The sequence below is a fragment of the Chiloscyllium plagiosum genome, unplaced genomic scaffold (assembly GCF_037043375.1).
Source record: "Chiloscyllium plagiosum isolate Xiang-an unplaced genomic scaffold, Cpla_swu_hap1 HiC_scaffold_5, whole genome shotgun sequence".
Classification (NCBI taxonomy): domain Eukaryota; kingdom Metazoa; phylum Chordata; class Chondrichthyes; order Orectolobiformes; family Hemiscylliidae; genus Chiloscyllium; species Chiloscyllium plagiosum.
Window position 1 is genome coordinate 96,559,428 of NW_028270143.1, and position 56,108 is coordinate 96,615,535.

General features: G+C 42.8%; 1 long non-coding RNA gene across 1 annotated transcript; it reads left to right on the plus strand.

The window, feature by feature from the left end:
* The first annotated feature begins 4,330 nt into the window (after positions 1 to 4,330).
* Positions 4,331 to 40,883, plus strand: LOC148149992 (uncharacterized). The gene is made up of 3 exons (XR_015757127.1): positions 4,331 to 4,431; positions 39,756 to 39,803; positions 40,806 to 40,883. It is a non-coding gene; the product is annotated as an uncharacterized LOC148149992 (long non-coding RNA).
* The last annotated feature ends 15,225 nt before the right edge of the window (positions 40,884 to 56,108 follow it).

The window sequence follows — 56,108 nt, forward strand, 5'->3', positions numbered from 1 at the left end:
GTGAGAGATGTGGGGCTTCTTCATATATCACAAAGGGGAAGTACAAGTGTAAAAGTTGCAATCTCCAAGCATTCCTCACAAGCAACTGAATCTTTGACTGTATATAGTCTCAGATATTAGGAATCCTTGAAACTTAACCTCGAGGACAAAATGTTTCAAGTAGTGAAGATCTCACACTCACACACACTGGAATTAGTGATGATTCCACACATCTCGGCAGGGAAAAGTCTGTTCTTATGCACAGAACAACCTCGATTATCCAAATGAGATGGGCAGGGAGTATTTTGTTTGGATAACTGATTGTTCGGGTAACTGATCTGATCGCAAACAAAGGAAGCCATGCTGAACATAAAATGTAAAAAAACATGTTTACAGAGTTGTTATTTCAGCCAATCTATAAAATGTGTACAAACACTGGATATTGCTTAAAAATTCATGATATTTTACAAATAAAATCACTTTTTGTGTAAATAAAATTAATTGAGGTGGAGGCCAAGTCCTCAAATATTCCATAAGCACTCCGACATATTTCCTGAGGAGATTTGAGGATCTAATGCTGTGCTCTACCAGAGAGTTTGCTTAAATCTATACATTTGATGAGTCTGCTTTTTAAATGAACTAATCTTTGCATTCTGCAAATTACAGATTTTTAAAGGCTTTGTTCAGAAGTATCTTGGTACTTTAGCAGCAGGGAATAATACTAGAGCAACATTCCAGGATGCAAAAAGCAAATTGCACAAGTCTGGCTAAACTGAGAAGGACCAAACGCTCACCTTCACGTAAATATGGAAATCCCAGAATTAAAGAAAGTCCTGAACAGCTTCGAAAGTCACAAGAGCTTTTTGTCAGTTTCTGCTGAACTCAGTGTCATGAAAGAAAGACAGAAGCCCCGCCTCACTCATGCGTTTACTTTCTCTACCACTTCTTTCATGAATGGCCCAGTAACATGACAGGAATAAAGCACTTACTTTTGCAGAGGACTGTGTAAAAAATATCCAGTCACTGTTGCTTGTGTTTCATTGTTCTTGCCAATGTTTTCACATGTTCTTCAGTACAGGTAATCCGAATCATTGTAAACAAAAGACACGATTGGTACATCGGTAATATCTCTTTCATTTTTACGGGACCTGGAGATTTTGTTTCGATAATCCAAAATTCAGATAATTGATGTTCGGATAACCGAGGTTGTTCTATATAGGGTTTTCAAATGAGTACACTGACACCTCAGGCTGGGAGTAGCTCAATGGTCAGCTCACATATCCACTCTGCATCATATTGTAGCTGTAAGCTAAGCAAAGCTGCCTAAATTGCTCCCACCTACGGTTAAATGCTATCATGGACGATGTTTAAGCAGATCAAGGCAACTTAACAATCTGTGGACATTCTAAAGCATTGAAGGGTTATAGATGAAGAAAGAGTCAAAAGGAGCTTTCTCAAGATAAATCTCAACCTGATGTGTGCCTGCATTACACATCAAGCCATGTAAAGTAAGGAGAAAGCAGCAAAGCTCACCAAACAATGCGGTAAAAGATGATGATTGCTTTAAGGTAGATCTTGAAGGAGGATATTGAAGTTAAGAAGCAGGAGTGTTCAATGAAGGAGTTGCAATGCATGAGCTCAATGGAGCTGCTGTGCAAGGTAGGATGCCCTAACCTGACCTGAACTTGACTTTGCCTTAACTCATAGATACATGTAAATTCGGAGCAGAAGGGTATTCAGCCCATCAAATTCTGCTCCACTCTTCAATAAGATCATGGATAATCTATTTGTACTACAAATTCCACACTCAGATCAAGCCCTGATAACCTTTGATTCCCCTGTCTATCAGAAATCTATCTCCACCTTAAAAATATTCAACAGCTCCACCTCCGTCATCTTCTGAGGCAGTGAGTTTCAAAGTCACACAATCATCCAAGAGAAATAAAAAAACTCCCCTCATCACACTCCTAAAGGATAACCCCTAAACATAAAACAGTGCCTCTTAATTCTGGATTTACTCACAAGAGGAAACATCAGTTCTGTGATGTTAACTTGTCAAGACCATTTCGGATCTTCTAAATACCAATCAAGTCACACCTTATATTTCTAAACATGCCCAGGCTGTCCAATGTTTCCTCATAAAGCTATGCGCTTCCTCCAGGCATCAATCCAGTAAAACCTTCATTCATACTTTTCATGTTTCTGGATTTGTTTATTCCAATGCCCTGCAGCAGGCCTCCAATTCTACAGGATGCAAGCTTGGCCCATTCAAAAGTTTGCTATTTTATCATTGCCATCAGTCATACAGTTCCCTAGGTTTTGGTGTCCATTAATACCTATCTCCCGAGCATGCTAGGTTTTAATCATTTGCTCCATGCCTTTAGCTCTCTAGGCCCTAACTCTGGAATTTCCTACCCAAATCCATCCTCTCCTTATTTAAAATGCTCCTTAAAACCCACCTTGACCCTTTGGTCAACTGATCTAATATCTCATTAAATGGATCAGTAACAACCTTGTTCTCTAATGTTCCTCTGAAGCAACTTCTTAAAAATATAATTAATGGGATGTTGACCAGCACTGATTGTCCTGGAGGCAGAGGAACTGAGCTGGCTTCTTGAACCATTGCAGTTCTTGGGACACTGTTACTTTAAAGGCTTTACATAACTTGAATTATTCTTGCTGTTATTAGCACAGGCAGCAGAGTTGTCAATCAGTAGACAAGATGTGTATTGAAGAATCAATTAATAATTTTAAAGGGCCAAAATATCAAATGTCGCCACTGATGTCATATTGAAAGCCCTCGCAAGACAAGACAATGCTCACAAGACAAAGCTTTTCACTGTGCCTCGGTACATGTGACAATAAATAAATTCAATTCAATTCAATCCAGCAGAGACCAAGGCTTTTAACAGGTAAACAATGGAATGAAACTGTTTGGAGTTTACACATTCTCCCTGCATCTGTGTAGGTTTCCTCTGGGTGCTCTGGTTTCCTCTACAGTTCAAAGATGATTTGGGCATGCTAAATTACCCATAATGTCCAGGGATATGCAGTCTAGGTGGATTAGCCATGAGAAATGTAGGGTTACTGGATTAGGTTGTGGGTTAGTGGCATCTGGTGGGATGCTTTTTGGAGAGTTGATGTGGACTTAATGGGCTGAATGGTCTATTTCCATGCTGTTTGGATTCTAGGGATATGATTCTATGAAAGGAGAGGTGTTGAGGGAAATCCTTTCAGGGCAACGAAGTGGTGATTGGCTTCACTACCTCATTTTGCTGCTGTTAAACTGTAATCTTATCACATTCTGAGTGACATCGCACAGGAGTCCTGCTCTAACTGTTCCATGTAGAGCTGTTGACATGATACTGAATGTAAGCCAAAACAAAACCATATGACATTGGGCTGTCCAGTTGCATAATTGCCATTTCACCCATGGACTACATTCCTGCCCTTTCCATTGTTGCATCCCTGTGTCTGTCACTTTTCATTGCAAGCACCGACTCACAGAATCTTGTTTTACCTTTAAATGTTGCTGTAAACACATAAACATGAGACCGTCTGTTCTATAGCCTGTTTGGCTGTGTTTATTTTCCCCTCTGTTTCTTCCTCTCCTCTGAGATCTATCAGTTCATTCCTCATGTTGTTTTATCATCTTGGCTTCCCATTCTCTCCTACTTTGCATCTAATAGAGTTTCTGATGTGCACAGTGGGACTAATAAACTGCTTTTCCTCCAGATCACGGGTCTCTGAGGCATCATAACATTAGCATTATCAATAGGGGCCATTTCTTCCAAATAGTGAAGGGCATCAATAAAATAAATCACTAAAAATAATAGAAATTTTGTAAAAGGAAATGATTCAGGAATGATAGAAATGATATAATTCATGCATACCTGGTGTGCTCACAGCTAACCTGGTTTTAAATTCAAAGTTATATTTATAACTCCCCACATAACTTCACATAAGTGGTGAGTTATAAATATAACTTTGAATTTAAAACCAGGTTAACTGTGAGCACACCAGGTATGCATAATGCACTTATGTGGTGTGTTATTTATTTTTTTCAGTGCTACATATACTTGAACAGAACCAAGCAGTAAACATCCAAATTGGCCAAAAGCTGTTTTTGTGATTCAGTCATTACGAGACCACTGAGTACATCAAATAGCTTGCTTTCATGGGATGAGCAGCAATTGAGCAATGTTGTTGTTTTATTTGTGGGATGTGGGTGGTGCTGGCAGGATGTGAGCTAACATTTATTGCTGCGCATTGCCCTTGATCTATGTCCTGAACTGCTGCAGTTCAAGATTGAACTTGAATTGGTTCAAGTAAATGGAGTATCTTGTACAGTTTTGGTCTCATTACCTCAGAAAAGCTGCTATTTCCAACGCAGGGACACAATAAAGGCTCACCAGATTTGTTGCCGGGAAGGCAGGGCCATCCTATGAAGAGGTATTGTGCAAACTCAACCTGTGTTCTCTAAAGTTTCAAACAATGCGAGGTAATCTCATTGAGACTTACAAATTACTTGGCTGCAGTCCATTTGGTATAGGTAGATCCACAATATTGTTTGGGTCTCTCTAGATGGTAAAGGACACAAGCGTGGAAAGTGCTATCTAAAGAGCCTTGCCGGATTTCTGCACATTGATAATACACACATTTGTCAGTGGCTTAGAAACAGCACTGCCTCAGCAGGTGTGCATCATCTTGACCAGTAAAGATGACAAGGACTCTGGGAAAGCTTGTGTTATGCATGCATGTACAATATGAGAGGTTTGGGACCTACAAGATATCCAGGACAGTCACATTGGCATGAAGTACCAGAGGGTAGCACTCCTTGAACACCATGAAGCTGATTTGGAGCAGTGTCTCTCAATGCACACTGTACACGATGCAGAGAAGTTTCAGGAACAATCATAACAGACAGTGATCACTTCACACTGGAATAAGCAGACAACGAGGACGGTGGAGATGGCTGTGAGTGGGTGCCCCTTCGCTGAATGGCAAAGGAAATGAGATGGCAGGTTGAAGAGGCGGAGGACTCCTTGGAGCTGTATAACAGATATGAAATGCCTATTTAGTCACCAATACAACCGAGTTGATAGTGGGTTCACAGTATCATGTTGCCCGAGGCAACTCTTGGAAAAGAGACAGGCCGGGAGGCAGATTAGAAGGTAGTAGTAGTGGGTGGCTCAATATTCCGAGAGTTAGATAGTCGGATTTACAGCCGAGGTCATGAGTCTTGTGTGGTCTGTTGCCTCCCAGATGCAAGGGTCTGGGACATAATGGAATGGCTGTATAAACTTCTGGAAAGGGAGGGAGAACACGCAGTGGTTGTGGTTCATGTGGGAACCAACAAGATGGGGGGGGACCACTTCAGAGATCATACAGGATAATTTTAAGAAATTAGGAAGGAGGAGGGGATCCAAGATGGCAACAATCTGAGAAGATCGCAACAATTTGAGAAGATCGCACAGCAGAACTCCGCATCGCAGCACAAGCAGGACAAACCTTTAACCTGCCCAACCCAGGCCATCACGATATCTTGGGATTCAGGAAAGGTCATGGAGTCCCAAGAAACTTCTGAAAATTACCTTGCCTGTGTTTCCAGCTATCCAGAGATGCCTAAAAAGGGAGGAGGAGCATCCGAGGCCAGCCCTGCAGTTCAGCCTGCAGCAGCCTCAGAGCTGATTACTCTCCAGGACCTGGTGAACCAGCTCTCGAAATCTCGCGAGATGCTGGGGAAACAGATTGAAGAGAAGCTGGCTCCAGTCTCTCTCATGCTGCAGAAATATGAGCAGCAGCTGGGAGACCTGGAGAAGAGGACGGATGAGGTGGAGCACAGGGTCACAGTGGTGGAAGCTGTTGCCAGTTCATTCAAGGATAGGATCCAAGCCCTGGAGATGCAAGTCCGTAATTTGCATGACCAAGTAGATGATTTTGTGAACAGAGGCAGGAGAAGAAACATTTGGATCAGCAGTCTGCCTGAGGGTAAGGAAGGTGAGTGGCCTGCGGAATTTGTTGAGGACTGGCTGCCAAAATTCCTTGACTTGGAGGCTGGCATGAGAGGACTGAAGATAGAGAGGTCTCACCAGGTCGCAGCACGGAGATTGGGTCTGGGTCAACATCCTTGTCCTCTCCTGGTCCGGTTCCATCATTACCGGGATAAGGAGAGAGTCGTGGAGGCTTCCAGAGTCCAGGGGAAGGATTAGAAGGCCCTAATTTACGAGGGCTCTAAGATCATGTTCTCTCAGGATTTCTCAGGGGCGGTGAACCATAAACAAAAATCTTACGACGGTGTCAAGAGAAGGCGAGGGCGCTTGGGATTCAGTACTCCCTGAGGTATCTGGTGGTGCTTCGGGTTAGCTTAAATACATCTCTTTGACACATCAGAGAAGGCATGAGACTTTGTGGATAAACTAACCTAATTTGAACAATTTTAGTATGCATAAATAGTGTTGTTTGGGCATGTGTTTATCATTCTGTAAAAGAAATGGAGCAAGTCCTGTTGGAGCTTTATCTTTCTTTTTTTTCCTCTATTGATAATAATTTGGTTTAAACTATGTTTGGCGGCAGATGAGATTACATTTTCGATTTCTAAGTTGGGATATACCAAAGCATGGGTGGTGTATTTATTCCCCTTTTTTTGAAAATGGTATGTTTTTATTCATTGGTATTCTATGGGCTGTTATTCTTTTCTGCTTGTGTTTGCGGTGCAGCTCTCGCTGGGAGAAGTGAAGGTGGTTGGGATGGTTAGATGCCTACTTATGGGTAGTTTGGAATGGGTAGTTGCCCCCTCTGGACAGGGGGTGAATTCCCTTACTCAGCGCTGTTGGCACTTTATATGTTGGTTTGTTTTTTGTTTTTCGTTGTTTTTAATTCTCAATAGTTTTGTAGGTTCATTAAATGTAATGGTTTTTGTTTATGTAGTTTCTATATTTGGTGGATCATTTGACACTAAGGCTCAGCAGTTTGTGGTCTGGGGTCCTCCTCTCTGGAATTTAAATGTTATTGCAGAAGATTATGGTTAATGACTTGATTAAATGGTGTACCTGGAAAATCAAAGGAAGTCACTCACCAATTAAGAGGAAGAAGGTACCCTTGAGTCTGAGAAAGGAGAAGGTGGATATTACTTTGTTACAGGAGACACATTTGGATGACAAGGAGCATCTGAAGTTACATTATTTTGATCGAGTTTATTTTTCATTATTTAATACCAGAAGTAGGGGAGTGGCTATATTGGTGAGGAAGAATCTCCCATTTAAGTTGTTGGAGACACACACAGGAGGTTTGTAATTCATAAAGCCTTGATAAATGGGGAAGAATATGGTGCTTTAAATGTTTATTGCCCTCCAGCTCATGCCCTTAAATTTTTGGTCGATGAAGTTTCTAGACTGATAAGTCTCGAGTCCCAACACATCATTATAGGGGAGATTTTAACTGCCTCATGGACCCCACAGTAGACAGGTTGCCCAAAGGTCCCTCAATACCCTCTGTACAAACTAAACAGTTAATGGATCTGTGTGGGGAGTTAGGGCTGGTGGATGTCTGGAGGCGTCTCCACCCTACAGGTAGGGATTTTACGTTTTTCTCCAATCCGCACAGATGTCACCCCAGGATTGATTTTTTTCTGACCCCTGCAGTAACTCTGGATTGGTGGCATCCTGTACGATTGGTAATATTACCATCTCTGATCATGCTCCAGTGTACCTTATGATTAAGATTAAGGACGTTACAGGGGGTTCATGGCATTTGTGAATGGATCCCTTTATCCTCAAGGATAATAAGTTTGTTGAGTATTTCTCTAGGGAATTTTGGGTGTTCCTAGGCGTCAACATAGGCTCGGTTGATAGCTCATCCGTTCTCTGGGAAACTGCCAAGGCCTATGCTAGGTGGTTAGTTATTTCATATTCCACCAGTAGGAAGTGATAGAAGGATGAGCTGCAACAACTCCTTGAAGCACGGTTGAAGGCAGCCGAGAAGGTCTACTTTGACAGACCCTCGTTGGTCAAACTACAGAGGATATGGTTCTGCGGTCTGCATCAAATTCCATGCTCATGCAGATGGCAAAGAAGGAGCTGGCTTTTGCAAAGCAAAGGTTATATGAGCATGGTGACAAGTCAGGCAAATACTTAGTGTATCTTGCCCGAAAGAGGAGTGCCCCACAAGCCATTATGGCGATTAGGGAAGGGTCTGGGAAACTAAAATGTGATTCTAAAAAGATTAATGTGGCGTTTCAGAGATTTTACTCGAAGTTATACCAATCCGAGGATTGTGAGGAGAGGCAGGCCAAAATGGACTCCCTTTTTAGGGATCTGAAGCTCCCGGGTGTGACTCCCAAACAACAGTCCTTTCTCATTGCTCCGTTATCAGAGCAAGAAGTGCAGGAAGCTGTGAGGCAGCTTCAGAGTGGCTGCATTGGTCCTCACCCTTAACAATTTCTCCTTCAAATCCTCCCACTTCCTCGAGACCAAATGGGTAACCATGGGCACCCATATGGGCCCCAGCTATTCCTACCTCTTTGTCGGCTACGTAGAACAGTCCATCTTCCTCCGTTACATCGGCACCACTCCCCACCTCTTCCTCCGTTACATTGATGACTGCTTCAGTGCCACCTCGTGCTCCCGCGAGGAGATTGAGCAGTTCATTAACTTCACCAACACATTCCACCCTGACCTAAATTCACCTGGACCATCTCTGACACCTCCCTCCCCTTCCTGGACCTAAATGCCATCCCGTATTCCCAAATCCTCCATCTCCGCTGTATCTGCTCCCAGGAGGACCAGTTCCACCACAGAACACACCAGATGGTCTCCTTCTTTAGAGATCGCAATTTCCCTTCCCACATGATTAAAGATGCCCTCCAACACATCTCATCCACATCCTGCACCTCCGCCCTCAGACCCCACACCTCCAACCGTAACAAGGACAGAACCACCCTAGTCCTCACTTTCCACCTACCAACCTTCTCATTAACTGCAACATCCGCCAACATTTCCACCACCTCCAAACGGACCCCACCACCAGAGATATATTTCCCTCTCCACCCCTTTCCACTTTCCACAAAGACCGTTCCCTCCGTGACTACCTGTTGACTACCCCCCAACAACCCACCCTCCCGTCTTGGCACCCTCCCTTACCACCGCAGGAATTGCAAAACCTGCGCCCACACCTCCCCCCTCACCTCCATCCAAGGCCCCAAAGGAGCCTTCCACATCCATCAAAGTTTCACCGGCACATCCACCAATGTCATTTATTATATCCGTTGCTCCTGATGCGGTCTCCTCTATATTGGGGAGACCGGACGCTTCCTCGCAGAGCGCTTTAGGGAACATCTCTGGGACACTCGCACCAATCAACCACACCGCCCTGTGGCCCAACATTTCAATTCCCCCTCCCACTCTGCCGAGGACATGCAGGTCCTGGGCCTCCTCCACCGCCACTCCCTCACCACCCGATGCCTGGAGGGAGAACGCCTCATCTTCCGCCTCGGAAAACTTCAACCCGAGAGCATCAATGTGGACTTCACCTGTTTCCTCATTTCCCCTCCCCACCTTACTCCAGTTCCAACCTTCCAGCTCAGCACTGTCCTCCTGAACGGTCCTACCTGCCAATCTCCTTCCCCGTCTATCCTTTCCTCCACCCTCTCCTCTGACCTATCACCACCATCCCCACCCCCATTCACCTGTTGTGCTCTTTGCTGCCTTCTCCCCAGCCACCACCACCACCACCACACCCCTCCACCCCCCCATTTATCTCTCTTCCTGCCTCTATTCCTGATAAAGAGCTTTTGCCCGAAATGTTGATTTTCCTGCTCCTTGGATGCTGCCTGACCTGCTGTGCTTTTCCAGCATTACTCTGATCTAAACTCTGGTTGCCAGTATCTGCAGTCCTCACTTTTGCCCAGCTTCACAGTGGACAGCTGACCAGTCCTGACGGACTTCCAAGTGAATTCTATAAGGCATTTATAAATATACTGTCAGGCTCGATGCTTAATATGTTTAATGGTTCATACAGTCATGATTGTCTCCCACCATCTCAGAGAGGCCAATATTTCACTTATCATTAAAAAAGGGAAGCATCTGGAAGACTGTGTTTTGTACAGGCCCATCTTACTCTTAAATGTGGACTTTAAAATCCTCTCTAAGACTTTCGCTTTAAGGCTGGAGACTGTGTTACCTTCTATTATTAGAAAGGATCAGGCCGTCTTCATAAAGGGTCACAGATCCTCCAATGATGTTAGGAGGCTCCTTAATGTAATTCAAGCGTGGCCAACAGCAGTCAATACAGGGATTGGTGATTTCTCTAAATGCAGAGAAGGCATTTGACCGAGTTGAGTGGCCGTACCTTTTCTACACACTAGAGCAGTTTGGTTTAGGCAAAGTCTTCATAAGATGGGTAAAAGTTCTCTACAGTGGCCCTCCTGCAGCGGTCATCACCAACGGAGTACAATCAAGCAATTTTAATATTTTTAGGGGCATCCGGCAGGGCTGTCCCGTTTCACCATTACTTTTTATGTTGGCGATTGAACCATTGATGAAGGCCACTCGTGGGGATCCCAATATACTAGCTCCAGAAGTGGGGTCAAAATTACAGAAGATTTTGTTGTATGCAGATGATGTCCTAATTTTTTTGACAAATCCAGCAGTTTCGGTGCCTCGCCTGATATAATGCATTCGCGCATTTGGCGCTTTTTCGGGGTACAAGATTAATTTTGCGAAATTAGAAGCTATGCCTGTGGGTGGTCTTATGAAGGAGCTAGCTCTTGAAGGCAACTATAGATTCCCATTTAGTTGGTCACGGGGAGGTGGGGGTGCTATCTGTATTTGGGCATAGTCATTACTCCAGTTCTGGATTGGCTGTTCAAAGCCAATTTTATCCAATTATTTGGAAAAATTAAACAAGATCTTCAAAGATGGGAGGCACTTCCAGTCTTGTGGTTCGGTCAGATAGTGCTTATTAAGATGAATATTCTCCCTCATTTGCTATACCCTATATGCTCCCCCTGATTTTCAATAAGCAAACAATCAGGAGGCTGAACGGCTGGTTCAGCTCCTTTATTTGGCATTGTAAGCAGGCCCTCATTAAATCAGCCAAACTGCAACTGCCTCACAGATTGGGGGGAGTAGACCTTCCAGACATTAAAAGTTACCAATTAAGCTCACTTTTGTCCTACGTGAGTGATTGGGTCTGTGGAAATACTCTTTCAATATGGCTAGATATCAAAGCCTCCCAGGCAAGGTGCCCCCTTACCAGTTTGCGGTTTTTGGACAAAATGAGGACAGTTAGGAAATATTGCCATAACCCAATCATCATCAATACTGTTAAAGCATGGAGGGCAATTCAGCAGAGGGAAGGCGATTTTTTTGAGGATGACATAATGATGTCCTTCGATCATTAGTATGGAAGTACAAGTTATCTAACAGAGACCTCTTTTGTTTTTTTCAAGTTAGGGATTTTATTCAAAAAAAGACCACACTTTTGACTGATCCCTGCAACTCTGATATAGAGAGGAGGGATGCTAGGTGCTAAGAGTACACTTTCTGTTAGTACTTTATATCATCAATTGGGGGGTGCCCCCTTAGATGATTTTGATCGACTTTGCAGAATATGGGAAAGAGAGCTGGGTGTTGAAGTTTCCTCAGAGGCATGGGAGGATATTTAGGAGAATGCAAGGAAGATATCAATTTGCAATAGGACCCATGCTTTACAGTTGAAGATTCTCCACAGGATCCACTTGGCTCTGGACTGTTTGTCAAAATTTAAATCAGCATGTCCCAAGTGCAAGGTCTGCACGGGCACTCTTACCTATTGTCTTTGGTTTTGCAATAGGCTTCAAACATATTGGAGTACTGTGGTGGGTGCAATGGAGAGGATTTTAGGTGTAAGGGTGGAGAAGGACCCTATCTCTCTCCTTTTGGGCCTGCCCACTGTATTTCCTGCAGACGTGCATAAGAAAAAAACTTTTCAATATTCTCATATTCAATATTCTCCCCTATTGGGTTGGGGGAAGATTGTTATGGAGCATATTCCCCTGGATTTTCTCACAAATATGGTAATCCACAAAACTGAGAATTTTTACAAGACATGGCAGCCCTTTTTGGAATACCTGGGCACAGATTTATCTGCCACACTAACAAGGGCTTTTATATAGCTGAAACAATTGGGTTTTACGAGTCCAATATCCAGGGAGGAGGAACTGTGAACGTATGAGCGTTTTGTTTGACTGGGCTGAGTTATTACTATTTATTAGTTTGTTGTTGGTTATTTATTTATTTAGTTAAATAGCCAGTTTGGATTTTTTTAAAATCCTGTATTTTTCTATATATGTTTATACATTTGTACATGAGAGTGGGTTGGGGTTTTTTTAATATTTGGTTTTGTGTACTCTTTTGAATTGTATTGTTTTATACGAGTTGTAATATTTAAAAATCTATTTTTTCAATAAAAATATATTTCAAACAAAAAATAATAATAAGTAGATTGAAATGCAGGACCTCCAGGTATTCTCAGAAATGCCATAATTTTTACCATTTAGGCAATCAGGAAGATAAACGTGTGTCTTCCAGGATGGTGGACAAGGGAGGGATTTAGATATTTGGAACATTGGGATCACTTCTAGGAAAGGAAAAAGCTGTTCAGAAGAGATGGGCTTTACCTGAGCAGAAAATGGAATTAATCTTCTTACTGAGAGAGTAAATAGTGTAGTGGAGGTAGATTTAAACTTGTAAGACTGCAGATTGGCTTGACTAATGTGTTGAGTTTTGGAAGTACCAAAGAAGACAAAATCGAGAACAAGGGAATGGGGAAAAAGAAATGAGGGAAGGATTGAGTGTTGACAGTAAGAAACAAAATGATTGCCTTCCAATGGTTAAGAAGGAAATAAGGACAGGGTTAAATTATATGTATGTTAATGCATGGAATATCATTTAAAAAATTGGGGAATTAGAAGTAGAAATTAATCTAGCAGGAAATTACACAGTAGCTCTGACAGAAACATGGTTGAAGCCTGGTCAGGATTGGATACTTAACATCCCAGGTTATCAGGCTTTTCAGAGAAACTGGGTGGGTAAAATGGGAGGAGATGTTCCAGTCATGGTCAAAGATAGTTTCATTGCGCTTGGATGAGGTGCAGTTCCTGAATTAGAATCTATATGGTTGGAGGTGAGAAACAGGAAGGGTGGGGTGACCTTGTTGGGTATTTATTGTACACCTCCAACTAGTAGGGAGGAAGTAGAAGATCGCATTTGTAGACAGATTATGGAAATCTACAGGATGAATAGGATTGTGATAGTTAGTGCTTTCAATTATCCTGGGGCAGACTGGGAAAAAGGTTGAGGATGGGGCATGGAAAGAGAGAGATTCCTGCATTGTGCAGGAAAACTTCCTGGAACAGTATATTTCCCGTATTGCAATGCAGAGGGCTATGCTGGGTCTAGTCATTGGAAATTAGGCAGGCCAAGTGGAGAATGTCAGAATTGGGGGAGCATTTGGGAAATGCAGGAGAGAGGCTAAGGCTGGAAGAAGGAAGGCAAAGAGGAATCATGAGGAAAGGATGTTGCTGTGTTAAAACCACAGTACCACTACAATGTCTTCTCCTTTTGTTATTGCTTTGCTCCACCAAACAGATTTCACACTTTGTTCTTCTGACTTGAGGTCCTCCCTTAACACTGCACTAATCTCTTCTCATATTATCAGTGAAACTCCACCTCCTTTCCCTCCTTTCCTGTCCTTCCTAAGCGAGGAATATCCTTCGATATTCTGTTCCCAGTCCTGGTCACCACACAGCCATGTTTCTGTATTGGCAACTACATCATAATGAGATCCTTAGAACAAATATGAAATTAGGAAAACTTAAGATATTTCTCAGAAACAGAGAAAAAGGTAAACAGATTTAAACACAAATTAATTAAAAAACTTTCACTTTTCAAAAGCTGATTGGGGCAGATGTTCACAGGTAAAGGGATGGCTGATAAATGGGAAGCCTTCAGAAATAAGATAACGAGAGCCCAGAGACAGTATGTTCCTGTCAGGGTGAAAGGAAAGGCTGGTAGGTATCGGGAATGCTGGATGGCTAATGAAATTGAGGTTTTGGTTAAGAAAGAGAAGGAAGCATATGTCAGGTATAGACAGGATAGATTGAGAGAATCCTTAGAAGAGTATAAAGGATGTAGGAGTATACTTAAGAGGGAAATCAGGAGGGCAAAAAGGGGACATTAGATAGCTTTGGCAAATAGAGCTAATGAGCATCCAAAGGGTTTTCACAAATACATTAGTGACAAAAGAGTAATTAGGGAGAAAATAGGGCCCCTCCAGGTTCAGCAAGATGGCCTTTGTGTGCAGCTGCAGGAGATGGGGGAGATTCTAAACGGGTATTTTGCATCAGTATTTACTGTGGAAAAGGACATGGAACATATAGACTGTAGGCAAGTAGATGGTGACATCTTGAAAAATGTCCTCATTACAGAGGAGGAAGTGCTGGATGTCTTGAAAAGCATAAAGGGGAATAGATCCCCAGGACCTGTTCAGGTGTACCCCAGAACTCTATGGGAATCTAGGGAAGTGATTGCTGGGCCTCTTACTAAGATATTTGCATCATCGATAGTCACAGGTGAGGTGCCAGAAGACAGGAGGTTGGCTAACGTGGTGCCATTGTTTAAGAAAGGTGGTAAGGACAAGCCAAGGAACTATAGACTGGTGAGTCTAACGTCAGTGATGGGCAAGTTGTTGGAGGGAATCCTGATGAACAAAATGTACATGTATTTTGAAAGGCAAGGAATGATTAGGGATAGTCAACATGGCTTTGTGCATGGGATATCTTATCTCATAAATTTGATTGAGTTTTATGCAGAAGTAACAAAGAGGATTGATGAGGGCAGAGTGGTAGAAGTGATCTATATGGACTTCAGTAAGGCATTTGACAAGGTTCCCCATGGGAGACTGGTTAGCAAGGTTAGATCTCATGGAATACAGGGAGAATTAGCCATTTGGATACAGATCTGGCTCAAAGGTAGAAGACAGTGGGTGGTGGTGGAGGGTTGCTTATCAGACTGAAGGCCTGTGACCAGTGGAGTGCCACAAGGATCGGTGCTGGCTCCACTACTTTTTGTCATTTATATAAATGATTTGGATATGAACTTAAGAGATATAGTTAGTAAGTTTGCAGATGACACCAAAATTGGAGGTGTAGTGGATGGCAAAGAAGGTTACCTCAGATTACAATGGGATCTTGATCAGATGGGCCAATGGGTTGAGGAGTGGCAAATGGAATTTAAATTAGATAAATGCGAGGTGCTGCATTTTGGGAAAGCAAATCAGAGCAGGACTTATACACTTAATGGTATGATCCTAGGGAGTGTTGCTGAACAAAGAGACCTTGGAGCGCAGGTTCATAGCTCCTTGAAAGTGGAATCGCAGGTAGAGAGGATAGTGAAGAAGGCATTTAGTATGCTTTCCTTTATTGATCAGAGTATTGAATACAGGAGTTGGAGATCATGTTACAGCTGTACAGGACATTGGTTAGGCCACTTTTGGAATATTGTGTGCAATTCTGCTCTCCTTCCTATCGGAAGGATGTTGTGAAACTTGAAAAGGTTCAAAAAAGATTTACAAAGATGTTGCCAGGGTTGGAGGATCTGAGCTACAGGGAGAGGTTGAAAGGTTGAATAGGCTGGGGCTGTTTTCCCTGGAGCGTCAGAGGTTGAGAGGTGACCTTAGAGAGGTTTATAAAATCATGAGGGGCATGGATAGAATAAATAGACAAAGTCTTTTCCCTGGGGTGGAGGAGTCCAGAACTAGAGCGTATAAGTTTAGGGTGAGAGGGGAAAGATATAAAAGACATCTAAGGGGCAACTTTTTCACGCAGAGGGTGGTACGTGTATGGAATGTGCTGCCAGAGGAAGTGGTGGAGGCTGGTACAATTGCAACATTTAAGAGGCATTTGGATGGGTATATGAATAGGAAGGGTTTGAAGAGATTTGGGCTGGGTGCTGCCAGGTGGGACTAGATTAGGTTGAGATACCTGGTTGGCATGGATGGGTTGGTCTGAAGGGTCTATTTCCATGCTGTATATCTCTGTGACTCTAAGTTGAGAAATACTGGCCAAACCCATAAATCAGCTGCTTTCTCTGAACTCATGATGCTGGGCTGCATTTGGTTTCAGTGCAGATAGGCCTCTTGATCTGGGCCTTATTTCCTCTCCCTCTCTCCACTTGCTCTGGAGACTTTATTTATTGCAGTAAACCTTAATTAATGTAACTTTATCCCCCCGTTCCAAGTTTCCACCGACTCAAATACCCAATTTACTCACACTTTCTCTGTCATACTCCAGTCAAGGACTATATGGCTTTCCCTGACCCACACAATCACATGATTGTTATGGTCTGGAAGAAGGCCACTCAGCCCACCCTGTTTGCACCAGCTCTCTCAATAAGCATCATGACATAACGTCATTCTCCCCCTTCCCTATCACCCTGCAAATTATTTCTATTTAAACAATCATCAAATGCCCTCTTCATCGCCTCAATTGAGCTTGCCTCCACCACACTCTAAGGCAGTGAATCAAATCACTCACTGTATGAAAACATTTACTTCACATCATATTTACTTCAACAGAAAATTATTTTAAATTTGTACCTGCTCACTCTTGATTCTCTCACTGGCAGGAACACTTGCTGAACTACACTGGCCAGACCTCTGATAATTTTGAAGATTACAATTAAATCTCCCTTTAGTCTACTCCTCTCTAAAGAAAACAGTCCTAACTTATCTAACCTATCTTCGAAACTGAAATTTCTTATTCCTGGAACAATTCTCAAAAACCTCTTCTGCATTCTCCCCAATGGGTTCACATCCTTCCTGAACTGTGCCACCCAGACATATGCACAATACTCCAGCTGAGATCTAACTTTGTGTCTTATATAGCATTAGCTCCTGTACTTTAGGCCTGTATTAATAAAGTCTTTGAATGTTACATATTTACTAACTGCTTTCTCCATCTGTCTTGCCACCTTTAATGATTTGTGCACATATCAAAGCAGTTCTCTGCTCCAGCACATCCTTCAGAGTCGTCCCTTTTATTTTATACTGTCTGTCCATATTAATTCTATCAAAATATATCAGTTCATATTCCACTAATTGAACTTCATCAGCCACCTATTTGACAAATCTAAGATATCAATGTCCATTTGAAGTTTTATACTATCCTCCTCATAGTTTACAATGCTTCCATGTTCTTTTTATCATTGATAAACTTTGAAATCGCCCCTGCATTCCAAGATCTAGATTATTAACATATCTCAGGAAAAGCCCATTACCCAATACTGACCCCTGGGGAACTTCACTACAAACCTTCAGTCAGCCTGAAAAATATTCATTGACCATTACTCTGTTTGCTCTCACTCAGCCAGTTTTTTTAAAATCCATAATGCCTTTGACCCTTTTATACCATAAGTTATAATGTTTCTGAAAATCTTTTATGAGGCAGTGTGTCAGCTGTCTTTCGAAAGTTCATGTCCACCACATTAACCTTTCTGTTAGCTCCTCAAATAAGTTCCTCAAATATTTAAATGTGATCTTCCTTTTTTAAAAAAAAACTCCATGCTGGCCTTTTCTAATTAACCCATCTTTCTCTTTGCAGCAATGAAGTCTTCCCAATTACTGTTTCTGAACATTTTCCCACTGCTAATGTTAAACTGACTGGTCAGGAATTGCTGGCCTTATCCTTATAATATTTTTTTGAACAGCGGCATAATGTTTGCAATTCTATAGTTTTCTGGCGCCTCTTATGTTCAGGGAAGATTGGAAGGCAAATGCAATTGCCATTATCTTTTCCTGCAATATCCTTGGGTGCATCTCAACTGATCCCACAGATTATCAACTTTAAGCACCTCCTTATCAATTCTGAACCATTCTAGTGACTTGGGTTTCCCTTTCTACCACCATGGCCTGGGTAACATCTGCTTCCTTGGTAAAGACAGGTGCAAACTGTTCATTTACTATTTCAGACATGTCTGCTGTCTGCATATGTAAATCCCCTCCCTGGCACCTAATCAACCCTACTCATCCCTTTACTGCCCTCACACTATTTATGTCTCTTTATAAAATTATGGGATTCCCCCTTGTGTTATTTGCCTCCCTCTGTGCAATATGCCATTGGATCAGTAACCATACATCATCCTGTCATTCTACAACAATAAGCAAACAAAAAGGTTAATCCGCTACAATTTTTCATTGTCTAATCCAGTTTTAGCTGGTCACATGGGAAGAATGTTGGTAGTGGTGGAAGTTAATAAATATTGAATATTTGTTCATCTCATATTTCCATTTTATTGCATAATCCTTGTGGATTATAAAGACGTGGGTGGACTAAAATGTGCACACTATTTTTTTTAAAGAAGATACTCTTCCATTATTTGACCACGCAAAAATTAGTTGTCCTGAGGTGGCCTGTTGACAATGGCCTGGCTATAAATAATGTAAGGATGACAACAAGACTGTCAATGTTTCGAATCATGCCTTCTCTGAAATGGGCAGCGATTTGCTGTCAGTGATTTGACAGATTTGTAAAAAGTGCATTATTGATGGCCCACCAGTTAGCAATGATAAAAATCACCCCCAAACTGATGAAAACCTTAGTTGGCCAGTGTTAAAACACTTTAAAAGAGGATAGATTATTGAACGAGGCATGACTGGGCTTTTAGTGGCATGTAAAATCAATTATTTTTTGAGAAGACAATGATGAGTTATAGGCTCTCCAAGATCTCAGGGATTCAAAAAAGTGTGCGAGTCCTGAATATATTCCTTATGTTTGAGGAGAACGGGTTGCTGTGTATGAACATATGTCACTTCAACTTGGGGAGGCTGTGTGTACTGGCGATGTCACTGGACTAGTAATCAACATCTCTGGGACATGTCTTCAAATTCCACTAGGGCAAAAATTTGTATTTATTAGACAGAAAGTCTAGAATGAAGAGGTAGCTTTGTGGTAACCATGTAACTGCTGTTGATTTTGGTAAACACCTGTCTGGGTTTGCTACTATCTTCTAGGGACGAAAATCTATCATGTTTACCTGATCTGGTATACACGTGACTTTGAATCCACGCAATATAACCATCTGAAATGGCCTAGCAGGCCACTCAGTTCAAGAGCAACTAAGGATGAACCATAAATACCAATCTTGCCAATGACAACCACATCCCACAGAAGAGTAAAAGAGGTGAATCATGTACAAGCTTGACTGATTATCATAAATTGCTTATTAGCGTTTTGCATTCAAGACTATTTAGCAAGAGCTGCCGAATCAGAGAATCACATCAAATTGCAAACATGTTGATTTGGGCTTTCCATATGTAGGCTGGTTTCGAACCATCTGGGCGCTGCCTCTTACAGAAAACTGCAGAGGCCTGATTTTTGATTTAGTCAGCATATCATTGGGGTGTATAGCCTATGTACCTGGAATTGCAACAGCATGTTCATACACAAAGGTGCTCAACTGCGCAGTAGGGAAAACATTTTTATGAACTCAAGGCATATCCTTTTAGTGGAAAGTATTTCTTGCTTGATGATGAAGCATATCATATCAAAGTTATCCTGATCAGCTCATTGTTCACTGTGTCTCACTCAAACTCACAAATGGGCCACTGGCTACCACTCCTTTCAGCATAAAAAGTGATCATTCTACTTTTTACAACCCTAGAAAGACAAATTACCTTAAATTTGAACAGTAGGTTGACCAAGCATTTCACGCTGCTCTTATGCACAGGCTATGTGTTTCCCTGGAGCAAAGATAAAGAAAAGGTGTGGAAAGTTATTGATCTGGCTCACTGTTTCTTTAATATTACCCCAGGGTACATCCCTGGAGGGAGGGCTCAAGAGTTTGGCCTTTGTCTCCAGTATGCACAGTCCAAACCTTCTTCCATCTCCTGGAAAGGCTTGCAGGTAGGGTCTTGGGGTCATATCTAAGCATTGCTGGTAGGTCTCCGTTCTTATTTCCATGCAGCTTCCAAGATTGTCAATTTGTTTTGGATCTTCTCCTTGTACAGCAACATGGCCAGTCCAATTTCTTAGTGGACCAGGCCCTGCCTACAACCGATCTCGGCTAATGTGTCCATGGACTATTTCAATGAGCTTATGCAGGGCATTTCAGAAATCCTGGAAATTGGACAGGCACTGCAAATCTTAGGTACAGCATTGTCTTAACAAGAAAACCAGCCTTATAGTCTTAATTCAGATCAATAATTTAGCTAATATCTATATGATCACCATATGATTTTTAGCAACTAGGAGGAAAGTACTGATCCCAAATGTTATCTTGACAGTATTATCATTACCTAAGGAGGAAATATCATGAGTGCTGGTTTGCAGCCCAGTTTTATTTTGATTGGAGGTTGATGTTCCATGTTCTTTCAGACCCTACACTGGTTTTATGACATTTAGCCATAATTTCCTTCAGCTGAACATTTGTAAGACTGAACCAAATCTCTTCTGCCCCAAATCAATCTCTGACCCTTGCTGCTGATTCGATTCATGATTGTTTCGGGCTCATTTAGATTTTTCACCCTTTTAGTTTCCTATTTGATTGGATGTTCTAGCTTCTCATCCATGTCTATTTACAACAGCTACAACACTGAACATCTAACCCACAATGGGAAAAATTTCCCAAGTATGTTCAGTCCATACAAATACAAATGCAACAGTGGCTCAGTGGTTGGCACTGCTGTGTCACAGTGCCAGGGACCTGAGTTTGATTCCAGCCTCGGGTGGAATTTGCACATTCTCCCCGTGTTTGCTTAGGTTTCCTCAAAGTGCTCTGGTTTCCTCCCACAGTCCAAAGACATGCAGGTTAGGTGAATTGACCATGCTAAATTACCCATAGTGTTCAGGGATGGATTGGTTAGGTACGTTAGTCAGGGGTAATGTAAAGTAATAGTAACTGTTCGGAGGTTGGTGTGGACTTGTTGGGCTTAATGGCCTGTTTCCACACTGTTGGGACTCTATGATTACTGACTGCCTTTTCAGACAATTAGAACATAGAACATAGAACATAGAAGAATACAGCGCAGTACAGGCCCTTTGGCCCTCGATGTTGTGCCGATCCAAGCCCACCTAACCTATACTAACCCACTATCCTCCATATACCTATCCAATGCCCGCTTAAATGCCCATAAAGAGGGAGAGTCCACCACTGCTACTGGCAGGGCATTCCATGAACTTACGACTCGCTGAGTGAAGAACCTACCCCTAACTTCAGTCCTATATCTACCCCCCCTTAATTTAAAGCTATGCCCCCTTGTAATACCCGACTCCATACGCGGGAAAAGGTTCACACTGTCAACCCTATCTAACCCCCTAATCATCTTGTACACCTCAATCAAGTCACCCCTAAACCTTCTTTTCTCTAATGAAAACAGCCCCAAGTGTCTCAGTCTTTCCTCATACGATCTTCCTTCCATACCAGGCAACATCCTGGTAAACCTCCTCTGCACCCGTTCCAGTGCCTCCACATCCTTCCTATAGTATGGCGACCAAAACTGCACACAATATTCCAGATGCGGCCGCACCAGAGTCTTATACAACTGCATCATGACCTCAGGACTCCGGAACTCAATTCCTCTACCAATAAAAGCCAGTACGCCATATGCCTTCCTCACCGCACTATTTACCTGGGTGGCAACTTTCAGAGATCTGTGTACATGGACACCAAGATCCCTCTGCTCATCCACACTACCAAGTGTCCGACCATTAGCCCAGTACCCCATCTTTTTGTTATTCTTCCCAAAGTGAATCACCTCACACTTAGCTACATTGAATTCCATTTGCCACCTTTCTGCCCAGCTCTGCAGCTTCTCTATATCCTGCTGTAACCTGCCACATCCTTCCTCACTGTCAACAACTCCTCCGACTTTCGTATCATCCGCAAACTTGCTCACCCAACCTTCTAACCCCTCTTCCAGGTCATTTATAAAAATGACAAACAGCATGGTCCCAAAACAGATCCTTGCGGAACACCGCTAGTGACGGCACTCCATGAAGAAACTTTGCCATCAACTACTACCCTCTGTCTTCTTCCATCCAGCCAATTCCTAATCCAAACCTCCAACTCACCCTCAATGCCATATCTCCGTATTTTCTGCAGTAGCCTACCATGGGGAACCTTATCAAACGCCTTACTAAAATCCATATATACCACATCTACCGCTTTCCCCTCATCAACCTCCTTCGTCACCTTTTCAAAGAATTCAATAAGGTTTGTGAGGCACGACCTGCCCTTCACAAAACCATGCTGACTATCCTTGATCACATTATTCCTATCCAGATGTGCATAAATCCTATCCCTTACAATTCTCTCTAAGACTTTGCCCACAACAGAAGTGAGACTCACCGGCTGATAGTTACTAGGGTTATCCCTACTCCCCTTTTTGAACAAGGGAACCACATTTGCTATCCTCCAGTCTTCTGGCACTACTCCAGTAGACAAAGAGGACATAAAAATCAAGGCCAATGGCTCTGCAATCTCCTCCCTTGCTTCCCAGAGAATCCTAGGATAAATGCCATCAGGCCCAGGGGACTTATCGATTTTCACCTTTTCCAGGATTTCCAACACCTCTTCTCTACATACCTCAAAGCCATCCATTCTACTTATTTGTGACTCAGTATTCACATCGACGACAATGCCCTGTTCCTGAGTAAATACTGAAGAAAAGTATTCATTCAGTGTCTCCCCAATCTCTTCCGCCTCCACACGCAACTTCCCACTACTATCCTTGACTGGACCTATTCCTACCCTAGTCATTCTTTTATTCCTAACATACCTATAGAAAGCCTTAGGGTTTTCCCTAATCCTACCGACTAAGGACCTTTCATGTCCCCTCCTTGCTGCTCTTAGCTCTAAATTCCTGAACATCAGCAAATATGATGGAAAGAGTCATTGGCAGTGCTGCCAAGTGGCATTTACTCAGCAATGACTTACTCACTGATGCCCACTTTGGGTTCTGCCAGGCCATCTTCAGCTCCTGAATTCATTCGAGCCTTGGTCCAAACAGACACAAAGGAGCTAAACTCTGGAAGTGAGGTGAGTGACTTCCTCTAATATCAAGACAGCACTTGACTGAGTCTGGCATCAAAGATCCCAAGCAAACCTGGAGTCAATGGGATTCAGGGTGGAATCATACCTTGTATAAAGAGAGGTGATGGCAGCTGTTGGAGGCCAATCTTCTCAAGCTCCAGGATATCTCTGTAGGAGTTCCTTAGGGGAGTGTCACTAGGCCGAACCATCTTCAGCTGTTTCAGTAATGACCTTGGCTCAATCATAATGTCAGGAGTGGGAATGTTCGCTGATGATTGCACAATGTTCAGCAGCATTCATGTCATCTCAGATCCTGAAACCATCTATGCAAGTATGCAAAAGGACCTGGATAACAACCAACTTGGGCTGATAGGTAGTAAGTAGCATTCATGCCATATCAAAGCAAGGAACCAAGGACTGTATTTGCCCCAAAGCCTGACTGATATTACCGAAGAAACTTGAGACATGCCCGAGCAGACTCCCTGGACACTGTGCCTACAGTTCCCTTCCTAATGACATGTGATTCCCAGGCTGCTTCAGGACTGACTGTAGGCCACTTTCCAGAATGTAGTCACACACATCCCCTGACTGTGGCCTAACCGAGCAGATGAATGACTGTGGCCAAGTCCCTGCACTGTGCCAATGATTAAAGATATCAGGAACCTTGACTGACTTCACTGAACTGAGGACGTTCTCCCACCTGCTTTCCAATGTTGCCACTTGGTTGAATGGACGTGCAAGGTGCTTGCTAATTAGGCAGCTGGCACATGCTGTAAGGGTTAATTTGATGTGTCAGTGTGGCATACGGAAAGCCACTTCCAATTCCCAGACAGGTCCTTACTGACAAGCAGCCTGTCTGTGTGTACAAAAGAGCACCTCAATATGGCAGCACTGGAAGCCTTTGGCTGTGGCTGAAGCTCTAAAGGCATTCACAGCGTGACAAGGCATGGAATCTGCGAGCACGCAGGTAGACACTAAGTGAGCTAATGCTAAGAGAGCAAGTGAACACCTTTGAGATGCAGCCTGGTCCCGTCCATGAGCTGTGTGCCTGCCCCTGCTCCCAAAGGATCCTTGCAGCAGTTGGTTGCTGGTGTGCTCAGTGTCAGGGTGATTGTGAGTGTTCGCAAATATCAGATGCCCATGTCCATGGAGGAGGAGTATGGCCAACTGGTGCACATGGATTGTGCCCTGCACTGCTGTTTGGTGCTGAACAACATGGAGACTTTTAGCAGCCAGCTACAATCTGAAGTCACCAGCCACCTGCTCCTACTTGCACGTCGAGATTTCTCAATGTCTAGGCTTTTCAGTGTTTGGTAAGAGAGGAAGCTGAATGTTAATGAGGTAAATCATACTCTTGGCAGGGAGTTTAACAGCTGATAATCCCCTTTAATTGGTGACCTGTCGCAGCTCAGTGGGAAACTCGCCATGCTGCTCAGAAACATGAAAGTTACAGCAAAAGAACTGGGATTGAAATGGTTCAACGCATCACCACCACTTTCTCAAGGGCAACTAGGGACAAGCAAAGATACTGGCTAACCAATGATGCCCACATCATAGGAATGAACACAAAATAAAATATTTCCTTGTGATGTCAAGGTAGGCCTCTCCAAACTTCTAACTCAATTCTGCTACAAATCTCACCATAGCCCATGTTTATGCCCCATGTTTAAATTCATTTAAGCCCCTGTCAGATCCCACCCATTATCTTTGTTCCTTTACTGTCAAAATCTGGGAACTCCCTTCCTATCAGCCCTCTAAGGACTGCAGTGACCCAAGAAGGCTCTTGGTGAATAAGGGTGTCATGGTCTGAAAGGGTTAAGCTGAAACGTGCATCAAACATAAGATAGTGTCACAGAAACTCAGGTGGTAGAACAACTTGGAATCCCAAAGCCTTCACAGTGAAATCCTGGGAGAAAGTGAGGACTGCAGTTGCTGGAGATTAGAGTCGAGAGTGTGGTGCTGGAAAAGCACAGCAGGTCAGGCAGCATCCGAGGAGCAGGGCCTGATGAAGGGCTTATGATTGAAACGTTGATTCTCCTGCTCCTAGGATGCTGCCTGACCTGCTGTGCTTTCCCAGCACCACACTCTTGACAGTGAAATCCTGACCAGGAAAGAGGATGGTGGCACCAGATCTCCCTAATGGCTCTAAAACCACGATAAGCTGTCATGAGAGTACACCTTGTAATAACCACCAGCTTCTCAAGAGCAATCAGAAGTGGGCAATAAGTACTGACCTAATGATAAAACTGTCTCCACTTACATCTCAGTTACATTGCATGTCTCTGCCTCTGCAAGGTGTCGCTGAAATTCTCAGAGAGGCCATTGTCACCTTCAATCCTCACCTGCCCAAACATGAAACCTCAAACTTTTAAGAAGCTTTGGCATTATTTAAACTTTACTGCGCCACTCAACATCACTGCACTTTCAGAAATATAATGTCTCCTTGAATCCAAACATTTTTAATTAAAAGTCCTCATCCTTGTGTTTAAAAATTGTTGTCACCCATCCTTCAGACCTATTCAGTAAATAGTAATCTGGCTTTCTCTCACCATCCCACACACTGGGTACCTTTGATTACCTCGATCCCACATTCTGGAATTTCCTTCCTAGCTTCTTCAGCACATAGAATCTTGGATGTTTACAGCATGGAAAAAGGCCATTCTGCTACCATTAACAAAGATCTCACCGCACTAATCTTGTTTTTGGCTCTTGGCCTACAGCCCTGGAGGCTCTGACAATGCAACTGAATATCTAAACACTGTGCAAATATTATGGGAATTTGTGATTCGGCCATTCTTTCAAGCAGTGAGTTCAAGACCATTGTCACCCTCTCTCTTCATCCTTTCTCCTCAACTCCTCTTTTAGCCTTCAACCTTAAGTCATTGTCTCCTAGTTATTGACCTCTCTAATAATGGAGAAAGTGTCTTCCTATCTGCCCTCTATGCCCTTCAAGATGTTATATATCCTTTCCTCCTTAACCTTTTCTGTTCTAAGGAAAGAGTCTGAGCCTGTCCATCCCTTCCTCATAGCTCAGATCCCTCCAGCCCAGGCAGCAGCTTGGTAAATGTGTTTTGTGCTGTCCCTAGTGCAATCATGTCCTTCTGATAAATTTGGTGAGCAGAACTGAACACTCATTGGACTAACCAGTGTTTTATTCACTTCCACTCTGACCATCCTGTCCTTCTATTCAATGACTCAGCTAATAAAGCTAAGTAACTCATAAGCCTTCTTAACCACCTCATCTACCTGCCCTGCTACCTTCAGGAACCTGTGAATGTACACAACAAGGTCCTTCTGATCTTCAGTACTTTTCAGGATCCTACTGTTCACAGTATAATCCTTTGCCTAGTTAACCACCCCTTCCCCCAACATTATACATTTCAAGGTTGAATTTCATTTGCTGTTGTCCTGACCAAATGACCCATCCATCAATGTCCTCCAGCAGTTTACAGCCATCTCTCTCACCATTTAGCACCCAAACAATTTTTGGGTAATTTGCAAATGTTTTGATCATATTTCCTATTTTTAAGTCCAAATCATTAATGGACATCACAAACAGCAAGAACCCCAGCACCAAGCTCTGCAGAACCCAACTGAAATCAGAGTTCTAGTCTCAGAAACCTCCCTTTCCCATCACCCTTTGCCATGAGATCCTCAGCTAAGTTTGGATCCAATGTGCCAGTTTACTTTGAATTACATGGGTTCTTACTTCCTTGACCAGTTTGCAATGAGGGACCTTATCAAAACCCTTGCCCAAGTCCATGCAGACTGCATTAAATGCATTACCCTAATCAACACCCCTGGTTACTGTTACCGCCTTAAAATCTTTAATCAAAAATCAAATTTCCTTTACAAATCCATGCTGACTGTCCCTGCTTAATCCTCGTCTCTCCAAGTGCAGATATATTCTGCCCTTCTGAATTTTTTCTTCTAACTTCCCTTCCACTGAGATTAGATGGAATCACGTGGGATTTTCTTGTTCTAATCCTTCCTCCCTCTTTTGAAAGAAATCATCTCCTTCTCTTCCAGGATTGTCTTTAAAACTGACTTATTGGCCGAAATATTTGGTCATGCATTCTAATATGTCCTGTTGCTTAGCATTCAGTATTTCCTAAAACCTCTGCAAAGTATTTAACATTATCTCTCTGTGTTCAAGGCATTGTATAAATGCAAACTGCTGTTGTTGGAATGGGACATCCGAACATCAAGGCTGGAGGGAAATAAAACTAAAGCATTTGAAAAAAAAAAGCATCAAGCATTTCATCACATTTTCAATACTATCTTTCAGTTGTTTCATATCTTCACAATAATAATGAATTACTCACATAAGCTCCTGTCTTTTTTCTAACCCATGTATGTATCCTGTAAATGGAGATCCAAGCTGAGACCAATGTCTTTACTTTGCTGCCAGTCTGAACTCTTTGAAGACTAGCAGCACTACAGTAGCAGCTCTGGCCTCAGCACCCAAATGTGAAAGAGTTCAAAAGGATTTGAGATATATGAAAATTTCATGACACTATTTGAGATAGCTGACTAAGTAAATTTAACATCAACATCTGTTTAAGCTCAGGCATGTGCACATCCCACCAATCAATGTTCCAGAAGCAGCCTGCATCCCAATAGATCCCATCCTTTTTTTCAACTGAAGTCAGTTGACAACACAGGCTGTGAACCAGAAAAGAGCCATTTTGCATTAGTCACACGTACTTGCCAGTACATATAATTCTGCAGCAGGCTGGCAGCACTCCAGGATGTGAGTCTGTAATCTGAAGTGAAACATATGTCACAGCTTTACCCACTAATCTAAGAATCATAGGATAAGTATTTCTCCTGAAGGAGTGTTTTATAATTTGACTCAGGAAATGATCAAGTTTCTGACACATACAGTGACTGCTGCAAAGTTAACCCACTATTTAATGAATACATTCTGTACTCAAGCAATAATCATTCTGCTGAGCTCTAAAGGGTGGATATATTTGCAGTGTAGTTGAAGGCTGGGCTTGCTGAAACAAGTCAGGTCTGCGTTAAGTCAATAACAAGAACAGGAAAAGATAAGATGAGTCACATCATGTCAACAGTCTGATCCTGGCTTCCTTTTGCACGGTAACAACTGATCTCAGTCAGACCAAATTTCACTGCCTTATCTAAAACATATAAGCAATTATGAAGAAATAGTGGTGAGACAGACTTGAGGAGCTAAATTGCTTAATTGTGCTCCTATTTCTTATGTTATCAGCAATTGAAAGTTATTCCTTTTCATTTGATCATGGGATGTGGGTGCTGCTGTCTAGGCAAAGCATTTATTGCCCATGTGTAACTGAGTCAACTGAGTTAAGAGGAGAACACGATGGTAATGATCTGGAGTCACATGTAGGCCATTCCAGATAAGCATGGACGATTTCCTTCATTGAAGGGCACTGGTGAACCAAATGTGTTTTTCCAACAATCAACAATGGCTTCATAGTCATTATTGGGCAAGCTTTACATTCCAGAATTTTACTGAATTTGAATTTTCACCATCAGCTATGCAGGGATTTGCACTCACGTCCCCAGAACTGTAACCCGGATCACCGGATTACCGGACAAGTGACATTTCCACAGCACCACTGCCTCCTCCCATAACCTCCCACTGTTAATCTTACCCCTATTTAGGGTGGCATGGTGGCTCAGTGGTTAGCACTGCTGCCTCACAGCGCCAGGGTCTTGGGTTTGACTCCTGCCACAGGTGACTGTCTATGTGGAATTTGCACATTCTCCCTGTGTCTGTGTGGGTTTCCTCCCACAATCCAAAGACGTGCAGGTCAGGTGAATTGGCCATGCTAAATTGCCTATTATGTGAGGTGCATTAGTCAGGGGTGGGTGGGTGTGAACTTGTTGGGCTGAAGGGCCTGTTTCCATATTGTATGGAATCTAATCCTAATACATTAGCCTGGGGTTCTGGATTACAGGCTCAGTGACATTACCAGCATGCCACCGCCTCCCAATGGTAAAATTGCAATCATTGACTTGGCAAATACTGCACAAATCACTCAATGATTCGGTTCATCCTGAGTTTGGGAATTCCAAAATTTTGAACCATGCTGAATAAGAATGATAATATGTTCTCAAATTAGGATAGCACATGTTCCCTCTAAATCAGACAGTATAGGTTCACAGTCTTATTCCAGAGGCTTACTCATAGACAGCCAGGCTAACACTCCACTACAATATACTCAGGAGTACTACACTGCTTGAAACATTGACTTTTGTGGTTTGAGATGGTAAACGACCATCTGCTCTCACAGGCTAATGTAAAAGATCCAAATGCAGTATTTGAATAAGACCAAGGGAGTCCTCAAACAACTTGTCTGATATTTATCCCTCAACTAACAACTAAAACATATTCAATTACTTCACTACTCATTTTGTGAGCTTGATGCACCCAAAATGGCTGCTACCATTTTTCAATGTTATAAGAGACCACACCTCATTTGCTATAAAGTGCTTCAGGTGTCTGATATTATAAAAGGTATTATAACGTTACATGCCAGCACCAACAGTAAATTGTCAGTGACCGTTTCTGCTGGAACCATTCTGCCACCAATCCTTCTTGTTGGTATCAGTCTACGGTACTGATACTATTTGGGGAAGAATGCCCACACAAACTCTTTAGAATAAATTAGCTGAATCTTTATTAACAATAAATATGTTTGTTCCATATTACTTAGCAGTTATAAAGCTATTTGATGGGACAGCAATTTTGCACTTACCAGGACATTTTGCAAGAATGGAAATTTGAGAAGAAAGCCAACATTTATGCTGCAATAGAGGAGAATACTTATTGGATGGAAAGTGGACTCTGATCGATAGAGGTGCTGCCATTGAAAATGCATCAATGATGTTGAATGACAGCTTTGTAAATTTTAAACCAGCAGTTTGAATCTGATTGGTCAGGTCATGGCTCTGAGAAGTGATTGAGTGAGTGGGTGTTACCCATGTTGTCAACTGAAACAGATGCAATGTGTACACAATGCAAACCTGATGCTAGATTAAGGAGCACGAAGGCCATCTTGTGGAATAATGGCAGCCCTGATCAGATCATTTCTCACTGTATATTGATGCAGCTCATGGAAGGCCCTAAGGTGGTCCTGAACATTGCTCAGTCTATTTCAGATTACACTGGAAGGATAAGATATCTTAAATGTTTAAGTAACAGGTTTGAATAGCAGTTTCACGCTGCAAAAATTGCAGGAGCAACATGGGTATTGTTCACCATAACAGGATGCTGCCATCAAGCCAAGAAGACACAAATGAGTAATGGAGTACATAAGTTTCAGTGCCAGTGTGATGCCAGGCATGTAGGCTGTACATTCCAAATCCTGGGAGACCGTATCAAACAGCATGTCCCTTCAGTTTACCAGGATGCTACCTGGACTGGAGGGCTTGTCTTATAAAGAGAGGTTGACTAAGCTCGGACTTTTCTCTCTGGTGGAAGGAGAAAGAGAGGTGACCTGATTGAGGTATACATGGTAATGAGAGGCATGGTTAGAATCAATAGCCAGAGACTTTTCCCCAGGGCAGGATTGACTGGCACAAGGGGTCATAGTTTTACGATATTAGGAGGAAGGTATAGAGGAGACATCAGAGGAAGGTTCTTTATGCAGAGAATTGTGAATGTATGGAATGCGATGCCAGTGGTGGTGGTGGAAGCAGAGTCATTAGGACATTTAAGTGACTGCTGGACATGCACATGGATAGCAGTGAATTGAGAGGTGCGTAGCTTAGATTATTTTATTTTAGATTAGGAATAATTCTCAGCACAACATTGTGGGCCGAATGGCCTGTTCTGTGCTGTACTTTTCTATATTCAATGTTGTACGTTCTATGTTATTTGGAACAAGCAAGGCACTGACTACTCTTGCAAAACTTGTAGCACAGAATCCAACATTAGATATGATTCTGTAATTGTAAAACATTTGTGGGATAATCCTGAAATTGTGAGGAATTATGCTGATCACCAATTCAGGATTGACAGTCAGGCTGCAATGTAGAATGGTTACCTGTTCTGAAATTTGCAATCAGGAAGAATATGCTGTGTTCTGAGCTCGGAGCACTTGAGTTCTGATGAAGGGTCACTGGACTTGAAATATTAACTCTGCTTTCCCTCTACAGAGTGTCTCCAGGAATTTCTACAGGTTGTTCTGCTATGACGTACATTTCATCAGCATGGATTGGCTATAATTGTGGACATTGTTTGGATAACGTGAACTTTCCTCTGAACAAGTAGAGTGATTTTATATTAGTGATCTTCTACACCCCGAGTTTCTAAAGTGGTTTTCCATAGCGTGATTTTCCATAATGCGAGGCTGCAGAGAAACATGAAAGTTGTGTTATAGCAGAATGACCTGTATTTTTGTTTAACACACTGTGCATGTTTCAACTCAGTAACATAGGTGACGGTCATTTACTGGTTCATTTCTCATGGCAATGCCCTGACCAATCCAACTGGTGAGATTACCTGCTTGGTTTAAAAATTTAACAACGTCTGGCTGTAAACTGTCAATCAGCAATAAGTTATACATTTTCCATTACACCCCCATCAATCAGAGTCCACTTTCCAGCCATATAGCACTCTTTTTCTCATGTAATATCAATGTTGACTTTTCCCTTATATTTGTATTCTTGCAAAATGTCCTGATGAGTGCAAGAGTAAAAGCTTTGACAAAATATGCATTTTATCTGGAATATTCAATAGCTGGTTACATTGCATCTGAGCGACATGATTGCCTCTTGTGAGACTATCTGGCCAAATTTAAAATTAAGTACACATTATTCCTTTAGCTACAGGCTGTAAAAACACAGAACAATCACCTAAGTTGAACACTTGCTGCAATCCTAGGGAACACGCACAGCTCTGATTAGCTTCTCTCAGGAACAGTCCTTTATATCCTGGCACCAATATGCCATGTCTTCTTGTTGGATGCAGGAGGATCATGCATGGCATATCTGGGCTCATGTTTAATTGTTTTCTAAGTCCTACCTATTATTGGGGAGGTGAAAAGACGGATGGGAGTTAACATCCTAAACAGCAGTACACACAAGAAAATGTACAGATATGAAGAAGAGTCATACCAGACTTCTGGGTAATCCAAGATGGAGGACGGGAAAACTTTCTGGCTGTAACAGCTGCTCCTTTTTTTAAGTATTTTCAGTATTGGAGGTGATTTCCTCGAATTCCAGGAGCAGGTGAAAGTGAGGACTGCAGATGCTGGAGATCAGAGTCAAGATTAGAGTGGTGCTGGAAAAGCACAGCAGGTCAGACAGCATCCGAGGAGCAGGAAAATCGATATTTCGGGCAGGAGCCCTTCATCAGTAATGAGATTGGGAGCTTCCGGGTTGGAGAGATAAATGGGAGGGGGGTTGGGGCTGGGGAGAAGGTAGCCTACAGTGCAATAGGTGGATGGAGGTGGGGATAAGGGTGATAGGTTGGAGAGGTGGGTGGTGCAGGTAGATGGGAAGGAAGATTGGCAGGTAGGACAGGTCATGGGGACAGTGCTGAGTTGGAAGGTTGGAACTGGGGTAAGGTGGGGGGAGGGGAAATGAGGAAACTGGTGAAGTCCACATTGATGCCCTGGGGTTGAAGTGTTCCAAGGTGGAAGATGAGGCGTTCTTCCTCCAGGTGTCGGGTGGTGAGGGAGTGGTGATGGAGGAGGCCCAGGACCTGCATGTCCTCAGCAGAGTGGGAGGGGGAGTTGAAATGTTCATCCACAGGGCAGTGGGGTTGATTGGTGCAGGTGTCCTGGAGATGTTCCCTAAAACACTCTGCAAGAAGGAATCAATTACTGTTTTATATGCTGTTACATTGTTTTGGGACTTTGGAGAAAAAATAAGTCAAAACAACAGCACTTTTAAAAGGGAGAGGAACAGACAAAGGAAGCAATGGTGAGTCAGTGCAGGTGGGGGGAGGATAGAGAGAGAGAGAGAGAAATAAACCCACATTGCTAACTGACAGAGCAGTGAACCTGCACAGTTATTGCCTTTGCTATTTGAATTCATGTATCGCTGGACATTGGAGTGCATCTGGGAAAACTAACAAACAGTGAAATTCACAACTGATCTTGGAGGAACCTGTTTGGGAAAGGTCACAGCACAGAAACAGATAAGTGGATATTTTAAGCGTGGCCTTACTGCAAGTTTGTGGTCGTGAGTATATATGTTTTATTGAGATATGTCTCTTGATTAAACTTAAAATATAAGCCATAAGTATTAATTTAACCCAGAGCAGTGTTTTGTAGGAATAAGACAGTGCTATTTTCTGAGTCTGTAAATTGAAAGAAGCAAAAATGGCCTTTACTAGAGTGATAATCTCTTCTTATCAGATGTGGGACTTCAGGGAGAGTTTACAGGTTACTGAGGATTGTATCTGCAATAAATGCCATTGGTTGCGTATCCTATCAGATCAAATGGATCACTTGGAGAGACAGTTAGAGGCAATGAGGAATTTACAAAAGCAAGGGGGTGTGATGGATGGCATTTATAGGAATGGGGAAAAGTCACAGATACAGTCACATAGATGGGTTAACTCCAGGAATGGTAAGACAGGTGGGCAGTTAGTTCAGGAGTCTTCTGTGGCTATTCCCATTTCAAACAAGTATGCTTTTTTAAAAAATGTAGGGGGTAATGGATTATCAGGGAAATGTAGCACGAATAGCCAAGTTTCTCGTTTTGAGTCTGGTTCTAATGCAATGAGGGGTACGTCGGGCACAAGAAATAGATTGTGTTAGGGACTCTCTATTCTGAGGTACAGACAGACGTTTCTGTGGCCAGCCTGAAAAATCAGAATGGTGTGTTGCTTCCCTGGTGCCAGGATCAAGGATGTCTCAGAGAGGATGCAGAATGTTCTCAAGGTGGAGAGGAACCAGCTGGAGGTCATTGTTCACATTGGAACCAACAACATAGGAAGGGAAAAGGTTGAGATTCTGAAGGGAGATTACAGACAGTTAGGCAGGAATTTAAAAGGAGGTCCTCAAGAGTAGTAATATCTGGATTACTCCCAGTGCTACGAGCTAGTGAGGGTAGGAATAGAAGGATAAAGCAGATAAATGCATGGCTGAGGAGCTGGTGTATGGGAGAGGAATTCATATTTTTGAATCATTGGAAATTCTTTTGGGGTAGAAGTGACCTGTACAAGGAGGACAGAATGCACCTAAATTGGAAGAGGACTAATATACTGGCAGGGAGATTTGCTAGAGCTGCTCGGGAGGATTTAAACTAGTAAGTTGGGGTTGGGGTGGGACCCAGGGAGATACTGAGAAAAGAGATCAATCTGAGGCTGATGCAGTTGAGAACAAAGGTGAATCAAACAGTCAGGGCAGGCAGGGACAAAGCAGAGAATAAGATAGGACTGATAAATTATACTGCATTTATTTCAATGCAAGAGGCCTAACAGGGAAGTCAGATGAACTCAGTTCATGGTTAAGAGCATGCGACTGGGATATCATAGCAATTACAGAAACATGGCTCAGGGATGGGCAGGACTGGCAGCTCAATGTTCCAGGATACAAATGCTACAGGAAGGGCAGAAAGGGAGGCAAGAGAGAAGGGGAGTGAAGTTTTTGATAAGGGATAGCATTACAGCTGTACTGCGGGAGAATATTCCAGGGAAGCTATTTGGGTGGAACTGAGAAATAAGAAAGGGATGATCACCTTATAGGGATTTTATTATAGACCCCCTAATAGTCAGAGGGAAATTGAGAAACAAATTTATAAGGAGATCTCAGTTATCTGTAAGAATAATAGGGTGGTTATGGTAGGGGATTTTAACTTTCGAAACATAGACTGGGACTGCCATAGTGTTAAGGGTTTAGATGGAGAGGAATTTGTTGTGTGTACAAGAAAATTTTCCATTCAGTATGCAGATGTACCTACTAGAGAAGGTGCAAAACTTGACCAACTCTTGGGAAATAAGGCAGGACATGTGACTGAGGTTCTGGATGTAGGTTTGCTCGCTGAGCTGAAAGGTTAATTTCCAGACATTTCATCACCCTACTAGGCAACATCTTCAGTGGGTCTCAGGCGAAGCACTGCTGATAATTCCTGCTTTCTATTTGTATGTTTGGGTTTCTTTGGGTTGGCAATGTCATTTCCTGTGGTGATGTCATTTCCTGTAGTGAAATCACTTCCGGTTCTTTTTCTAAGGGGGTGGTAGATGGGGTCTAACTCAATATGTTTGTTGATAGAGTTCCGGTTGGAATGCCATGCTTCTAGGAATTCTCGTGTGTGTCTTTGTTTGGCTTGTCCCAGGATGGATCTGTTGTCCCAGTCGAAATGGTATCCTTCCTCATCTGTTCCTCATCTGTGACCAGTGGAGTGCCCAAGGATCAGTGCTGGGTCCACTATTTTTCATCATTTATACAAATGATTTGGATGTGAGCATAAGAGGCATAATTAGTAAGTTTGCTGATGACAGCAAATTTGGAGGTGTAGTGGACAGCAAAGAAGGTTACCTCAGATTACCTCAGAATCTTGATCAGATGGGCCAATGGGCTGAGAAGTGGCAGGTGGCTCAAATCTTAATAGGACTTATACACTTAATGGTAAGGTCTCAGGGAGTGTTGCTGAACAAGGAGATCTTGGAGTAGAGATTTGTAGCTCCGTGAAAGTCGCAGGTAGACAGGATAGTGAAGGTGGTGTTTGGTATGCTTTCCTTTATTGGTTCTTTATTGGTCAGAGTATTGAGTACAGGAGTTGGGAGGTCATGTTGCGGCTGTACAGGACATTGGTTAGGCCACTGTTGGAAAATTGCATGCAATTCTGATCTCCTTCCTATCGGAAGGATGTTATGAAACTTGAAACAGTTCAGAAAGGATTTACAAGGATGCTGCCAGGTTTTGAGGATTTGAGCTATAGGAAGACGTTGAATAGGCTAAGGTTGTTTTCCCTGGAGCATTGGAGGCTGAGGGGTGACCTTGTAGAGGTTTATAAAATCATGAGGGGCATAGATAGGATAAATAGACAAAGTGTTTTCCTGGAGTGGGGAAGTCCAGAACTAGTGGGTATAGGTTTAGCGTGAGAGGGGAAAGATATAAAAGAGGCCTAAGGGGCAACCTTTTCACGTAGATGGTGGTACATGTGTGGGATGAGCTGCCAGAGGAAGTGGTGGAGGCTAGTACAATTGTAACATTTACGAGGCATCTGGATGGGTATAGGAATAGGAAGGGTTTGGAGGGATATGGGCCAGGTTCTGGCAGGTGGGACTAGATTGAGTTGGGATATCTGGTCGGCTTGGACGGGTTGGATCGAAGGGTCTGTTACCATGCTGTACATCTCTATGACTCTATGATCAAAAACATTGTTTCTCTCTCCACAACTGCTGCAATACCACCTGAGTTTCTTTGTGTTTAAGAAAATTATAAACTATATCACAGAACCTTAGAGAAGTAGCAAGAAATTAACTGCTAATATAAATCTGAAATAGCATCAAAAATGGTAGAAATACGCAACCTGAACTTTTCGCTCTGAATTGGTAATCAATACTGGCATTTTGGGCAAACAGCAAATTGGAAGTTTTTCTTTCACAGATGCTGATTGTCATGTTGTATATTTACAATCTTTCTCTGCTTCTTCAATATCATAAACCATAAGAATTCTAATCAAGAGACCAGCCAATTGTGCATTTCCCCTGAATTTCTATCCATCTTTCTTCTTTTTGGAAAATTGTTACCCTTTAATACCATTGCCAGTGACTAGCTACTTATTTCCTCTGGTTTAATAAGAAAATTTAAAAATATAGGAACAGCACTAGAAGTGAAGGAACTGAAATGACAATATTTTGCTGTACGTTTTGGCCTGGTGCTGTCTTCATTCTGCCCCACAATTAAACCTAGGAAATTTGGAATAGCTTGGTCCCTCTCTAACCCCCATCTCTCTTAACTAAGATTGGATAACTCATAATCACCAGAGCTTGGAAGCTAGTAACTCCATGATACTGCAGCTCTTCGGACAGTGCATTTATCCGTTTATCTTTGTGTTGTCAGCTTTCCTCATATCATCACGTTTTAGGTTTAGGTAGGTTGGGTTAAACAATAAGTGCTTCGAGCTGTGGAAATAAACAAACATACTGAAATTAAATCACATGAAAGATCCCACTCAACAGGAGTATAAATACTTTGAAAGAAAACGGTATCCTTACTGCTATAATTTAGAATTTCAGCGCTGCATAAACATATTATCATAATAATAGAGGAGCACTTATTTAATTAGATTTGCATGCAAGATTGCTTTTCCAATTTCAGTTAAAATCAGCAAGTACAAAATAGCTGGATTAATGCTGCATAAAACCAGAGAGATTACCACATGCCGAGTTCCCAATGGACAGATGGGTGAATCCATTGTGCGTTGTATCAACACAGCCATAGACAAAGAAGATGCAATCTCATATGAATTGACTATCTGGCTCATCCAGAGATCATACAACTAACACAGCTTTTAATAGTTCCATATGTGAAGCTATTGAAAAGTAAATGTGTGCAAGGATTTTCAGTGACACATTGGCAATTCTGAAGTGTGTCCTGCTGTAACCCAACATTTTGTAATGTTTAGCCTGGAGACATCTACCAGGTACATGAGCTAAGTGGGCAATGTTGGGTTGGTTAGCTTAGTGAGCTAGGTAGCTGACTAACAATACAGTGTTATACCAACAGTGTGGGTTCAATTCCCACTACCAGCTGAGGTTAATATGAAGAACACTCCTTTCCTCTTGTATGAGGTATGGTGACCCTCAGGGTAAACCACCCAGTCATCTCTCTTTAAATGAGAAAGCTGCCCTATGATATGGTAAGACTATGGCTATTTTTCCTTAGTTTGCTAGATTCTATAAAATGCTAGCTTCTCCTCCATTTGTTTCAAATTTCTGCAGGGACTGTGGATAGTACAGTATTTGATTCCTGTTCCCTCTCAGGATTAGTATACTTACAGCTTCTGAGAAGAATATCGTGCAGTGCTAAAAATGATGGTAATGGTCTGTGGCACTTAATACACCAGTTCCAGACTAGCCATCAAACAATTGCTGTATTCTCTGCTGCTCCATTACCTGATCACAGACTTCATGCTATGGCACCATAATGGATTTGCTTTCCCATGCTTTTAGTCTGCCATTTCTTGCTGGATGCCATAAAGCCTTTGCAGCAGGCACTAAGAGTATTGCAGTATGTGCGATATGGGTAGCATGGTGGTTCAATGGTCAGCACTGCTGCCTCATAACACCAGGAACCTGGCTTCAATCCCAGCAGTGGGAGACTGACTGACTGTGTGAAGTTTGCTGTTTCTGCGTGGGTTTCCTCCAAGTGCTCTGCTTTCTTCCCACGATCCAAAGATATGCAGGTTATGTGGATTGGCCATGCTAAATTGTCCATAGTGTCAAGGATGTGTTAGCCATATTAAATGCAAAGTGATGGGATATGGTAGGGGTTTGGGGGGTGGTTGCTGCAGACTCAAAGGGACTCTTTTTGCACTGTTGGGACTCTATAATACTTTCCTCAATGTGATTGTTTATCTTTAAGTGGCCATATTCTTTATTGAACAGCTTTTCAAAATTCATGAATACTGCATATACTATATTCCCTTCACTTGTTCAAATAATTATTTATTCAGCAGAAAGTCTGGCAAATTTGTCAAACCCACAGCTTGCCTTTAATAAATTTGTTGCTGGCTTTCCTTGACATATTGCTGATATGTTCTGAAGAAGATTCCAGGAGTTCGTCAAAACTTTACATGTGATAACTTGTCTAAGGGTTTAAATTCATGCCTTCAGGACCCAATGACTTATCCATTTAGAATTTGCATGAATATTTCAAAACCAACTCTTTTCCTACAGCTATTTGTAATTATTCTTTAATGTACTCCTCAAAGACATCAATATCACATTTCCACAGTCACTTTAAAAACTAATATTTATTCTGTGAGTTGAATTAGTTTGGCCAAGTCTGAGTTGGGTTGGATATTTTGGAGGGATTCCCACCATGAGGCCTAACAGGTTTTCGCACTGTATTATACCAAACTTGCCTCAGTAACTACTGACTGTTTCCCTTGTGTCCAGTTCAGGCCCCATCCTACCACATATCACTCCTGGAACAATTCACCACTCAGTGAATATTGCAGAATCCAGCAGCATAGCTTGCACTAACACAACCTTTAAAAACCTATTGTGCACCTGGACATGTACTGTGAGTCCACTGCTGCCCTGAATGGTGCTTAAAGTTTGACTTACACATGGCAGTCAAGGAGAAATCAGTGTCTGCTTTGTGTGTGTGTGTGTGTATGGCGGGGGTGGGGTGGGGGCGCACAGAGACCTGGATGGCACAGGCAGGAAACCCTCTTCCTTCAGGACCAGTAAAGGAATTAAGGGTTATGGTGAGCGGGCATGTAGGTGGAGATGAGGCCTTGAAAAGATCAGCCATGATCTTATTGAACGGTGGAGCAGGCTCATTGGGCCTGATGGCCTACTCCTGCTCTTAGTTCTTATGTTCTTAGCATTGGATGTCTAAAGAAATCTAAATGTTCATTGTTTCTCTGCTTGGAATATTGCCACAATATCAGGAAAGCCTGGCCAGAAATCAGAATATATCAATGTTGTTTGGTATGGAGTTTGATGTCTGAGATATAATTCTACATTCTTCATGCTTTGAGTTAGCAATCTTATTGCCTTTGATTTGGTTTCTGTTGTCTCTGCAGAAGAATTTCGCTTTTGACAAGTATCTCCATGTTGGATCAGTGGCAGAGGTAAGTTAATAGGCCACACAGCACCTGTGGGATGGTGAATTGTGTAGTGGCAAAACCACTGCTGTGTTATGTAAGGTTAATCGAGTATATTTCATGTGGCAATGATTTCACTTTCATCAGATTCAAAACCATACTGACTTTCTGCCATACTTTCCATGTGCTGCCATTGCAACAATGATTACAGTTTTATTACAATTGCAGGAAATCCACAAATTTATGTAGTTATGATCCCAGCTGATGGCAATGTGGCCTCAGGGAGGTGATGGCCTAGTGATATTATCACTAGACTATTCATTTAGAAACTCAGCCGATGTTCTGCGATGGGGAGTTCAAATCCTGCTGTGGCAGATGGTGGAATTTGAATTTGATAATAATCTGGAATTACTGATGACCATGAGATGATTGTCAGGAAAAGTCCATCTGGTTCACTAATGTCCCTTTAGGGGAGGATGCTTCCATACTAACCTGGTCTGGCCTACATGTGACTCCAGACACACAGCAATGTGGTTCACTCTTAACTGCCCTTTGAAATGGCCTAACAAGCCACTCAGTTCAAAGGCAGCTAGGGATGGGTAATAAATGCTGGCCAGCCAATGACACCCATGTCTCATGTGTGAATAATAAAAAAAAAGTCCAATCCTAGGCAGAAACCTGGCTGGAGAGATCATTTGTCTAATTTTGTAGTTAGTGACCACGGTGGTCCGTCACTGGAAAATAGTCCTAGGAAGCTGCGGTTGTTCTTTAACAACTGAACATAGTTGAATACACAAAAGGTGGGAAAAAAAACTCTCTATAGAAGACTGTTAGAAAGATCTTAACACAAAGAGCAAAACAAACATACAACTTGTTTCCCAGCACTATCTTTTTGCAGTTATTCAATTCTAAAGTTTATGTTCAAAGTTTCCTTTCCTTGTATTGCAGTAACAATGTTATAATTATTTTCTCATTCTGCTAGCATGAAACTTTTACAGTTCTGTAAGCCTAGAGCTATTTTTGTTTCAGATAACTGGAACACTGCTCAACATTCTCTGCACTGCTGGCGTAGGTGATTCACAGCTGAAAATGTGTTGCTGGAAAAGCGCAGCAGGTCAGGCAGCATCCAAGGAACAGGAGAATCGACGTTTCGGGCATAAGCCCTTCTTCAGGAATGAGGAAAGTGTGTCCAGCAGGCTAAGATAAAAGGTAGGGAGGAGGGACTTGGGGGAGGGGCGTCGGAATTGCAATAGGTGGAGGGAGGTCAAGGTGAGGGTGATAGGCCGGAGTGGGGTGGGGGCAGAGAGGTCAAGAAGAAGATTGCAGGTTAGGAAGGCGGTGCTGAGTTCGAGGGATTTGACTGAGACAAGGTGGGGGGAGGGGAAATGAGGAAACTGGAGAAATCTGAGTTCATCCCTTGTGGTTGGAGGGTTCCCAGGCAGAAGATGAGGCGCTCTTCCTCCAACCGTCGTGTTGCCATGGTCTGGCGATGGAGGAGTCCAAGGACCTGCATGTCCTTGGTAGAGTGGGAGGGGGAGTTGAAGTGTTGGGCTACGGGATGGTTGGGTTGGTTGGTCTGGGTGTCCCAGAGGTGTTCTCTGAAACGTTCCGCAAGTAGGCGGCCTGTCTCCCCAATACACATTTTCAGCTCTGATCTCCAGCATCTGCAGTCCTCACTTTCTCCTCATAGGTGATTCACAGGCTGGAGATAACTCTGGTGAGGTATTGGTTCCCTAGAACGAAAAGCTTTTTTCCTTTCTGAACTGAACTCCCAGTCCATCTAAATTAAAAGCTTAATTTTTCTAGATGGAGACTTTGCACCTTTCATTATGAAGTCAAAACTAAAACTAATGGCTTTTTACTTTGTGACATAAACTCAGCAATTTCTCATTCCGTTTATTTACAGCACAAGGGTCTACTTGGCAGTTAACTAGTGTCACATGCCTTCAATGAAATGATGTATTTCAGTCAGTGTCCACATGACTTTCTGACCTATTTAAAAAGCACCTTCACAGAGCTGAGCCACATCCATCTGCCTCCATTTTGAAACCAAAATCCCAAATATTATAGATGTTATGAACTTTTATCACAAAGTGAAGCATTAATAGATAATTAACATTGTGATATCACAATGCACAAACTTATATAAAATAACATAGAAGTTACAACATGGAATCAGTCTATTCATTTCAACTAATCCATGCCAGTGTTTATCACCTATGCAAGCAAACAGTTTGAATCATATTGATGCATCCTGTAATGATCGCCCTTCATCTCCCTTTCCTTTGTTGACACATACAATCTAATCTTGGGATTCATAATGTGGAGGTGCTGGTGTTGGACTGGGGTGGACAAAGTTAAAAATCACACAACACCAGTTTATTGTCCAACAGGTTTATTTGGAAGCACTAGCTTTCGAACCGCTGCTCCTACATTAGGTATCTGATGAAGGAACAGTGCTCTGAAAGCTGGTACTTTCAAATAAACCTGTTGGACTATACCTGGTGTTGTGTGATTTTTAACTTAATCTTGGGAAGCTATCACTCATTCTGGGAATGAGTTTCACAATGCACAAGTCTCTGCATTAGGAACTTTATTCTGCCCTTAGTATATTTGACCTTATAACTAGTGCCTTGACCTTATTTGTTTTAATACCTTGTCCCAGTTGACAATGAAACTGTTTTTGAACCATCAGTCTCATCCCAACCTTGCATAATTTTAAATGAGTATAAGCTCTGTTATCTATATTCCAAAGTGCAAAAATTCAGTTTTCAAGACTTTTTTCATTGTTGTGTTTAATTAGTGTCTTCTTTGGTAGCTATTAATGAATTTTAAAAGCAAGGTCTGAACAATTCACTGCAAGTGGAAAGGCTTTGTTTAAAAAGGACTGGCTGTTTTACAGAAAAATAAGATAAACTGAAGCCTAGTGAGTCAATTTGTGATTCCGAACATTTGGAATCAACAATAAAAAATTAGGATACTTTTTAACTATTAACCAATAAGCAAGTCATTTACCTCATGAAATGGGATGATGCAAACTCTGTGGGTAAAATTATGGATTCTATCATGAAGTAACAAACCACAGACTATGACTTGCTGTGGATGTTAATGGAAAGAACTACCAAAATGATTCAACTATCAAAAATGCTTTAACAAGCCAATGCTGTATTCAATTATCTACACCCTTGAACATGTCATTGTTTGCTTTCTTATAGTTCAACTCATTGGGTAGACTTTGGAGGAATTTTCAAAAATTGGAAGGACAAAGGCTTTTTGTGTGAATAACCACTGTTGCACCTAAGTTCAATTCGAATTCTTACACATATATCAGGGTTCCTTCATTGTCAATGGCCCACAATTCTGGACCTGCCTATCGAGCAACACTGTGGGCATACCTTCACTACATGGGCCACAGAGTCAACACCTTCACAACTAGCAATGAATAGTAGATCCCCATCATGCCACCAATGCCCTCATCCATTTCTTCAATCAATCAAACTTATCTTCCCTGTGAAGCAATTTTGGGAGCTCTGATTTTCTCAAGATTTCTGTAAACTTAGTACTTTCTGGAAAATCAGCATCATGTATACTATATTTTAACCAATGTTCATGTGCCTTTGTTAGACAAGTATCAACATTGTCAGTATGAAAGAGTCTGCTGAGACAAAATGACCTTTAACACTTTTAACAAAGCACTGTAAGTACATTAAAAACTATAGAGAATGCAACCCTGAAATTAGTTCTTATGAAGAAAATAATCTCAGAGGTTCCATCTATTGTTCAACTCTAGCTCTGCAGTATATTGTACAGTGATGACATATAAGCACACAAGATGTTCTTTCTTCTATTCACTAGTTTCAGTAATTAAAGGCAAAGCCAATGGCCCAAGTGAGAGAAACTGAAAGTTCAAATAAAGACAGAGTTAGCATGGAAACAGACACTTCAATCCAACTCGTCCACGCCGACTGGCCATCCCAATCTGACCTCGTGCCATTTGTCAGTATTTGGCCTGTATTCCTTTGAAATCCTTCCTATTCACAAAACCATCTAGATACCTTTTAAATGTTGTAATTGACTATTCACCCAATCCATGCTCCTCACGATTTTATAAACCTTTATAAGGTCACCCCTCAGCCTCCAATACTCCGGGGAAAACAGCCCCAGCCTATTCAGTCTCTCCCTATAACTCAAACCCTCCAGTCCCAGCAACATCCCCATAAACCTTTTTCTGCACCCTCTCAAGTGTGACAATATCCTAGATGGGAGGGATTGTACATTTGGAGGAGGCTACAGTGAGAGGGAGGGGTAAAGTCATGGAAAGATTTAAATATGAGAATTTTAAATTATTTAAATCAATGACCTGTGCCTCTTAAAATGGGAGTGTGATCCCTAGCACCATTTTTTTAACCAACAATGCTAGATCACATTCGTCAATGCATTCATAAATAATATACTAACTAATTCATCAATTTTCTTCAACAATATAAACAAAAACAATCATGATACCCTGGAGTGAGTTACAGATTGGAATCAAGTTGAAGGGATTGGCTAGTTCATATACAAAGTAATTGGTGTCTAGGATGAGTTACAGTAATTAATGCCATTCAGGTTTCAGTAAAATAGGATACGAGAATAGATTTTCCAATGATTGTGCAGTAGAAACAGAAAGCTGGAGGAAAATATAACATTGTTGGGAGATTTCCTTTATGTTTGACTCAGTGACACAGGGAAATATGTAAAGGAAACACGCCTATGAACCATATTATTAGTAAGAAACAGTGTGAAAAATATGGAAAATTCCAGTTCTAGTCCTCGTAAGGGAGGAATAGGATCTGTATGAAAACAAATAACTAAAAGAGATTTGAGAGTATTTGTGCTTTGCAAGGACATTAAAATCCTGTTTCTCTCGCAAGTTCTGAAAGCTTATGACTGATAATATTTTTACTATTGATCACTGAACTGAAGGAGACAGTAATATCCAATTAAGCAGATAGGTCTTCTACTGGGAAGGTTGTGAATGTTTGGAGGAAGCAAATTAAATGGTTTATGAAAAGCTTTATGAAATTCTTTATGAAAAATTAGGTTGAGACAAAGTTGAATAGATATAGAACTCCTTTCAAAGGAGAACATAACACTATAAATGCTTCTTAATATGATACTTTGAACAAAGAATGAATTGCTTAAGGGCCTAGAGAGTAAAAGAAAATGGAATCCACCTACAGGATTGAAAGTTTTAAATTTGATGCATATCCAACAGATCAACAGGATGTGAAACATATTGATTAGCTGAGATTTCACTGAAAGTTTTCTAATTTACCCAAATTTGACATTAACCAAGACAAATCAAGATAGCATTAAGGACAGGAGCAGACCATTCGGCCCCTGAAGGCTGTTCTACTTTTCAATCAAGGCTGTTCTGCACTTCAACTCTGTCTCCTTATCTTCTCTCCATGGTTACTGAACAAAACTCCATTGATTTCAGGCTCAAAAGTTCCATTTGTTTCAGCATCCATAACCTTTCCACAGGGTCCATTCTATTTTTAAGATCTTTTTGTGTGTTAAAAAATGCTCCTGAATGGCTGAAATGTAATTTCAGGATTTTGGCAAAGCCTCCATGACACAATGTGACACATCATTTTATTGTGAATGATGTGAGGGTCAGAGAGCTCCATTACTGATACATTGCTCTGTTTCATACATTCCCTACAGATTATCTGATCACTCATATGTGTAGGGACCAGCACGTGGAGGAACCTTGAGATGTTGTTCAACATGAGACGTTAACAATTGAAGAAGACATGATGGAAATGCTGTCACCAAGCTCCAGCATCCAGAGGGAGGACCAGCAGCTGAGGATTCTCCAAGCAGCAGGAGGAGATTGATCAGATTCCGGATATCCCAGTCCCACTGTTATTATCTATACTGCAGGTACAAACTGAGGATCTCCCAGCCCTTCTGTGCTGCTATTCACCACAGCAGGGCTGGTGCTTGGGAGGAATGGATGGCCATCAAGGTCACAGTTGCCAGAGAATCATTCCTAGGAGCTGCTGGAGCCCTGTTCGCTACTGCCCATTACTTGGTTCGCAAATGCATTTGCAGAGTAACAATGCCATTTCCTCCAGACCATAGCAGTTTATATCCTTGAGGACGGAATGAGGAGAGTCAAGTAGATCATAGAGATGAACAGCACAGAAACAGACCCTTCAGTCCAACTCGCCCATGCCGACCAGATATCCCAACCCAATCTAGTCTCACCTGCCAGCACCCGGCCCATATCCCTCCAAACCCTTCCTATTCATATACCCATCCAAATGCCTCTTTAAATGTTGTAATTGTACCAGCCTCCACCACTTCCTGTGGCAGCTCATTCCATACACGTACCACTCTCTGTGTGAAACAGTTGTCCCTTAAGTCTCTTTTATATCTTTCCACTCTCACTCGAAGCCTAAGCCCTCTAGTTCTGGACTCCCCCACCCCAGGGAAAAGACTTTGTCTACTTATCCTATCCATGCCCCTCATGATTTTATAAACCTCTATAAGGTCACCCCTCAGCCTCCGACACTCCAGGGAAAACAGCCCCAGCCTGTTCAGCCTCTCCCTATAGCTCAAATCGTCCAACCCTGGCAACATTCCTGTAAATCTTTGCTGAACCCTTTCAAGTTTCCAATAGGAAGGAGACCAGAATTGCATGCACTATTCCAACAGTGGCCTAACCAATGTCCTGTACAGCCGCAACATGACCTTCCAACTCCTGTACTCAATACTCTGACTGATAAAGCAAAGCATACCAAATGCCTTCTTCACTATCCTATCTACCTGTGACTCTACTTTCAAGGAGCTATGAACCTGCACTCCAAGGTCTCTTTGTTCAGCAACACTCCCTGGGACCTTACCATTAAGTGGATAAGTCCTGCTAAGATTTGCTTTCCCAAATTGCAGCACCTCGCATTTATCTGAATGAAACTCCATCTGCCACCTCTCAGCCCACTGGCCCATCTGGTCCAGATCCTGTTGTAATCTGAGGTAACCCTCTTCACTGTCCACTACACCTCCAATTTTGGTGTCATCTGCAAACTTACTAACTGTAGCTCTTATGCTCGCATCCAAATCATTTATGTAAATGACAAAAAGTAGAGGGCCCAGCACCGATCCTTGTGGCATTCCACTGGTCACACGCCTCCAGTCTGAAAAACAACCCTCCACCACCACCCTCTGTCTTCTACCTTTGAGCCAAAAATAACTCAGGCAGTGGGATTGTCCACCATTGCTGGCTTCCCTCCAGTGCAAGGTGCTGTAGACTGCACCGATGTCACTTTGAGAGCATCCAACCAACAATGCCAACAGAAAAGGATTCCACTCCAACAATATTCAGCTCATCTGTGACCATGGGTGCCATATTCTGGCAGTGGGTGCCAGGTATCCAGATGTGCACACATTGGAAAACTTACAGCTTGGATCCTGCCAAGATCTTCAGGTCACATAGGGATGGTGGCTGGGAGACAAGGGCTACCCTTTCCAAATGAGGCTCAGAACTCCTTCCTGAAAAACTGATGCCAAAAGACAACACAACGCTGCCCAGGTTCCCACCAAGACCTTAGTGGAATAGACCATTTGGCTCTTAAGATGGGATTACAGTACCTGAACCGTTCCAGAGGGGCCTTGCCCTCTAGCTCTGAAAGGATATTCTACATCAGTGTGGCACGTTGCACCCTTCACAACAGGGCTTTCAGATGGTACACCAAATGGGGGACTAAGAGCAATCATCTACAGAGGAGAAGCAGCACTCTGACATGGAGGGACATGTGAGAGACCATTCAGTTTGAGGGGCTGGATAGAATCTTACTGCCAGTAGGAAGAATGTGCTGTGTTTAGACTTCCTTCCTCTGTGTAAATTTCTGTTGTTTACATGGCCCTTTGTCCAGTCCATGTGAATCTGTTCATTTCTGCATTCCTTGAACTCTTCAGTTGATGAATAAAAATTCCAATATCCACAAGATTGTATGTATGGTACATTCAGCTGATCCCATGTAAAGTACATGCAGTTTACTGGCCCTGCTTCCTGTTCAGCAACAGTAAGTGAAGCAGGGCAGGAACATCACATCGGTGCCATAGGTTGAGTGGCTGGGCATCTTTGGAGTGACCCCAGTGGAGTCTTCTGTGTTTCCGATGTGTGGCTGCTCTTCTCTCCGGCACCACCCTGGCTCCATGGGAGAATCGTAGAATCCATATAGAGTAGACAGAGCCCCAACAAGTCCTGCACCGACCCTCCAAAAAGCATCCCACCCAGACCCCCACCCTATCCCTGTAACCCTGCATTTCCCATGACCAATCTACCTAACCTGCACATCTTTGGACTGTGGGAGGAAACCAGAGCAGAAAAAGGAAACCAGTACAGACAGGAGGAGAATGTGCCAACTCCACACATACAATCCCTCAGGGGTGGGAATCGAACTCAGGTCCTTGGTGCTGTGAGGCAGCAATGCTAACTACTGGGTGCCGGCATACCCACAGCTCCCTCATCCCTCTCTTGCCTTGCCACTGATGCTGAGCACCAACGGAGGTTAGGTCTGTGCACTGTCCAGCCAACACTGAGTGTACTGGACTAGTTCCATATGGCAGGCACCATCCTATCTATTCAGAATGCCAGACACGTGAATCGGAACGGGCACCCATTACTCATAACTTTGCTTGGGTTCTCCATTCTTCAAAGGCAACCGACGGTGAGAGTGGAAGCAGACTGCCCGAGACAGTTGGGGTGAGAATGGGGGCAAGCTGCCTGGGGCGGGCGAGGGAGGGTGATTGGGGGTGAGAGTAGGGACAGGCTGCCTGAGACAGTGGAGGTAAGAGTGGGAGCAAGCTGCAGGAGTCGCGAGGGGTGAAAGGTTGTGGGGGGAAGTAATTCGGGGTGAAAGTGGGAGCATGCTGCCGGTGGGGTGGAAGCTGGGTGGTGAGAGTGTGGTCTGGCTGCCCGAGACAGTGTGGGTAAGAGTGAAGCAAGCTGCCTAGGAGGTGGGGTGGGGGGGAATAGAGGAGTGGGTTTGGGGGGGTTGGGGGTGAGAATGGGGCCAGGCTACCTGGGATGGTGCAGGTGAGAGTGGAGCAAGCTGCCCAGGGGTGTGGGGGTGAGAGTGGGAGCATGCTGATGGAGGGAGGGGTGGGGGCTGGGTGGTGAGAGTATGGGCTGGCTGCCCGAGACAGTGGGGGTAAGAGTGGAGCAAGCTGCCTAGAAGGTGGGGGGGGGTGGGATGGGGGGTAGCGGAGGTGGTTTGGGGGGGTAGCGGAGGGGGTTCGGGGTGTTGGGGCTGAGAGTGGGGCCAGGCTGCCTGGGATGGTGGGGGTGAGAGTGGAGCAAGCTGCCCAGGGCTGTGGGGGTGAGAGTGGGGGCATGCTGCTAGGGAGGGAGAGGATGGGGGTGAATGGGGCCAAGCTACCTGGGATGGTGAGGGTGAGAGTAGGGGCAGGCTGCCCAGTGGGTGGAGTAAGGGAGGGGTGGGGGTGACAGTGAGACTGAGGTCAAGCCCAGAGCGGGGGAGAATGAACCATCATGAGCAGTGCGAGCCCAGTATGGCTAGGCACTTATGGACTGTGGGTGGTTGACTTGTTGCTGTGTTTCATTAATTTTCTACATTTTAGTAAGAAAAATTGTAATATTTAACTTTTTAACTTTTTTTCTCATTTTCTGCTTTATAAATAAAATTCTGTATCTAGGTACTTAAGATGGCGACATAAGTGGTGGCTTGTAAACTGGAAGACTGGAGGGTTGCTCATGCTGTCCCCCTGTACAAGAAGGGTAGTTGGGATATTCCGGGTAACTACAGACCATTTAGCCTGACGTCAGTGGTGGGAAAGTGGCTGGAGAAGGTCCTGAGGGATAAAATCTATTTATATTTAGAAAAGAATGGGCTTATCAATGATAGGCAACATAGTTTTGTGTGGGGGAGATCATGCCTTACCAACTTAATAGAGTTCTTGGAGGAAGTGACTAAGTTGATAGATGAAGGAAGGGCTGTAGATGTCATATACATGGACTTTAGTAAGGCGTTTGAGAAGATTCCCCATGGTAGACTAATGAAGAAAGTGAAGTCACATGGTGTGCAGGGTGTTCTAGCCAGGTGGATAAAGAACTGGTTGAGCAACAGGAGACAGATAGTTGTAGTTGAAGGGAGTTTCTCGAAATGGAGAAAGGTGACCCGTGGTGTTTCACAGGGATCAGTGTTGGGGCCACTGTTGTTTGTAATATACATAAATGATCTGGAAGAGGGCACTGTTGGTATGATCAGCAAGTTTGCAGATGACACGAAGATTGGTGGAGTAACAGAAAGCATAAGGGACTGTCAGAGAATACAGGAGGATATAGATAGGCTGGAGAGTTGGTTGGAAAAGTGGCAAATGGTTTTCAATCCAGAAAAATGTGAGGTGATGCATTTAGGCAAGACTAATTCCAGAGCGAATTATACAATGAACGGAAGAGCCTTGGGAAAAGTTGATGGGCAGAGAAATCTGGGAGTGCAGGTCCATTGTACCCTGAAGGTTGCTGCACAGGTGGATAGAGTGGTCAAGAAGGCATATAGTATGCTTGCTTTCATTGGACAGGGTATTGAGTTTAAGAGCTGACAAGTCATGTTAAAATTGTACAAGACATTGGTTCGGCCGTATTTAGAATACTGTGTTCAGGTCTGGTCGCCACATTACCAAAAGGATGTGGACACTTTGGAGAGGATGCAGAGAAGGTTTACGAGGATGTTGCCTGGTATGGAATGTGCAAGCTATGAAGAGGGGTTGAGTAGGTTAGGTTTATTTTCATTCGAAAAAAGGAGATTGAGGGGGGACCTGATTGAGGTCTACAAAATCATGAAGGGTATAGACAGGGTGGATAGAGACAAGCTTTTTCCCAGGGTGAAGGATTCAATAATGAGAGGTTACGCTTTCAAGGTGAGAGGTGGATAGTTTAAGGGGGATACACGCAGTAAGTACTTCACACAGAGGGTGGTGGGCGTTTGGAACGCGTTGCCAGCAGAGGTGGTAGAGGCAGGCATGGTAGATTCATTTAAGATGCGTCTGGACAGATGTATGAGTAGGTGGGGAGCAGAGGGATACAAATATTTAGGACTTGACCGGCAGGTTTAGACAGTACATTTGGATCAGCTCAGGCTTGGACTACCGAAGGGCCTGTTCCTGAGCTGTAAATTTTCTTTGTTCATTGTCCTTTTCACTGTACTCATGTGAGTCCATGCGCCAATAAACCTCATTCAATTCAATTCAATTCATTTCAATATTGCCATTCTTTTGCTATCGCTGAGTGAAATCCTGGAATTCCCTCCCTCAAGGAATTGTGGGTCAACCTGCAGTATGTAGATTTCAGTGGTTCAAGAAGACAGCTCATCACTACCTTCTCAAGGGCAATTAGGGAGCGAGTAATAAATGCTATTCCTGTGTTGCTCTGTGCAGTTTGACGAAGTCATTAATGGTTGAAATCATGGGATTGTCATCTGCCTGGATTTGAGCAGATGCCCGGTCTCTGACAGTCCTAAAAATTCCAGAGACCTGGAATGTTTCTTCCTTGTCCAGCTCCAGAGATACAGCAGAGAAGAGCTCACTGGTTTCACTCAGAGGATGCTGGGAATCTGGACTGCACTGCCTGTGAGGGGAGTTGAGGCGAGTAACATCACTGCCTTTAATAGGTACTTGGATGAGCATTGATGTGTCATAACATTCAAGGCCATGGGCAAGTGCAGGAAACTGGGACTAGTGTTGGCAGCTGTCTACGGATTTAATGGTCCAAGGACCACTTCTGTACTGTATCATCTGATGATTCAATGTTGTTCCTGATTCTAACCTAGAAAGTGTGCCCTGCCTGAGGTGGGGCAGGGTGAGGGCTGAACCCTTGCTGGTGCAGCCTCTAAGGGTTGAATAGCTTCTTCCCAGAAGTGGAGTTGAGCTCAGTGTGGGCAGTGCTGGGCTTCTTCTTGTATCAGATCCCAGTAGTAGCTACATAAGAGAGGGAATTAGTGTGCATAAGGGGGTGAAAACTTGTTTGGGATTAGAATGAGTTTGAACTGGAGTCGAAGAACAGTCCTATGGAGCTCATCAGCTCGTTGGACAGGGAGATGTCAGAACCTCCACATGAGCAGTCATCTTCTTCCCTCCTCATGGCCACCTTGACCACCAGGATCTCCAAGTCCCTGAAGAATGAGCAGTATGGCATCTTCCCTTCTTGCACCTTTTATTAAGATTGAAAGGTACAGGAGTACAGCTCCTAGCTCGCAGTACCTGAAATGCTGTGAGCAGGGTTAGATATCACAGTAACAGCAACAGCATGAATGTCACAAAGTCCTCATCATGGTGAGCCCTTTCATTACTGCTCCTGCATGAGCCCATGCCAGATAGACTGGTTCCATAACTAATGAGTGAAGAGAAAGCCAATGTCTGAGGCAATAGGCCGTGGCAGACTACCTACCATGAATATCCTTGAAAATGACATTTTGACAAAAAAAATAGGAAAATTCAACATGATTAAAACAAGGAAAATCTAGGCCAGTTCCAATGTTATCCTTCCCATATGTTATGTGTAGCTCTGTTGTTGTCACTCAGCCATGATTGATTGATGGAGCAGAGTTGATGGACTAACTGATCTCATCCTATGCCAATAACTTATTGTCGTATCTTACAGCCACTCTGACTTCTAAATTTTCAAGTTCAAGGGTGTGAGTGCAAAGAGCAAAACTGAGTATTGTACTGAGGGGGTGCTACACCCATGGACATACTGTCTTTCAGATCAGTTTCTAAACTGAGGCTCAAACTACCTGTTTGGGTATCATATAACAAATGGCATCCGCTAAAGATCCCGTGGGACCATTTTGAAGGAGGGTGAGGTGTTATCCCTGCTTCTTAATCAATATTGATCCCACAATCAATATCACAGAGACACAGTATCAAGTTATTATTACATTGTGGTCGAAAGATTTTGATTGGCTGTTATGTTTCCTGCATTCCAACAGTAAGTTTTATCGAAGCATGTATTTAATTGCAACACAACACCATAAACTAGAGAAAATACAACAAAGAAAATTGGAAGAGTTATTTCCTAAGAGGCCTTGTATCTTTTTCCGCTAAGATTCATCTGGGTGGATTTAGATCCGCCTAACTGGTTATACCATACTGGAAAACTCTTCTGAACTTCCAGCTTTTGATGATTGAAGCCAGGAAACCTTAGGGTACACACCATCCAGTGGCTAAATATAGCAATTGCATGGAGAATTATAGTCAATAATTGCCAAATTTGTCTTTTGTGTTTTTCGAATTATTTTACGTTGACTTTTCTTTGGCAGAATTCAGGGCCAATTCTACTGAGATATTGAAATGTTGCAGTGAAGAAAGTCATTGAGTGTATATTAGGATAGTATGTGCTGTACAATTGCTGTAAGTTTTATTCTGTCTTAACAGCAACTACCAGAGTTGAATTTGTGAAATACTTATTTTTGTTAAGGTGTCACACACAGACACCCCGAAGCAATAAAAGAGACTTTATAAAACACCTTCGGTATTTTCCAATCTAGAAAGTGCAGTAGTGAGGAATGCATGGAGCAAATAGCAGTAATCCATCAAGTGAGGATTTCAAATTTAAAAGCCGCACTGTACATTTGTAAGATTCTTGCACTAGATGGAATGCATCCAATTTTACAAATGGAGACAGATGTTGGAATACTGGATACATTTTACAGTTCACTGGTCACTGGGGAGGCTGGAAATGTTTTTATATATAATGCTTCAATTGCTTGGAATGGTTGTCCAGGTCTAAGAAAAATGCAGTTCCTTCAATGCGTGCCACTTGCTAACAGATCCATTGTAGTGCTATGTGAACCAACTCTGTGAGCCAATCAATCTAATCTATAAACAAAATACAAGTTACAGGGAAAAAAAAAAGGAACTGCTGAAAGCCCGTGTGCTGTGGGTTAACCCACAATGTCCTTCGGAATGGGATCCAGGACTTTGACCCAGCAACAGGGAATGGTGATATATAAGTCAAGATGGTGAGAGGCTTGGAGGAGAACTTGCAGCTGTCCTTGTCCTTCTAGGTGGAAATGGATTTGGTTATAGAAGGTGCTAGCTAAGAAGTTTTGGTGAATTTCTGCAGTGCATCGTGCAGATAGTACACACTGCCCTGTTATTGAGTGTCGGTGGTGGAAGGAGTGGATGTTGTGGACATGATGCCAATGACATTGCTTTGTCCTGGATGATGTCAACACTTCTCAAGTGTTGTTGGAGCTTCATCCAGGAGGAGAAAGTGAGGACTGCAGATGCTGGAGATCAGAGTTGAAAATGTGTTGCTGGAAAAGCGCAGCAGGTCAGGCAGCATCCAAGCAACAGGAGAATCGACGTTTCGGTCATAAGCCCTTCTTCAGGAATGAGGATAGGCTATTTGGCCCTTCAAGCCAGCCCCACTGGTCAATAAGACCATGGCTGCATATCCCATTCTTCATTCCTGAAGAAGGGCTTATGCCCGAAACGTCGATTCTCCTGTTCCTTGGATGCTGCCTGACCTGCTGCACTTTTCCAGCAACACATTTTCAGCTCGGAGTTTCATCCATCCAAATATATGGGGAATATTCCATCACATTCCTAACTTGAATCTTGTAGGCAGGAAAGTAGAGTTGAGGATTATCCATGATTTCATTAAATGGCAGAGCAAATTCATTGGACTGACTGGCCTACATCTGCTCCTATGTTTAATGGTTTATAGTCTAACCCTTTGTTGCTGCTCTGATGTAATCCTAGTTTGTCTGTTGTTTATCTCTTCCTTCTTCACCAATGTCAACTCCCCAGCTGTCACTCAAATTGCCATATCCCCGCCATCACCCCCAACCCCAATGCTGTTTTCAATACTGATCCCATTGGCAATTGATATAGTTCGTAAACCAGATCAGCCTGTTTATTTTCTTAGCAAATTCCTATTTATAGTCCAAATATATCTGCTGTGTTTTGATAAGGTCAGACAATGAGGTAGGATACCCACACAAAAACAATTGCAGCTAACTTTATGGATCAATCAATCAGTTCATGAGTTGGCTGACCGTAGACTTGTCTCTGCAGTTTATTGGCCACATAAATGGGCAGATGAGGAAATAGAAATCCTCTAGCATTCTTCACAGATTTACTGAGTAAAGAATTTGCAAAGAACAGTTCAAATAGTTGAGTGATGTTTGTCCATCTAATTCTGGCCTCATGCATATCTCTAATTTTAATTGCTCCACTATTGATACCTGTGTCTAAGTTCTAAGCTCCAAATGTACTTCTCAAGCTTCATGTTTCTGTTATAATGCACTTTTTAAAATTTTCGAAACTGACTGAATTTCCCTTTCTGTGATTTGGTGTCATGTTTTGTTTTATAATGTTTGGGGTTTTTTTGTGTGGTGTGGGCAGAGGAGGTAAGGCCAGCTTTTGTTGCCCAAAATGTAATTGCCCTTGATCTGAGTAACTTCCGAGACTATTTTAGATGTCAATTAAAAGTTGACTATATTACTGTGGATCTGTTGTCACTTGTAGGCCAAACTAGGTAAGGATGGTATTTTAAGCGAAAGTGAGGACTGCAGATGCTGCAGATCAGAGTCAAGATTAGAGTGGTGCTGGAAAAGCACAGCAGGTCAGGCAGCATCCGAGGAGCAGGAAAATCGACATCAGGAACGATGAAGGGCTTTTGCCCGAAGCGCCGATTTTCCTGCTCCTCTGATGCTGCCTGATCTGCTGTACTTTTCCAGCACCACTCTAAGGATGGTATTTTACCAGGTCACCATTCCTGGTACCTGGTTCGGTCATCTACCAGTATGAATCACTGGCTAAGTCTTGTCTGAGATAGGTTGCTCCTACCAATCCTTCTTTGTCTTTACTTTATGAACATTAAAGCAAGGAACAAGGATAGGCTATTTGGTCCTTCAAGCTGGCTCCACTGGTCAATAAGACCATGGCTGCATATCCCCAAATATAGAGTCAGAGTGTGATACAGATATGAGGAGAATGTGCAAACACCACAGAGCCACCCAAGGCTAAAATTGAATCTGTGTCCCTGATGCTGTGACGCAGCAGTTTTAGCCACTGAGCCATCATCCAACCTCTGCATGTTTTCCAGCGCAGCCACATCTTTCCTAATGGTAGTGACCAGAACTGCACACTACTCCAGCTGTGGCCTAAACAACGTTTTTGACAGTACCAACATAACTTCCCCGCTCTTATAACCTATTCCACAATCGATAAAGGCAAGTGTCCCCTATGCTTTCTTAATTACCCTGTTAACTTGTTCTGCTACCTTCAGGGATCTGTGCACAAATACCCCAAGAT